This window comes from Pholis gunnellus, assembly GCF_910591455.1.
Source record: "Pholis gunnellus genome assembly, chromosome: 8".
Lineage (NCBI taxonomy): Eukaryota > Metazoa > Chordata > Actinopteri > Perciformes > Pholidae > Pholis > Pholis gunnellus.
The window spans coordinates 23,453,382-23,525,231 of NC_136534.1; the positions used below are offsets into that span (position 1 = coordinate 23,453,382).

At 45.2% G+C, this 71,850-nt stretch overlaps 1 protein-coding gene across 1 annotated transcript; it reads right to left on the bottom strand.

Moving 5' to 3' along the window:
• Positions 1–7,070: 7,070 nt before the first annotated feature.
• satb1b (SATB homeobox 1b) lies at positions 7,071–53,060 on the bottom strand (the record flags this gene model as incomplete). Its single annotated transcript, XM_079164005.1, has 11 exons — positions 52,944–53,060; positions 51,469–51,707; positions 48,529–48,705; positions 47,514–47,640; positions 43,332–43,455; positions 36,321–36,432; positions 31,806–32,317; positions 29,323–29,535; positions 25,006–25,161; positions 9,434–9,643; positions 7,071–7,730 (listed from the first exon to the last, which is right to left on the bottom strand). The coding sequence occupies exons 2-11, from the start codon at positions 51,680–51,682 to the stop codon at positions 7,071–7,073; spliced, it is 2,505 nt and encodes an 834-aa protein (XP_079020131.1). The 5' UTR covers positions 51,683–51,707; positions 52,944–53,060.
• Between the last annotated feature and the right edge of the window lie 18,790 nt (positions 53,061–71,850).

Here is a 71,850-nt window from a genome sequence, read left to right on the forward strand (position 1 = left end):
ATACAAGACCTGGAATGTGAAACCGGTTAAATGGCCGGGATTTTTTTTCTTCTCTGAGGTGATGATCTCCTTTCTTCTGTCTGGCGAGATGAGGCCTGTATCTGCGCTGGAGTTACAGGACTCAATCCGACTAGAAACGCTGGGCGTCGTACTGAAAATTACAAGGTGTTAATAATCAGCATAAGACAAGGGCAGGAGACACTTTTTTTCCCCAGGAATCAGCATCCGTAATCACGCGAGCGTGATGTTACGGAATGAATGTGATCAGAAGGACGGATTGAATCCCCCCTGATTTGGTTTGTGTTTAATCTTCTCCTCAAAACCAGAAGGAGCATGAGAGCAGGCAAAGCAACTCGGTGATTAATGTTATTAATTTCCACACCTCTAACCTTCTGTTTCCGCTTCTCCACATTCAGAGGTGGAGTAACCCATGTTTTTTTTTTTTTCTTGAAGACTGTTTGGCTTTCACCAGGCAGCTCAGCAGAGGAGAAGTTTCCGATTTGCATTGAGGTGATTCCGTGGAGATTGCTATCATTAGAATAACTTTATTAGGCTTTCTGCTGCATTTCCTGTTTGATTTACTGAGCAGTCCCAGGGGCTCATGGGTAGGCACTTAGGACTCCGCTTGCACAAGCCAGACCTGCCGATGTTGTTCCGCAACAACCTGAGTGTAACGTCCCTATTAATCTGGAGCTAAACGTAGCAGAAACATCACCAAGGTGCTGCCCAATAAATCTCTTTCAGGGACTTTAAATGCAGCATGTGCACTCGTTGGTTGTGTCAGTGTTGGTGTTGACACAGAGATAACAACCATTTGTGGTCCTGCATAGGATTATGGGTATGTTCAGGGTATTACTCTCTCTCTCTCTCTCTTTGAGCCTTACAATGACGTGTTGTCTAATGGCTGAAGTGTGAGTCCAAAACAAGTGCATCGAGAATAAAACTTTGTTGTACTTTGTTTTATCTCGTCTTGTTATCGGCGTCACATGGGACACAAAACAATCCACACCTGGCTTAAGACTAAACTTCCACTGCTTCACTTTGTCCCTTTTTTACAGGCGGCAACCGCCAAGTGAACCCGATGTGGAAGTGTCTTAAACTTGCATTCTCTCTAGTGTCCATCAGGGGGCGACTCCTCTGGTTAAAGAAGTCTATGAGAAAATGACTCTCCTTCTCTCTTGATTTATTACCTCAGTAAACATTGTAAACATGAGTTTATGGTCTCAATCTCGAGTTTCAAGTCTTCTTCAATACAGCATGATGTTCATTTAGTGCATTTTATGTCCAATTTATGGTCCATTTAGAGTCAAACAGACCATAAAGCAGGGGATGCTTTAGGGCGGGCTTACTATGATTGACAGGTCGCTACCAGAGCCGTATACGGCGTATCTACGTCACTCTTCCGCATTCAAAATATGGTGACTTCCGTTTATCGGTTGCAAAAAAACAACATGACGACGGCCGTAATCCAAGATTGAGACGGCAAAATTGCCAAACTCAAGGCTTCAAAACAGCAGTCCACAAACCAATGGGTGACGTCATGATGACTTCTTAAACACAGTCTATGGTTTTTTTTTATCAGATTTGCAGGCGAACGCTTGTGGCACAGAACAGACTAGAAACCAAAAGCATGACACAAACACAGTCAGAGTGATACAAATTCAAATTTGATCGAGAAACTAAACAAGGAGTTGAATCAGTAAAGGCAAACTTAACCAGGCAGGGGGCGGGCGAAGAATCGTCCGGGAATCAAACAGAGGTTTAGGGGTCAAGGCTGGAAACACAATCTAGTGGAGTACCAGTGGAAATGAACCGGTCTATAAACTGGGCTGATTAGTGGGGAATTGGAACAAGGTGCGTAAGTGGGTGGGGGAAGGTCAGGTGGTTAAAAATGGTGGCAAAGTTGTTACTGCAGAGCAGGAGGGATTAACTGCATGTGGAAGCACATGAGAGTCGGTAACAGAGCAACAGAATGAACGTAACAGCAAAGTAAAACTCATCAAAATGTCTTTCTACTGTTCCAAAAGTGGAAAAGTGTTCCTTTCAGCTCAATCGATCTTGATCCCCGGGTCTGAACTGTGGCACTCTTGATTCTCCAACATAAAAGCTCACAGAGTTCATTTCAAATTTCGTGCACTTTCAGATTGCAGTACTGACAATTCGTAGGGTGGCCATTAATATTGAGCATTCGTTGATTTAAGGCCTAACGCTTTTTTTTTCTTCACTAAAAAAGCTGTAGTGATTCCTGTTGCAAGAGGGCACTGATCTCCACCATAAACAAGATTCCCTTCTAACCTGAAAGCTCACAAAAGGACTATTCAAGTTACAAAAAAAAACAAAGTGAAGCGCAAACGTGTGTTAGCTGAGATGTGGTTTATGGCGTGTTAAATTATGTCACAGATTTCCTGTTGACTTCCATCTTAATAATAGAAACAGTTATTAATTTCCTCGTCCTCGTGATCCTGTGACATTCTTTAACTCATTGTTGAACGTTGTATATTAGGCTGATGAGTGCTAACTCTGGTTTAAGAACCACATGAGACAGATTATAAACCGTGAGGGACGGAGCCAAGTTGTGAGGCGTTCCAGTCCTGGTTTACTCAACAGCGAGACACTTGACAGCCTGGCAGAGTTACGAGTTTCAGTCCACTTTTTTTTCTGAGTAGTTAAGTGATGTACAACACAGGCTGGGAATAATAAAAAAACACACACACACACACACACACACACACACACACACACACACACACACACACACACACACACAATATGATGCTCACTTGAAATCTGGTTTCATGAAGCCCAAACTCCCGTTCCTCCAGTATTCCCTCCAGTCATCTGTGAAGTGTTAATGTGCACTGTTGATTGACATCTTCATCACTACTCTGGGGGTTTGCGTTCAGCGGAGCGGGAAGTATACGTTCTTTAAGTGTGTCCATCCTGCAGATGTGCATCCAGGAAACAAAACAATGCAAATTATCGGAATAATTCGTGCCGATTATAAGTGATACAAGTTTTGAATCACGTATTTCATGAGCTGTTTTGTTTTAAATCGTCGCGTTAGTTCTGTGTCGGTTGAGCATTTTACCAGTGCTGGAAAAAGTACATTAACAGAGGTACTGTGCTTTTCAGGTACTTTACTTGAGTATTTTCATTGTATACTATTATATACTTTTGCTCTACTACTATTCAAATTTTAGAAATATGGTTCTCTTTACTTTCCTGCATTTATTTGACAACTCTAGATACTAGTTACTTTACAGATCAATATTTTACAATCACAACATATGTTGAGTTTATTAATTCAGATTTATTATGGATTAATTAAACTACCCAAAAGTATTTACAATATTTAAAGTTAGCGCCTCAGTGATCAGCTACAATATTAAAATGCTTCAATGCAATAATATCTTAAATAATAGTGTAACGCTAATTTTTCAGCAGTATGAGTACTTTTACTTTTGTTACTTTGAGTACTAAAACTTCAAACTCTGCTATTTAAATACTTAAAACTCACATATTCAGATCTGCTTTCAACCTGTGAAGCTAGTTATGTACGTTTTTGTGTTGTTCCTTATTGATATGTCTCTTGTTCATGTTAAAATCTGTTTTTATTGTTTCTGTTTTTATCATGTAAAGTGCCTTTGACTACCTTTTTAAAGCGTTATACAAATAAAATGTATTATTATTATTACTATTTTGTTAATATAATGTACATTCAACTTGAGAGAATGCAGAATTTTTTTATAAATAATGATTTTATATTATTATTATATTTTAGTATTGCTGAATGACGCAGCCTCTAACGCTGATTTTCACTAAAATGAGCCAATTGTATTTTTCATTATTTATTTTTTCACTTCTCAACAGATGATATTAAATGGATTTTTGTTGCTGCTGACATTGGCGTTTGTTTTCCACAATGTGCGAATGTCATGGGGTTGAAGTGAAGCTTCATGAGTCAGTTCGTCACCCTCAGCTTGCCTTTGCATCACCTGGATCTTTTATGTGGGAAACTGTTTATTTGCTACGACATTAACAATTTCTACAAATATCACAAGAAGATATTGTATCTATTTTATTTTATTTTTCCAAAAGTGGTGTACCGCGGCGCGATGCGGCATCATCTATGAATGCTTTCTGGGAAACTTGTCTTGTGCAGCCTGCTAATTTAAAAAAATAAGCAACAGCATGAGGAGCCCGCGGTAACAAGAGTCAGTGATTCATCAGTCACCATTCTTGTCGTAATTATGATTTCTATTTTGACATCTGGGGAAAGTCTTTGAAGTGTGTTTGATGCCGTGGAGAGCCATCGAACAGCCTAATGGAGACGGAGTTTAGAAACTGTTGCCAGTCTTCTCTGAGCAATCACCCGCGATACCCACCCGCGGTGAGACTCCAGCGTTCAGCACAAAGCTGGAGCTCGTCATCCGCTAACATGGAGCCACATGTGCTGAAAACTCTTTTTACAACTGTATGTGGACGCCGCTTTTTTTTTTTTTGCATTCTTTTTTTTTTAGGATATTTCACTTACTTATTGAGGTCAAAACTTTTTGAATTCGATTTTTTTTTTCCCCTCAAGAAATCATCCAAAAACCGAGTAGCGTTGTTATAGGAGAGTATTAGCCATCTGTGTGGAAAAGCCTTTTCTAAGTGTGAGGTAAATACCGCTGATCCTTCTGAAAACAGTGATAATGAGGAGGAGTATTACGCCGGAGTTCCTGGTGTTTGTCGGTGCCTTCGCCTCCGTTTGTCGCTTTGTAACGTCAAAAATCCGGAAGCGACGAGGCACATTTGTTAGCTCTCTACTTTGTCAGGTGTGCGCTTTTTTGTGTCGACACACCAGTCTTTCACACTTTCACGCACGTTGTATAATTTGATTCTCTTTTCCCCCTGAACACACACAATGTTACACTCTGGCTTTTTTTTTTATTCATGAAAAAACAAAAAAAAAGAGCAGAACATCAAGGGAACGCCGGCCCAGACTGGCTGGCACATATCGCCGGGTGTTAACAGGTGAGGGTAATCTCCTAAAAGGTGCAGACACCTGGCCTCACCCGGGGTTCACAGCGAGGTCACGACACCTGTGCTGTTTTCCTCTTATCTTAACTCCCTGCAGAGGGCTTTGCGATCACAGGTGTTCACACCTCACATTTCTTTATTTCAGATGTTCACAGGTGCTTCAGATACACTCAGCAGTGGAGGAGCCCAGGTACAGTCGGTCTGACAGGAAGAGGCACGACAGAGCGTTGATTTGTACGGCGAGCTCTTGCACAGACTTCAAATATATTTACAATAATAAACAATCAATGATTCATAAGATGTGATATTTACAGTTATTACAAATATCGTGTTCAGTGACTGCGGCTGAGGGAGTCGGTCAGCGACTGGAGTTGATATCTCTTAGCAGTGGATTTAAAAACAATTCACATTGTTTCATCTTTTGTCCGCAGAGGAGAAGAAAAAAAAAAAGGGAAAATAATTCCCCACTCTGGTGCCAAAAGAGTCTGGTCAAGTTAATGCCAAGAAATCTGTGGTACAATACAAACAGTTTAATTGTGTAATTAACAATCAATAACCACTTCTAGTTAGAACATTTCTGCAGAAAGGAACCGAGAAACACTTATAAAACAGTCAGTCGTAACAAAATAACCGGTGTTCTCATTGAAATAAACTGATAAAAAAGAAACACTTTTATACAGAATATTTATACAGGAATAGCTTTTTGAATTGGATTGTTAACCAAAGGAAGACACATCGCAGACATCGATTTTCACACAGATTGCATATGTTTTTCTCTCTAAGGTGTTCTATAGGTTAGTCATTTTACCTAAGCTTATTTGCATGATAGTAAAAATTGCATACAACATTAAATTGTGAAGCTTGTAGCATGAGTTGCTCAACATACAGCACTTTTTATAGGCAACCTTTAAAGCACATTTCTCCATTTAAAACGTTTAAGACACTTTTTGTTTTTACTGCCCATCGAAATCACATTTATAAATAGAAAAGAAAAAGTCTGTGGAGTTAACAAAAAAAAAAAAAAAGAAGAATTAAGCTCTACGTAACATAAACTTTAAAAAAATTACATCAGAAACACTGCATGAACTGCAAATAAATAATGCTGGACAACATAAACATGGTGTGTAATTCACATTTCTAACTGTGTGGCAATTCAGAGAGTTACAGTGACAAAGGTTTTGCAAAATAATCTAACATCGGCAGTGCCGTATAGTACAAGGCATTTGTTGGCATAGTTTCTTTAAGACTGTATCTTTTTTTTTTTTTTTTTTTTTACAGTTACAATATAATGTCTATATATATATATTTATATTTCCTCCCTAACCAAATAATATGTAAAGACTGAGCTATTCTCGGAGAGTCACCTGGGCCGGGTGATCGCGTTCCAGAGTTTGGAGTGATCCATTTTTAAAAGAATAACTAATGTGCCAGCAGGCTCCAGACGTGGTTCCTCATAGTGAAGGCCTCGTCAACCACTTGGTCCTTGATTTCATTTGCTGTCATTATTCATATTATTTTTTAAATCCAGTTAAACATCACATACGTAAACACCTATCAAAGTCCTAGCAAACTCCAGGGGGGGGACTTTTTTTTCTTTTTCTTTTTTTTAAATATAATCAGTAGCTCAAAAAAGATAAAGTAAGTCAGTGTAAAACAACAGACAGAGAGTGCAGTCAGCAAATATCCACGGCAACATACTTAGAATAATTTTTTGTGCAGATTATTTAAACGATGCATCAGTCTTTACAGTGAATAATACAAGTTTTACAAAATCCAAAAAGTAGTACTTGAGTCTGAAATGGGCTTTCCAGTGTGTGGAACACGTCACATAGTCTGCAACGGATTTATATATAGAAACGCTCCTCATATAGTCCAGACGCCGGACTGATTAAAAACACTACTTTTCTTTATTTGCAGTGCGGTGGTTCTGTGTCGGCCGGAGCGTTTTGCATTTAGCACAGCCGTCAAGTCAGTCTGTGTGTGTGTGTGTGTGTGTGCACGAGAGGAGCTCTCAGTACATGTGCAGTGGGTGGAGGGGGGGGGGCGTCCTACTCCTTGGCCTCGTGCTCTGACTCCGACTGGGCCTCCGCGCCCCGGGACAGCTGCTCCTCGATCTTGATGGAGAAGATGGTGCTGTTGGTCTGCGTGCTGTCTTCCAGCTCCTTCAGCAGGTCGCCGCTCTCCCTGAAGTCCGTCAGCTCCTCCTCGAAGGCCGGGCTGCTGCTGCTGCTGCTGCTGGTGTTGGTGGTGGTGCTGTTGTTGTTGTTGTTGTTGTTGTTGCTGGGCTCCTTGGGCGCCTTGGCCGGGTGATTGATGTAGAAGCGCTGGTTCTGGAAGAACTTGATGATGGTGAGCTTGGGCAGGTCCAGCTGGGCCGACAGGGTGTGGATGGCCTCCTCGTCCGGGTACAGGCCCACGTCCTGGATGAAGCTCTGCAGGATGCCCAGAGCCTCCAGGGAGATCTTCCCCCCGCAGGTGCGGGACTTGTTGATGCTCCCGCCGCGGCCGCCCTCCTCCTCCATCTCCGCCGGGGAGGCGGTGGAGGGCTGGCGGGGCGGCAGACGGGGGCCGGTGCAGGGCTGCAGTAGCTGCAAGGGCTGCTGGGACAAAAAGGGTTGGGAGGGGTGCTGGAGGGACAGGGAGGGCTGATGCTGATGCTGATGCTGATGCTGCTGCTGATGCTGCTGCAGCGACTGGGGCGGCTGAGCCTGCGGCAGGAAGAGAAAGGAGACGGGGATGTTATCAGTGAACACTTATCGGCGCCTTAATAAGGCCTTTCAATAAAATCAATTGAGTTGTGAGGAGAAACGGGCCCCGCTGTGTATAGAACACGCACTTGGTTGAAGGAATTCTCCATGTAATATCTCATTGAATGCAATCAGTTCTGCAGATATGAATTTTTTTTCCCCTTTTTTTTTTGGTGGTGGGAGATTGTGCTTCTCATTGTTGGGGTAGAGGCAACACACACACACACACATGAACTCAAGAGACATGCTCAGTGGGAAAATGGCCTCTCTATTATAGCCTCTGCTGCTTATCAGGCTCTATTGCCAGGCAGTGATAAACAAGATCCCTGTGCACAATTCACGTCGCGATGGTCCGGCCAATTGTCCGCGGTGTGAGAATGCTATCGATGGCTTTCACTCCGCCGTCAGACTCCCGTCAGTGTAAACACATGACACACTGCTCGTAAAAATGCCTCATTGTGTGGTTGGAGAGGGAGCGAGTGGGCAACTCGTGGTCCCCGTTGACCCTGCGAAATGGGTGCTCTTTTATTTTCATTTCTGAGTCAGACGCTGTAGAATAGGTGTTTCGTAATGAAGTTTGCAAAACAGCACTTTGCAGGGACTCTGTTTGCCAGCTGCTTAAATGCACCCAAAGATGTGATTTTACTGTACCAATAAACCGAGCTATGATAGTTCTTGTTGAGCAAATGGGAGCTAATTTGGCTAATGCGTCGCGTTAGTGAAGGAGAGGACCGAAATATTTAAACACGAGTCTCTCGTGGACGGTGTAAAACTACACCATTAAATCAGAAATAATGCTATTTTATCAATCTTCTGTTTGCATGCAAAGTGTGCAAAAACACTTCCCTCATTCCATTTCTGCTGATGAAACTGATTTGTGAAAGAAATCCCATTACCTTATTTATATTCAGTAAATGGCCGCCTTTGTGAAACACTGGCCACGTCTCCAAGTAACCAAATAACACTGTGGCACAGACTTTTAATGCAAGTTTTATTGAGCTTTATTATTATTTAATTTTGACCGTTAACCGAGCTTGTGTCCTATTTTCTACTCATCTAGAAGATGTCTTCCTATAAAGCAGCTGCTGAATCAGTTCAGGCTGATCTTTGTAAATGGCTTTGGCTGAAACGTAGGACATTGTTTCTAATTAACAAGTTCATAGAAAGTGTGATTTCATTCAAAATATTGAAAGATTTGTAAAAATGAAATGATAAAATGTAGGTAAAATACATTATATATTTTGGATATGGTTCAAAACCAACAAAATATATTCACTTTACAATCACACGGGAAAAAGAAAAGCAACAAATCCTCACATTTCAGAAGCTGCAACAAGCGAAAGTTTGCACATATTCTCTAGTAAAACCTTGCGTGTGCTGGTGTGTTTCTGTGTTTCTGTGTTTGTATTCATGCATACATGCTTCCCGCATTTTATTCATTCGTTCGTTTGAGTTGCGAGTTGGGAAATAAAAATCAATCAAACTACTAATTTGGCCTTCAGATGAGAGGGAACTTCAACACTTCCAAAAAAACTCTGGCGTGTGCCATTGGGTTAAGCTACTTAAGGTTGCCTAGGTTTAAACCCACGTTCCAGAAAGCTGTCGTGCCTGAGCTAGTCGTGGCCCAGTTGCCTTGCCCAAAGGCACACAGCGGTCACGCTCACCTGTGGCAGCTCGGCGGAGATGTGCATCAGGTGCGTCGGCCGCTCGTTGTGGTGCTGCTGCTGCCCGGCGCTGCTCTCCTGCTCGTAGATGGCGTCCCGTTCGACCTGGCAGAGGCTCAGGAAGCGGCGGATCATGGAGAGGTTCTCCCAGAGCGTGCGGTTCTCCGGAGAGGGGTCCTCCTTCCAACGCAGCAGCTCACAGAGCCAGCCCTGAGGGAGGGATCAGAGGGAGACACGGGGAGGGAGAGAGAGAGAGAGAGAGAGAGAGAGCAGGTCAGTAACGCTCGGTCTTCTTTTAGGATCAAATGTGAGCACAGGTTCAAAGAATGTATTGTGAATTTCTTGTTGTTGAAACCAATTCTAGGAGTATGGAAGGTGGTTCACGTGGTCACCCAGTTTGACAGTGTTTTACCAAAGAGGAGAACCAGGTTATTCAATACTTCTTCTAGTGTTCAAGTAAATGTGAGTTTACATCCAAATGTTCTTTACAAAGTATCAAAAAGACAAAGATTTCCAATGTAAATCACACACACTAAGCAGCCCTGCACCTGCAGTTAGAATGTGTGTTTTCTACCAAAGCTGAAGACGAAGATGTGAATCAGCCAAGGTCAAGCTCCACAGCAGGGAGGAACGAGTTAACTGGAGGAGGAACACACACACACACACACACACACACACACACACACACTCGCATACTGGGAGGAGGGAAGTGACTCCCATGTTTGAAACGCTCCAGCAGAGGGCCATGAAAGACAGAGCTGAGGAGCGGCGAGGGACGATTAGAAGCAGAGAGGCTTCATTTGATCAATGCAACGGCGGCACAGCTGAGTCTGACCCCGACGAGGGGAAGATTCACACGTTACTGTTGTTAGCAGGACTAAAGGAGGCCGGGACTCAATTGTACTTTTCTGTACTGCTTTTGTAGAGCGAGATCAATGCACAGAATAACTCGTGTGCAAACAAGTAAACAAGTTTCCTTTCAGTAGAATTTCATCATGATGAAGTGGTCACACACAACTTTAAATGAACAATCCAAAGACCCAACAAATAACAACAAATAACAACAAAAATAGTTTGTTTCCCAAATGGTAATTAAAACGTGTCTCTAATATAATACATTTCACTTGATGTCAATTTGAACACTACTTTAAAATATTGATGTATTCACTATAAATCAATATGAGGACATCATTGTAATAATATTACGCTGATTCGAACGGAGCAGAAACGATCACTCAACAGATCATTTTGATCATCGATCCGATTATTTCAGTATATTTTTCGAGCAAAAAAACTCTAAATATTGTCTGGTTCCAGCTGCTCATATGACTGTAAACTAAAAAGTTCTGGTTTTGGACTGTTCCAAACTATTGGACTAACTACTGTTTTATATTTTATAAACAATCAATCAATGTATTGAGATGATAAAAGACACAAATAATGATGTATATACTGTATGTTCTATGTGTCTACAGACGTACATTTCACTGTGCGGTGTGTTATAAAATGACAAATAAATGAACCTTGGCGCTATATTAGATTTATTCTTTCATTTCCGTACTTGCGAGTTGCTTCGGTGTTGCATTTAAAAGTCTTACTCGAGTCAGGACTTGGTGGTTTTAGCTTTGATGGAGGTCTCACCGCGCTTTAACTCAAACGTGTGTTTGTGTTTGTTCACGGAGCCGAGTGACCATCTGAGGACTCACGACTGTACAGACAGAAGGGCTCAGCGGGAGTTGGGTGACGTGGTCTCACAGCCTCAGACGTGATGACCTAAACCTCAGTGTGTGTGTGTGTGTGTGTGTGAGTGAGTGAGTAAGAGCGAAGGGAAATAACACACTGTAGTGCTGTGTGGGAGAGCGAAGAGGAGGTAGAGGATAGGAGGGGGGGGGTGAAGCTACAAGAGAGCTGTAAAGGGACAGAAGTGGATGAAGAAGGACGGACGGCCGGGGAGTGAAACCAGCGAGGAGGAAACACAGCGTCAAAGAGAAGCATTGAGGTGTGTGTGAGTGTGTGTGTGAGCGTTACGGAGGGCTACTCGCTCAGCCGGGTAGTCTGTCCTGGCGCCGTGACAGAGCGGCGCTGTAATCTCCCGGCCAGTGAGCGGCAGCACCTTTCATTTCCACAGGATTACACCGCGCTGCTGGTCCGCACACACACACACACACATGCACGCACACACACACACACACACACACGCACACACACAGAGGGCAGAGCCACGCCGCCACACTGCATGCAAGAGATAACTCAGCAGTTTGGTTGTCCCCTGTTCCAACTCCTCCCATAAGCCACATCAAACCCAGGAGGGGTGTTTTGGAGGAAGCCGAGATGGGGGAGAAAGAGAGAGAGAGGGAGAGAGAAAGAGAGACATAAAGAGAGAGAGAGAGAGAGGAGAGAGCGGGGTAGAGGGGGCCATAAAGCCTGCGTGCCCACCTTGTTCCTTTGCCACGTTTATTGTTGCGTTTTTAATTTGCATGCAGAGGGATTTGGACGGCGCTCCAGTTGGGCTGTCTGTGGTTTCAGCTGATTCGGTAGTGCGGGCGAACACACACACACACACACACACATACACACACACACGGCCCGCAAAGAAAAAGCACACAAACCACCACACACCATCTTGTCAAAGCCAGAGAAACTGTACCCCGGCCCAACGATGGAGTAATCCAACTCAAACACTCCCAAAACCAGCAGGATTAAACCCAAAGTAGCAGAGCCAATCAAACAAAGGCACGACGTGAACTCCATTTCACTGCCAGGAAGTCCATTTGATGAAATAAAGTACGGAGAGTTTATTAGAGTGAATGCTTCGTGTTTGTGCTCTACAGTTTTTCTTTTTGGAGCTGACATGCAGCTTTTTTTTTTGTAGAAGGAAGAAAACGAACACACGAACATTCGCTTAACGGGTTTTTCTTCTTTTTTTTTTTTCATGTGATGCACGTCAAACAGCAGTTAGCGCTGCTCCCGGCCAGCACTGTGGACAGTGGACAGTCAGCATTTTCCATGGCAGTTTCAAGAGCTTTGTTTGTGTTTGTCTAATTGCATTGCTTCCACAGGCCAGGCAGAGGCAGCGGGGATAAAGAGAGGAGAGAGAGATAGAAGGAGAGAGAGTGAGGGAGTGAGAGAAGTTAGCAATCTGACTCCCTTGTTGTCAGTAAAGTTTAAAGGAAAAGAACTGGCGTATTGTGAACGGCATAAAACTTCATTCTTCCACAATTTGAAGCAGCGTGAATAATATCTGATGAAAAGCTCACCTACACATCAAAACTCTCCCTAAAGAGCGAGTAAACCAACAAGGCTTTACGTCCAACATGGCCACGCTGTTGCAAATCTGTTCCCCCCCCCCCCCCCCCCCCCCCCCCCCCGTTTATTATTTCATGTAATTTGTCGAGCCTCTCCACCGCGGCCGACAAGCACTAACCGCTCTTGATTGGATCGTGGAACTTGCTGCCCCTGCCCGCTAAAGTGTTCCAACACGGTCCAGAAAACAAAAAAATCTAGGGCTCTTCAATGCGGCGCACTCTGCGTTTTGTTGAAGATCATTAAGGGCACTCTATAAATAAATAGAACAGGTAGCTCAGAAGAGGCCCAGTTGTTGGCCAACAGAGAGAACACACTCGCTGTGTTTTTCGACTGCTGCTCAGTGAACTTATCGTGTCGCAGCTTAAACCGTCGAGGCAGCGACGGGAAACAGACTGGTGTAAGCTTGTAAGAAAGTCTGCGACTGACGCATAATTATCGCTCAATATTAACAGATTCTTTTTTATTGTGACACAGATAGGAGTTAAGGTTAACCCTGTCACACAGCCAGAGAGTAAATGAGTGTCTAGTTAAGGAGTGAAGGGCCAGGATCAGGATGCTGTTGTTTACTTAGCCGTGACAACTTCATCATTTTGTGGATTACTTTAATTTATAGATCTTTTTTTCCTCTAAAATGTTATCTTGGTGGGATAGCAGACTCTCGAACACAGTTTAGACTAAATTGTCAATCCTAAAGAATTTAGATTCTTTAATAAGAGAATAAAAACCGACTGGCTCACGCTACTGTGTGAGGAGTTACCGAACGTCACACTGTTGGTCAGAGAAAAGTGTGAAAACATCACAATTTTACACTAAATAACAATCAACCAATCAGTCAAGAAACATATTAGCAGATTACTTGATAATGAATGTAACTGCAGCCCCTATTGAGACCATTCATGGTAGAAATCTCATGTGCGACACATTTAAACACAAGAAACTACTTCAGTTTGGCCAAGTGAAGTAAACCAGTGCAACACACCTAGATGGCCTTCGTAAATCACAGTAAGTAGTGAACGGGGAAGCCTAGTTTGTTTTGATGCTAAATACATCTCTCAGCCGAACCCACAGATGCTGCAAACAGGTTCGTCGGAGCAATAAGCACTGACAGGCGAAGGATTATCTTGCTATGTTGGCACACACCTGCGACAATATTGCACAATAATCCGCTGCCTCTAGGTCATCGTTGCTTAATTATTAATTAGTTGCAAACAACGGGACTGGCAATGGAGAACCACTGGCCTTTTTCCTTGTTTTACAGCGGACACGGATCTGACCGGAGGCTAATGGGGCTCCGGGGTCATGAGGTGCCAAATTAAAAAGGGTAATAAACTCTTCAGCGGGCTATTGTGTGGTCCTGGTATAAATAGCAACCGGGTGTGCTGATAAAAAAAATAAAAATATTTCCCTCCCAAACACAATAGTTGAATTCATGCGCGGGATTCACCCGGCTATGCAGTGCGGTACACGGTGTATGTGAGTGCTGCAGTCACAAGCTGCCAATAAGCGCATAGGCCTGCTCTGTCAGAGAACAGCATGGTATTCACCGCCCAACCCGTCCAACCAGCGAACGACCGCTGCAAACACAGCCAGCATGGGAGCTCAGGGATGAGCGACTGGCAAGCAGACAGACAGACAGACAGACAGACAGACAGACAGACAGAGTGGTCTGTCACACGGCCTGGCCAACACCTTCCCTCTAATCTCATTTGCTTGTTATCAGTCCCATCAGGCTGACCTCGGCCACTGCAAAAATAAATAAATAAAATAAGCCAACAGATGTCCATCAATTTGCCATTTGAGTTTATTTTTCCCCTCCTTCCTCGGATTACTGCGTGACCAGAAATCATGCTTCAGTTTGCTGCCACGGTTTTCAAACCCCAGAAGCAGACTATACGCGAGTGTATCGAGTGCCGTTTTGGATTTGGATCATTTGGATAAAAAAAAAATGAAATAAATGAAAATCAGATCAGATGACGCCTCAAAAAAAAAAATCAAGAAAAAAAAAAAAGAAATCCCAGAAGAAGAAATGATTGGTGCCATTGTTGGCGGGTTGGAGGACTGGACTGTTTCGGAGGCAGCAGACAAACCTCTTCTGTGTCTGAACAAGGGAGGGAGCTAAAAGTAGGGGGAAGACAATGCGTTATTGTTTCTCCTCCTCCTTGAACCTGGCAGAGGCCCAGCACTGGCAGACAACACGATGCAGATAAATGCAGCCGATAACACGTTTCTCCTCCCTGAGCAAAGCCAAACTGGCGGCTGCACGTGGCGCCTTCACCCCGCAAGGTAACGTGTGCTGTGTTGTAAAAAAAACATTAAGCCACGGTGGACGCCCATCTGCTGACGACGAGTGTTGAAACCTTCCTGATGCTCGGACATATGCGGATCTCCCGCAACAATAAGCAATAATTGACAGTGAATTCAGGGCCAGACCTTTTTTTTGGGGGGGGGGTGGAATAAGTCTTTATCTGCAAATAGCTAAAGCTCTGAGTGACTTCACAAATAATCTTTGACATACAGTGAGGGAGACGGGGCAACGTTAACGGGGTCACTGTCCTAACAATATAGTGAAAACACATTGCATCAACCCATTCACCGCCCAACATCCTATTTATTAGACTGTTGGCGTCTTTATTCAATTTCTTTCTTGAACGTCCACACAGCCATTGGCATCTACAGTTACTTTATTACACTGAATGTAACAGGGACAACAGGAGCATTGGAGTAAACTAACAATAACCTACGGAGATGATTTATGTGTCTCATTAGATAACGGGTCAGATGAAGAAAGGCCCAAAGACAAAGTCTATTTAGTCCTTTTAATGGGGGGGGGGGGTTGATCTGGTGGTCCAACCATCGATGCTTCAAGCGTAAGGAACTCGTTTGTAGTTCAGCCCGTTGGTTATCGTAGCACCACTGCACCACTAGATGAATAACGACGGTTGTGTCGGTCATTCATTGAACAAACAAAGAAATCGTGTTTGTATTCTTTGACTGCGATAGGGAGATGTTCGCGGTGTGGGCTAGGTCTGCACTAAAAATTGAATGCTAGCAAGATTCTTAACATACAAATCTGTCTCGCTAAAGGAAAGATGACTGAGCCGCGCGTTCATTACAAACCCAAAGTAATCGCGTTTGCATTCATTCGTTCCCTTGCAGAGAGGAGAAGGTTTGCTTAGATCACAAAATACTAATTCATCCAGCGTCACTGAACCATCTTTTCAACAGGCTCCGTGTTCATAAAGCCGTCTCCACGTGGAGAAGTATTGTACTGTTTTTGAGGAGGAGCATGTCTAACGGAGAATCAATGCATCACTTCTGGGAATTCATAATAGAGACCCACCGCTCACCATTAGGGAGAGAACTCCAGTACTCTATATGGATGTATTCCCATTTACTCAACATATCGAGGAATCAGTTTTCTTTTTGCTTCTAAAAATGAATACATAGATGTATCCATATAAATGTATATACATAAAGCAGAAGGAAACAGCAGACATAGATAGCTCATTAGCTAGCAGCGCTGAAATGAGACGTTTAGCCAGCTCATCAAGAAAAGGTTGAGTGGACATTCGTTCCTACTAAGGCGTCCGCGAGCTGATGCCGTTTGTTGAGCCGGAGTACAAGCTGAAGCTACCATGGCGGTGAACTACAACCACGAGAGTGAAGAAGACGTAACTTTGTGAGTGAACCGCGGTAAAAACCGATCCGCAAAGAGCCGAACCAACGTAGCTATTACTCGTGGACCGCTCTTACCACAGAGTCACTTACTGTCACTTGCCGTTTCATTCAGAACTGGGAGTGGAAGACTGCTGTCCTTACGGACACGCAGCTCTGATGACCGGCACACTGCACCTTCTATAATAATGTAATCCGAGTACTCGGGTTATGGAAATTGCCGTCACCTAGTTATGAGATCACCTCTCTAACCATTTCCATAGTCAAATACACAAGTGAACCGCAACTACGGGAAAGAAACCACAGCACGACAGGTGTGAAGATGTTAAATAATGAAAACGTGATGATCAAAGAGTTGAATTTTTTGTTTCATTCACCGATGCATCGTTTTTCATAACTTCTCCACCTGATTCCGATTCACACGCTGGTCTTGAGTATTCATGAGGAGTCGTCCGACCAAAGAGATGGCTAAAGCGGGCTGATCTTTTTGAAATGACAGATATGCCCTACGGACGGTTGGATTTGTGACCGCGGTAACGGATGATGACATTTCCTATTTCTCATACGTACAAATCACAGAGCTGCTTTTTCCTTTTCATCCGAAAGAAAGCTTTTGAAGATTAAAAAAAACCGAGTCATCTTAAATCATTTGAAACTTGAAAAAAAAAAGAAGAAATACTCTTTTATTATTAAATCATGTTGATATGACTCTGATGTCTTGTCAGAGTGGATGCTTTCCAGATTCTGGTTGCCAGATTGTGTCACCCTCCTCTTTTGTGAGGATGTCAGTGGCTGAGCTTTAGGAGAGAAATTGTCTGATTCATACATGCCAAACAATTAATCTCTATTCGAGCTGCGACACGGAGAAGTCTTCGCCAAAACTGTGAACGTTTTCTGAAGAGGGGTCGCGACCTCACCAGATACAATAAGCGAGTCGACAACAATAACAGACTGACAGCTAACACGACACACATTGTGGAGGCAAGGCATGACTGTGCAGGAAATGGCCCTCTCTGTGTCAGCACTTGCTCCCAGAAACAATACCGACCAGTTCTTGTGTGGCAGTTTACGTCACGGCTGCCGAACCAATAAAGTGTGCGGGGAATTTTCGAGCAACCAAATAGAGGCAGATGGAGCATAAAGAATAACCAAAGGCAAATGACCAGTCCATCTAAAATGGAGCACATTAAACATCTGTGTGGTTGCAGCGTTTTCCTTTTTTTTTTTTCCTCCTTTCTTCTTTCTAGCTGTACGTTTTGTTCTTTTTCAGGCGAAGTTCTTCACACACAAATGCACAGAACATAGAGACAATAGTGGGAGTTCCCCGGTGCTGCTGTAATCTACTTTGTGTCGGATTCTCGGCAGGATAAGTGCCTTGCTCAAGAACACCAGTAAAAAGACCAGAGAACATATTTATTTTGAATCTATATCTGATCTAGAAACTAGATGCCAGGAACGTTTTAATGCTCCGTATTTAACTATCTACAACATTTGCAGGAAACAAATCAAAATCCTAAAAGAAATCACTTTAGATATCAGTGGGTATCACGTATTAGTGAAATTGTGTTCTCTTTGCCCACTAAAGATTTTTTATGAGTACAAAATGGCGGAAAATGGAGCCGCTGATGATGCTGCAGTCCATGTGCCTCTTCGTAGCAAATATTAGTATTGTTGGAATTGCACCGTAATCTAGTTTAGTCTGGTGGTGGGCTGATATTTGGGTGGCAGCACTGTCTGCACAGCGACACTGAATGTTCAAACACTGTTCTCCAACCACACATTTTCTTTTATATATTTTATAATCGTCTCCGTTCAATACAGCTGAGGCAGATGGAGGATGAATGCACAGAAGACAACAAACACACCGAAGATGAGCTCGAGATAAACAACGACGGCAGCGACATTACGAACACAGAAAGCACCTACATGCAGTCTGATTCCACCAATTATAAGGGCTTGATTGAGATTTAATTCAAAGCTTGGGTTTAATTGCTAATATCAAAGCATAATTAAGCTGATAAATCATGACTGATCTTATTGAATTAGGGATTGAAATAGCAGAGAACCTGCAAATTGTCTATGTCAGCTAAATAAGTGTTCTTAATTGGCCTACAAGTTTGCTTCAGATACTAATGAAAGCGAACAAATTTCCACCCTGCCCTAAAAAAAAAGTGTTCTGAAATAGAAGTCTTCATGTGCAGTTGTTTATTCAGCGTCTCGCTCAACTTGGAAATTCATTTTCAACTTAAAATAGAGTATTTGTACAAGTGGCAACAAAGTAAACACCAAATCTGAAATGTCTCTCTGTACATGGCTGAAGAGGCAATTTATACACATCTTCCTTCATGCTCGATTTACGCAACACGTTTTAAAAATAGTGACCAAAGAACATGATGAGGAGAGAGTGATGAGGATGGTTAAGGTCTCCGCTCAGAGAGAGAGAGAGAGAGAGAGAGAGAGAGAGAGAGAGAGAGAGAGAGAGAGAGGAGATTGTGAAAGACTAATGGTAGCAAAACCAAGTGCACACAAGCACCAGCATGAGCACTTGGATAGGTCCTAATATCTCCCCATGCAATTCCCCAAGACTCGATCTCACACACACACACACACTCCTGTATGCACACACACTCACACAGACACACTCTTTCTCTCTCTCTCTCTGTCTCTCTCTCTCACTCAGGCTGCATCTGCCGGAGCCAGTGGCTGTAGTTAAATTGAAATATTTCCCGGCGTGTGTCAGAAGCATGCAGAATGATAATTATGACAGATCTGATTAGGCGGGCCGAGGCGGGCGGCTCCGGGCTGCAGGTGCGACCTTGTGCATTCCTGAGTGTGTAAATAAAATTAATTACAAGCGTAGGGGGCGCGCGGCGCGTGACACCGGCGCGCACAGGGGGGACTCCCACGGGGGGCACCCTAATGGAATATTTTCCCCGAGTCTAATAATACAGTTGGTATTGACTTGAGGTAATTAGGGGGATCATTAAAGCGCTTTTCCCGGCGTATTTGCCTGCCTGATCAGATTAGCGAGAATGGGCCTCAAAACAAGCCCTGTGTGGTCTGTCAGGAGGAGTGGAGACAGTGGGAGAGGGTTAGCTAGAGAGAACATTTGCAGGAGAGGAAGAGCTAGCACAATGCTGCGCCTGTCACTGGGACTAGGGGAGCACTTGCTAACAAGCAGGCCAAAGGGTAAGGTGCTAGTAAGGTTAGGCATGAGGCCAATAGGTTGAGCCCTGGTTAGGCCTTGAGAGCTACTCATAAAAGGGCTGGTGAACTATTAGCAAAGTGCTAACTCAGTTAACTGGCTAACACCTGCGCCCCGGTAGAAAACATTTGTCTTATAATAAATCCATTAGAGGTGACGAAGAGACAATTTGAAGTGCTGACAGTCGGGGGCAGATTCCTAGTTTGGACCCCGAAGAGGAGGAGGAGGAGGAGGAGGAGGGAGTGGGTTGCGCAATTGGAGACAGATGGGGTGAGAGGTGGCATGTAAGGCATAAGTGAGAGAGATGGCAGGAGAGACACAAAGTGCTCTGGGCATGCTCAGTGAGACCCCGGGGCTCCCCGCTAAGAGGAGGAGGGTTCGATGAAACAGGCAGCGGAGAGAAAACAGGCTGGTGGGAATTCCACTGTCCATTAAACAATAAGGGAAAGGCTCATTTCAGAGGGAGGGGGGGGGGGGGAAGACTTACCGTTTGCAAGATAATTCATTCGCTAAATTAATTATTCAGACAGCTGGGTCTCCAGTTCAAGAAATTGTGTCTTTAATAATAGAGAGGATCTGGCCTAGCCTGTTTCCCATGGCAACCTAATAACCAAGCAGGCACAGGAGATAAATAAATAAATCAATTAATAAACAGGCACGGCCCTTTTGGATCCCTCGGGGTTGCGATATGCTCGCTCTGATCTGCCTAATTTGAGGGAGAGAGAGAGGTGTGGAGAGCTGTTAATCTACAAAGAAAGAAAGAAATAGACAAAAAAAGACACCTTGATGCCATCGCACAGAAAGTACAACTTGTGAAAAGTGGAGCAAAACTGCACCGGGCCGTTCCAATACAGAGCAGCTCCAAAAAGGTGTCTGACAACGTCTTCACTGTATACATTATTTGCAATACTATGATGTCATTTAATGCCATTTGTAAACGACTCTCCGTGCAAAAACACGACTTCTAACACGTCGACCCCAAGTGGCTTCTCAGTAACAGACAAACCTCTGAGCGATCACAATCCAGAAACAGACACCCGAAAGGTCAGCCATCTGCCCCTCTTGTTCAGCAGCCATTGGATGGAGCAGAACGATAGAAGTGGTGTGTGTGTGTGTGTGTGTGTGTGTGTGTGTGAGTGTGTCGTTGGTCTGGTCTGGTTGGGCGGGTCATGCGCTAAATATCTGAGATTAAAAGCTAAGAAAAGCGTTCAAGCCCCCATAAAACATGTACGACCAGTAATGGGATTCAACCCCAAACAGGAAATTAGTCATTTTCCAAACATGAAGGAAGCAGCTCCCGTTATTCTGTCACCCTCCCTTCCTCCTCATATCAGTGTCCCCACCCACCCCCCCACCTCTCCAGACCAACAAGGCACTCACCCCCCCCCCCCCCCCCCCCCCCCCCCCCCATCCTCCACTCCGGGGACTGCCGTGCCAGGCGGGTGCAGGGTGACAGATGGCATACACCAACCTCCCCCCACTACTGCGCCAGCCCCCCCGCCCGGCCCCCCCGGTGGCGCAGCGGCGGACCAGATCAGTGCCATTCTGTCTCATTAGAGCCTGGCTAATTAGCGTAGCCTCTTCCAGGGGAGAATGGGCGATGTGAGAGAGAGAGAAAGAGAGAGAGAGAGAGAGAGAGAGGGAGAGAGAGAGAGGGCGGTGTTGGTGGCGGTGCGCTCTGCACTCTTCTGGTCATTGAGGAGTCGGAGGGCTTTGAGCCCCGTGGCGTGCGGGGGGCTCCCGGGGTGCTTGTTTTGCGACAGCAGGGACTCTGATTTTTTCGCCCGTCGCGCAATTCCTCCCAGGAAGTGTCGGGGATGTTTGGACATAAAAGTCGTGTCAAAGCGACGCCCCCCCCCCCTCCCCGACCCCCGCTCAGCTCACCTCCAATCGCTCATCTGAGCATGAGCCGCCCTCTCTCTGCCAGCCTAGCCGACACAGCGAGCCCTCCCCTGAAAACAAAGCACAGTAGCCTGCTAGATAGCCGCTCACTGGCCCTACTGCGGCAGTTAATAACGTCGACATTCAACTCCATCCAGATCATAGCTCTCACCTCCGCGGGGCTAAAAGGAAACGGGCCTGTTTGGCGAATAGAGCTCCTCCTGGCAGTGCCCTCGCTGGATTCGAACCAGCAACACACACAGTTGTTTTCTCCAAGTCTGACATCTCCTGAAGCTAAATGGAAACGGAGCATTCTTGGAGCGTTCGATCAGTTTTGAGGCCTTGAGGAATGGATCATGAATAATGATTCAGATTTTTTTTTTTTTCATCAAAGACTGGGTGTAATATCTGTCCTAATAAATCAGAATTGCTGCATGGATTACTTAAAAAATATGTATGCCCAGACTTGAAGTGAAATGGCGACCATCAATCTGATGAAGTAATATGGAATGGGTTAGATTCACTGCTCTATAGTTACTACTTTGAATATGTGGCAGTAAAAGAGTGATTGAAATGCAACATTGAATACGTGAGGGGGGGCAGAGGCCTGCAGTGGTTACGAGCCCTGAGAGAGGACGGCATGGCTGCGTTCCAGGAACACCCCCAAACACACACACATTCAAATGTGCCTTCACATAAACCCGTATCTATACGCAATATACAGAAATACACACTAGTAAGAATACACTCAGTGGAGCACGCACCAATCAGTGAACTTCTTTTTACAGCTTTTCTACCCAGAGGACCACTGCTGCCTTTGACCTCCTTCAACTCCACATCTCTTATTCCTCTGCTCTCAAGATCTCCGTTTGCTCTTCTTCTTCTTCTTCCCTTCTCCGCTGCATCATCCGTCTTTCTGTGAACGAGGTCAATATGCTGCACACGTACACCCCTCATACTGTACATACGGGGGGGAGGGGGGAGGGGGGAGGGGGGGGAGAGACTGGTACCAACGGATCCTGGTCACCTGATCCTGTGCTTGCGTAAGCATGCTGGGAAATCCTGAGCTGAAGAGGTTGAACTGACGGGACGGTGCCAGTGCCTCAGTGGTGAGGCCTCTTCCCTCCCCCCCCCGTGATTATTTCCCTGGACCCCATGTGGGCATCCTGCCAGTCCGGCCCATCCTCCACACTCGTCACCAGCTACATCCACACTGCACTCCAAACCTCAGTATAACCAGCAGTCTCTGCTGGCATGGCACTCAACCCAAAGCTCGGATAGTGTTGTTTTCTTCCTGGACTTAAGCTGTCGTTTACAACGTGTCATTTTAAAAAACACATTTTGCCATTGTTCCTGGCCGACTGAGTCACACCACAGGAAGCTCACGAGCAATTAACAGCCAGTATCGTAGCTCTGGTCACATGAAGTAATCATCTCTTTAGTTCCAGCAGTGTCTGTTTTTAACAAGTGAAATCTAATGTTAGACCTTAAACACCTTAAAACAAGACCATTCTATGAACAGTAGTCATAGCTGCAACTAACTCTTATTTTTATTTTCGAGTTAATCCACCCATTATTTTCTCGAATAATTGTCTGGCTGATAAAAATGCCCAAACCCAAACATATCTAACTTTCAATGATATAAAACAGCACCTAAGAAACAATGATAAAAGCTACAAATACCAACATTTAAGAAGCTGGAACCAGCAAACGAACCAGAACCTTTGCTTGAAAAGTGACTCACATGACGATCGGCGAAATAGTTTCTGGTACATTTTCCGTCGATCAACCGGTCGATTAATTCACTAGTAATTGTTGCAGCTCCACTGCCATCAACATATTATAACAATGGCTTGTACGTGGGGAAGGGACAAAAGATGCAACGTCGAAGGAGAAGACATTTGCGCCCATATAGGTGGACTGACGCGAATTCTGGAATTATCTGCCCACGGCTAAACATAAACATAAAACTACAATCTTGAAACATTTAGGATTTTTTTGAAGATTTTTCGAGGAGGCTGCGAGTGAAAACTGGTGCTGGTCACTGATTTTTCAGGGTTTAGGGGTCCTGATGGGTAGGAAGCAGGCCCGGCCTGGCCTGGCGCTGCCGGTAGCTGTGGCGATGCCGGCTGGGTAGTAAGGGGGGAGACCAGCTGCCCGGGGAGCGCCCATTACGAGATGGAGCCAGAGATAAGTGCTCTCCCAGGCCCCCTTTCACAGGCATAATTAGCACACTTCTTATCTGCTGCTCAATTCACATTCACACCCGCCTGCCATGAATGGAACGTGAAAGAGAGGCAGAAATCGGGAGGAGGGGGAGGCGACGAGAGAGGTAGAGGGGGCAAGACAGAAAAGATGGGAGTGAGGTGGAGAAGGCACGGTGGAAACCTGTTCCCAGACAAACCTTCATTTGAGAAGAGGGAGACGTGTGCGAGTCAATGCCTCCTCCCTCTCCCTCTCCCCCCTTTTTTCTCTTTCTCCAATCCTTCCAAAGGAGTCTTTGAACTCCTTAACAAAAACAGTGGTTTGTGCATCAAACTGCAATTTGGTAAAACAAAGCTATCTGAGGGTATAATCATCCTAATCAGCAAGAAAAAAATAAAGCCTTTGCAGATATTTCTAGATTATTCCGCCCTTGGTGATCTATCCCCCCCCCCCCCACCCCCCCCCCCCCCCCCACCCTCGTCGTCTTCATCAAGCACAATTGTGGAAATCTTCCCAACTCCTCCTCTGTCAGACACGTGAAAACCTTTAATAATAACTCCTTAGTGCTACATTTTAAAATTGCTTTTAATACACGGTTAAATTGGTGGTGTGTGTGTGTGTGTTTTTTTTCTCCCTCCCTGTTTCCAGCACACACAGGCTTGTATTGTGTGAGCGCTTTGCTCTCTGGGAGAAGATAACAGGGGCCCCATCGTCTTACCGAACGGAGCTCATATAAACAGGTTTGTTTGGTGTTGAAACACTGTCGACTGCTAAACTCCAAACCCACAATAAAGAGGACATGTGTCATTATGCCGATGAATCACAGCAGCGATGCACTGGGGCAAGTTTCTCTCCGGGTTGGATGGATTTCTACTTCTTTGCCTTGAACTGTACGAATATTATGACGTTATATGCATCTAGTATCAATTTCAATGCTGAAGGTTCTTTATTCTTTCAAATTTTTGTAAGACATCCATCCCTTTGTGTGTGGGTGTGTGTGTGTGTGTGTGTTTTTTGGCTTTATGACACATCAATACTGCTGTAAGAGCCACTTTACAAAGTCAGATAAAAGAAGTTATGATGAACAGCATTCACACATTATTCCTCAAAAAGGCAGGTATGTGGGTGAGTGGGCTAGATTTTGGATTTTGAACAAAGACCATGTTTCAGTAATGAAAGAAGAAATACAGCTCTCGGTATTTTGTGAGTGTAGCTTGAGCAAGTTTTCTGGAGGAAGACAATGACGGAGAACACCAAAGCAAACGTCTTCCCTCACTCGGGGGTGCGTAGTTTCCCGTACCTGGCTCTTGGAGGCGGCCACCTTGGCGAACAGCGCCTGGGAGACTTTGGCCCTCTTCATCTCCTGCTGGATCTCGTCGTAGATGGTGGAGTTGATGTTGAGGATGCAGCTCTCGGTTTTGCCGTTCCACTCGCTGGGCAGAGGCGACGGTCTCACCTGGTGGAAAAGAGTGGAGAGAGAGAGAAAAATTACAAAAGAAATCCGACATGTTTCATTGCTCAGACTTTGACAGATATTGGATTCTTCTTTGTATTTGACAGATTTTGGTTGTGTGTATGGAATGGATCACTGTACTCTTTCTTTTATTATTATCAGTCATGTGTGATAGTTAGTATGCTAAATACGGTCTGTAACTGAGATTTCTCTTTATTTAAAAAAAAATAAAAATGAAATCTGTTTTTGACCTAATTATCAACATTAAATGTAATTAAAATCATAGTAATAGTGTAAAATAGGGTGGTATTAGACATTCTTTACAAACAAAAACTGATAAATATGCAAATATTAGCCTTTCAAGATAATAGCAATTAATTGCATGTTGGGAGATAATAAGTCTCAAGTGTGTGTATCGTCTATGTCATGTGCATTCAGATTGGTGGAGGTGGAGGTGGAGGTGGAGGTGGAGGTGGAGAGGTGAGGTGGGTGGCGTTATCTGCTCACAGGGGAAAGGCCCACGGGGATTCTGGGATTCCAGTCCTCGGGCCTCACGCTGTTACAGTCCTCCCTCCGGGGCTGCTGTGTCGGGAACACAACACAACCGATATTTGTTCAGGCTCACACGGGGAAAAAAAGAAAGGTAATCTGGCTAAATGCAAGCAGACACACACGCTCATGCATGCACCCATCTCACAAACACACACACACACACACACACACACACACACACACAGGAGTGTAGATTACACCCACGCTCGGCTCCAGCGTTACTTTGCTCAAAAACACTTAGATGTGTTGTGAGGAATGTTATTATTCTCATGTCAAGCTGGTGATTAAAAAATAAATGCAAGTCAAGTGAAATCAAATCATCTTCATTCAGCGGCTTGTTGCATCTTGACAAAAATCCTTTGACAAGTTAACAAGTATCCTAATAAAAGCATTACCCACCAACCATTAGCATATGAATCATTCCATACGAGCCCTTTTCAAAGGAGACGTCGGCAGGGCCGGGTATGAGTACGAGCGCATAGCATTCAGATAAATCATAATAACACCAACAGCTACTAACTCACGACACACAGTCTGTGATCAAAAAAACATATATATTCAAGTATTTGTCTAGACGCCTAATACGAGCTCCTTTAAGTGTCAAAGACAATCACATAATCCTAAAATTTGTGGTGGAACTGGAATGCCGGAGCGTTTTCTGGGGCCTTTCATCTCGTCTTTTTTTTTTACGACGTGGCTCGACGCGGGCTCGTCAGTCTGAGCGCGCGGGTTACCATGTCAAGCTAATTGCTAAGGCCGGGACATGCGCTAACTGGCTTTAGGGGGAGTTGTGCCGACCCATCAGCACACGTGAGAGAAACATACCTCTGCATCTGTTTTTACGAGGCCAATAAAAACCCTCCTCTGTCTCTGGCTCAATTGCCACCCTGTGCTGATTTATGTGCTTAAATTCACACCGCATTGCTCCATAGGAGAGGCTGGCAGATGGCCAGGTGTACGAGTTGTTGTGCGAGCGCGTTGCGTTTGTGAGAATTGCCTTGTGTAGGAACGGGTCTGCATGATAAATGTTGATGGGTTTAAGTCATACAGGTGAAGTATATTAGGGCCCTCAAGATATTCTATTGATGTGCCAACAGGAGTATAAAAAACCCCCACAAACTTGAGTTTTGGGTCTTGTTTGAAATAGTTTGTACGCCGTGTAGTAGTCTCTGTGTTTGTTGTTCAGCCTGCAGATCTCTTTCTGTGTTGCTATGGATCTCTACAGCTCTGTAAGCTGGTCCCAAGATATGCTACAAGGTTCCTTTTCTGTGGTAATTCACCTGATGTGATTAATGAAAATCTAAAAGCTCATAGGTTCCAAACGCCCATTTCTGAATCTGAGATGTTCTTAAAAGACATTAAAGCTACAGTCGGAAACTTAAATCAAAATCATTTTTGGTCATATTTGCTGGAACTATAACCTGACAGCAGTTCATGAGACAGATAATCTGGTTCCTCTGATTAATGGCATTTGTAACATTCTGCTGCGCCCGAAGGAAGACAACCAATCGGAGCCGAGGAGTCTGTAACGCAGCTGTCAATCACACGCTCACACCTATTTCTCACCTCAAATCTTTCCAGGAACATATTTGAGTTACTGTTACAGGAACTAGTAACTGGCAGCTGCTTTAGAGACTCCTGCCATTAGGAGCTCTAAAATGAGTCAACTGTCAGGATATAATGTCAGTTCGACAAGAAGTTATTCTTAATAAAGTTACTGTCTGCAGCTCTGACGGCGGGTTATTACGCCAAACAAAACATTCTTGTCTAAAGGCCCACTCTCTGACTGAATGTCTGTCCTGCACTGACACAGCCTCTGATTGTAAAGACGAGCCGTGAACTGCGAAGGAGCCCCGTTTAGGTTCGGCCCCGCTGCTTCAGAATGCCACTCTTTCTTTTCAGTTTTGCAAAAGACAGCAACTGGCATCACGCTGAGCAGTTTCACGGGGGAGGTTTCCATTTCGGAGATGTGTGGGCCTGCGCTCCTGTCTTTCTTCCCTCCTCGGCAGGAAATAAAAAGCCGAATCGTCACCGGGTACAGGACAGAGACGGCCTTTGTCGGCCCCTGTCACTTTCAGACGCAGCTGAGCGCACTTCAAATAGGCTTAAGTGGTAGAAAGTTGCCACATACCTTTCAAATGAGGGACATGGATTTACGGCGAGGGTGGAGAGCCGTGCTCCGGTACGCGGTGATTTGGGAAACGGCGGACTGACTAAACGACGTTTGATCTTTCGCTACTGAGCGAGCTCTGTTTTTATAAAGGGGGGGGCTGTTAACGCCGCCTAATGCTCGGTAAAAGGTCAGAATTAGCACAAAAAATGATCCATCATTTGTGCACCGGTCTCACCTGTGTGGTGAGGGGGCGGGGATGATGTGGGACTCATTTACATGCGGGGAGAATGTAAAGTATGTTCTCCGGAGCGCACGCTGACGGAACAAACGGGCTGATATTTACGACACGTCTGTTCCAGACAGGTTAGCAGCCCGATACAATGGAGGGGAATGTGAGGTGTGGCAGAAAACAATGTGCCGGAGTGGTGCTTGTGTCCATGCTCGCTTGTTGTCACATGTAAAACAGAGCGTGCTGACGAATGTGTCCGAGAAAAATAGTACACATACACGTTTGACACGTTTGACCTATTGGAGCGACTATGAAACCTGGCAGGTTTGTTACGTGTGTCCAGGACACCAAGACAGTAAATATCCAGCTCCTTAAAAACACACACCTGCATACTGGTCCTCAAGCCAACCCGCATGTAAACACACACACACTGCTAACAATATCACGAAACGGTTCACAGGACTAGATCTACTCACACATACGTTTTTATTTTTTTTTATATATATATTGAACAAACGCAGTCTTTGCTCCATCTCCAACGTAGAGATTTTCTTTTTCAGCCTCCTGACTTGGCGCAGAAAGTCTTGGTAGTCGTACAAATATCTCTTCGAGTCAGAGAGCCAACAACAACATTTTTTGCATTCTGCAAGTTAGCGAGCTGGCAAACTTGAATGGTATGCGATGGGCCAGTTTGGTAACAAGGTTGTACTTTCCAGTATTCTTTGTTCCCCAGACTTGGATTTGGCTTCCCGCCACAGCTGATGTACTTCCTTCAGATATACAGTATAATGACACACCTGGGCTACACGGAGACGGTGTCAACTGTGATCGGTCGTCTTTGTGATTTCCACGCTTCCACCACTGGTTGCGTTTGTTGATATTAAGAGAACAAATGCTAAAGCTTTTCAGTCACGTCACACAAATTTGTAATAAAAAAAGAAAAAGTCCAGTTCTTCTCTCCATGATTGTTTTCTTTTTAGAAAGTTAATAAAATAATGCATGATTACTTCAGGTGCATAATAGATGCATAACACTCAAATCAGTCAATCAAATCCTATAAGATCCATAAATGAAGTATAAATCTGCCTTTACCCCGTGACCTCAAATTCAAATACTACTGTGAACAAACGTTAAAGGTTTCATCCGATTCCTATTCAGCTCTGCCTCAAAGAAATGAAACTCCAGTCTCCTAAATATGTCCTTCTGAGTGATAATAAACGCGGGGGCACCACAGAGAAACATGCAGGGGGAAGAACTAAATCTCTGTTACCTGTACGGGTCGGATGGGCGGCGTGCTGATGAGCGGGGGGGCGCCCATCGCCGAGGCCGCCGTCAGGCTGCGCTCCCTCTCGTCCTGGTAGATGCGGTCGCGCTCGGCCTCCGGCAGCTGCAGGAAGTTCTGCATGGCGCGCAGGTTGACCAGCAGCGACTGGGAAGCTGTTTTGGGGTCCTCCTCCTTGCGGAGAATCTCGGACAGCAAGCCCTGCGAGGTGGGGAGGGAGGGAGGGAGGGAGGAGGAGAGAGGAGGGAGGAGGGGAGCCAAAGAGAGAGAGTGACAGGAAAAGAGAGGAAAAGAAAGATAGCAGCTCCCAGAGAGGGAAACAGTAGGGTGGAGGGGGTGAAGCAAGGAGAATAATCACATTAGAGGATTCTTAAACCGTGAGCGTAGATGGAGACTTGAATGGAGATGACACTCTGATCCCCACTTTAACTGTAAACCAAGACGAAGACTTCTCAGTCTCCTGATTTCTGCGCTTCCCTCGTACCTTCTCTACGGTTTCTCTCTACCTTCCGTTATTGTTGGAGCAAACTTCCCACATATCCTCGTGACTCTCTACAGAGCTTTTGTCTAGAAGTAGAAAAAATATATAATTCTGTTCTGTTGGTTCGTAGCACTTCATCGATCGCTCATTCTTGGACGACAGAACTGCCATTAAAACTTTTTGTTTTGCGGCCTTTAGCACTTTGCTGCGTGTGATTCTGCAGATCTTGGACACGTTCTCGGAGCCGCGTGCTGCTTCAGATAAGAGCCGCAGCTACTCGCCTGAAATGTGAAAGTCTTGTGCGGCGGGCAATCAGCGGATCCTCTGTTTACTTTTCAATAGCGCTCAATTCCATCATTATGAGACGCCGATGACTCCATTATCAGAGACGTGTGATTGGGCCTTTTCATCGGCTCTTGGCCACACACTGAGCAAACCATCGCTCCGCTTCTCTCGCCATCAATAGGTGTGATTTGGTAATAAAACAAGGTGATGGGGAAAACATGCTCACGCTTTTATTTCTATTTTTTTTTTTTTAAGTGCTTTGCGAATCCTTTTGGGGAACGAGCAGAGCTGCGAACATGTGCTCGGTGTCGTTATTCTGACTATTCAAATGCATGTGTCACGTTTAGGTCTGCGGGATCCAGAGACAGGTATGAACAGATACTCACACGGAATCTGACTAAGAGTGACGTTTTTATGGCGATGGCGAAGTTACGTTGGAGCCGTGTGTGTGTGTGTGTGTCTGCATTCTTCAGTGCGTGCACGCTTCTTATTCTTCGCCATCGACCCTTTTCTGTCTCTCTTTTTGGTCAATTAGTTTCCTTAGTTGGTTAAAATATAAACTCAGTTCCTCCACTTCGTCTCCTCTGATGCACCTCCTGCATCGACAGCAGCCTCCTTCATGTCACCACTCAACCCCCCCCCCCCCCCCCCCCCCTCCTTTTATTAACGCAGACTCGTGGAAAAAAAACACAAGCCTAATAAACAATCCTCCAAAGGCAAAGTCTCCAACGGCACATTGGGCTAATTCCTCATATCAGCCACAGATAAGACTCTGTTTGTGTGGGAGCTCGCATGAAAACTGTCTGACACACACACACACACACACACACAGACACACACACACACACACACACACACACACACACAGATATTTGTTTTTGGGGTTGCTGTACGTTCTAATTCTGATAGATCCTTATCAGTTTATGTTCCTTTCTTTTTCATACACAGCGACTTCAAAGCAAATAGAGTTGTGATGAGGTTTGTTCACCTCCCTCCACCCCCAATCTAGTGCAGACGGTACGTCTTAAGACATAATCGCTGCCTTCTGTGTGTGTGTGTGTGTGTGTGTGTGTGTGTGTGTGTGTGTGTGTGTGTGTGTGTGTATGTGTGTGTAAGGCCTCTGACTATGAAGTGAAACCACATATTTTGGCAGGGAGAGAACGCACGCCATGACCGAGCCTGGGTCTTTCGCATCGTGGCAGGCTGCCAGCTGTCTTGAAGTACAGTAAAGGTGCTGGATTACTGGGCTGAGAATTGTGAATGAGATTATAACTGTGGATATGAAAAGATTCAAACACCAGGCCTAATAATAGATAAAGTTGACATCCTGTCATTTCAGTGTTTTTAAAGGTACTGACGTACTCCAAACTGACAGACTGGGGCATGAAATTAAATAAAAATCAATTAAAAAGAAGATTATAGAAGAAACAAATCTTCAGTCAACCTTAAATGTGCATTTATCAACGTTGATCATGCTTCACATGGCACCTTTAGCCCATTTTATATCCATTTGATTGATATTAAAGTCCATGACAAACATCCGTTTCACTGACCAAATTATTACAATTATCACGATTATTATTATAACAGCAGAAAAAGAAACTAGCAACTTTTACTACTGCCAACAACTTCCAGTGCTGACAATGATTGGACGTTGTTGTTTAAAAGTTAAAGAGGTCACTGTGAACTGCATCGCGCTCCTCACCTGGGTTCTGTTGAAGGCCACACGGGCGAAGACGGCCTGTGAGATGCCGGCCCGCTTCAGCTCGTCCCTCACCCACTGGTAAATCTCCACGGACACCTCGGTGTTTGAGGACACCTGTGGCTCCATGGGCTTGTTGTGGGAGTTGCGGTTGACCGGCGGGTGGTTGAGGTACTGCTGCGACAGCGACTGCTGCGCCAGTAGCCGGTTCACCGCGTACTGCTGGTTGAGGATCTGCGCCATCACCAGCTGCTGGTTGACCAGCTGGGGGCTGATGGGCGTGGACACCAGGCCCGGGTGGTGCATGCCGGGCATCTGGGGCTGTCGGCCGCCGGTCTGACCGCCGCCGTGTTGCGGCGGGGCGTGAGGCAGCGGGGGCACCGGTGAGGAGGGAGTCTGCTCGGCCGTGCTGCCGGGGATGGGCTGCTGCTGCTGGGAGAAGCCCAGGTGGTTGTGGTTGTGGTTGTGGCTGTGATTAGAGCCGGGTGGAGAGAGGTCGGACAGGCCGTCCATCTCTGCAGGAGGAGGAGAACGAGCGAAGAGAGGGCGACAGCGGAGGGCAGAAGAGACAGAGACAGAGGATAGGGGGAAAGGAAAGGATCAGTTTCAAAGTCTTCCTCAAACACCATAAAAGACAAAACTGGAGAAAGTGCCGGTCGCTACAAAAAGGTTAAACCTTAATCTCAGAAATCATCGGCTTAATGTCACCAAAGCCATGATCTCCAATCAGAGAACCAGATCTGCTCTGCATCAGATCAAACTGTGACCTCAAGTCGGCTAACGTTTACTTTCATAACATACGGAGAGGAAACCATTTTCGCAGTCAGCACATATTCATGAATAGAAACATAAACATCCAGAGGTTTAGTGTGTTATTCCTAACCAGAGCGCTTCCTCCCCGACTGGTTGTGACACAGCTGATCAAAAGATCGCAGATAAAAAGAGCCTCATTGTGTTTCGACCTGCGTCTTCCACAAGACGTGCCTTCGAAATTAAGCTCTGATCATCTGTGGCCTCGTCATGTGGAAAAAAAAAAAAAGAGAATCTTGGAGAGACAGTGGAGTGTGTGTAAGTGTAGGTACAGGATGCGGTGAGTGAGGAAGCACATGGGAGGATACAGCATACAGTAGAGTGTGTCTGAGCGAACTGGAAAAGACTTGAACTGTCTGTAAGACAAAAAGAGGAAAAACAATCTCTGTGCCGTCATTTAACGGCGTTTTGGAGATTTCTGTGGCATCTCTTGCTTTGGGTATCTTTAAGTCCATAATGGCTGCCAGGGAATATTTTAAGACAGGTTTAAATGATGTGCTTAGAGGATGAAAACAATGATTTAACATTCAAAGTACTACCCACAGCGAAGTGAACGGCCTGAAATGTTTTCAGGTTTCCGCCTCTCTTTAAGGAATTTCGCATATGCTGAGGCTTTCTGCGTGCGCGCTGAGTGAGTGAGTGAGGGGGCAGCGTTTAAGAATTCATACGGATGGCAACATTAACACCTTAGAAGTGTGCTGCGGCCTTCACATCCCACAGAAAAGCGTCGTATGAGATTGTGAAAAGCGTAAATTGCTGTTGTGGGGAAGAGGAGGCGGGGGGGGGGGGCTTCAACAAGCTGAATTTTTCAGCAGATGAAAGATTAAGTGCATGGATGTTTTCCAAAAATACCCACAATAATCGTGCGTTTTGAGCTGCCTGTTTCTTAACTGTCAGCAGGCACAAAACACCCGGCCAAGACGGGTCTATTGAGCGTTTGTCGAAAACAAATGATGTTGGGTGGGGGGGGAAAAAACAAACAAACAAAAAAAAAAAAAATCTTGGTAATAATCACATCTCTTCCCATAATCCCTGGCATTCCCTGGCTCTGATGGTATGGCGTTTTCTATTCACTCGTATGTGAATGTGTGTGTGTGAGTCTGTGCGCATATGCTTGCTCGCACGGACTGCTGGGGGGCATGCTCACAAACACACAGGCACACGGAGAGGCATTTCCATGCAAATTGAAAAGAGAAGGGGGTGACAGAAGAGCATGGCAGGCCCTGGGAGAAAAAGGCTGCCACAGAAGCGGGAGTCCTCGTGTGGAATCCTGCCACAAAAGAGCCCCGGATTAAACACACAATGGGAATGGGATGTGGGCTGAAGGGAGGGGGGTGGGGGGGTGAGAGAGAGAGAGAGAGAGAGAGAGAAAGAGAGAGAGGGAGACATACAGAGTGACCCAACTCTCTCTCTCTCTCTCTCTCTCTCTCTTGCGTTGGCTTCCCTGCACCGGCGTTGCCACCTCAAAAGAAGCGACACCGCATTCGCCGGCGGCCCGGCTAACACCACTTCAGCTGGCAGAGCAGCAGGGTGGCGTGCCAGTACCTGCGACCAGGTACTTATTCCCCTCGACTTCGGGGCGCAAAAAAACGCTCGCTAACAAAACGCAGCACGGTGAAGTAAATGCAGAGTCACATTTGACGCCACTTGCCAAGGCACAAAGGGATGACCGTGCCACTCTCTCTCTCTCTCTCTCTCTCTCTCTGTCTCTCTCAGCCCCTCAAACTTGGCATTTCACCAGCTCTTTCTCTTCCTGCCATTCGTGGCCGTGCACAGCAGACAGCAGCCCGTCATGAATATTGAGGTCGGTGGTGGGGGGGGGGGGGGCACCTGAGGCTCGTGTGCCAAGGTTTTTCTGTGAGTTTGTGTGAATACATCTTGAGATGTTAGCGCTGCTTCCGTGTTTCGTATACGTCGGTGGATTTTGTTCTCGTCAGGACTCGATGTCCCCCGAGGGAGCGACACGACAAAAAAAAACAGTTTATGCTTCTTTTAAAGCCAAAAGGAATGAGCACTTAAAAGTATTCTAGATGAAAAGAGACATTATGAGACGGGTGTGACCATGATGTCGGTTGAAAAAGTGAAGGTAGGATTGTTTCCAAAATTTCCAAACAGAGTGTGAGCAAACAATGCAAATAAATGATTTTTCATTTCGATGTGACTTTTAAGTGCTATTTGGTTTCTCGGCTTTAGATTTTAATTGAGATTGAGTTTAGGCAAGAAGGCAAGTAAATCAGTAAGATTAGGTATTAAGGAAGGAATGTAGCTCCTCACAAGTTTGTTAAATTACTGTGTGTGTGTGTGTGTGTGTGTGTGTGTGTGTGTGTGGGGGGGGGGGGGTTTACGTACTTTCGTCTTAAATGCGTTCACACTATGGCGAGAGGAACCACTACCGTGTGTCGGGTGAGGTTATGGTAAGTCTCCTAAGAATAAATTCATGTCAGTGTAAGGTCCTCCAAAGTGAAATAACCAAGAGTCTGTGCGTGTGTGTGTGTGTGTGGGTGTGTGTGAGTGTTTGTGTGTTTGTGTGTCCATGTTGCAACATACCTAGTGCATTGGCACGCGGGCTCTCACGGAGGACACACGTCCCCAGGTAGCCCTCCAGCTGGGACGGTTGGCGCATGCCTGCACAGCCGGATGGTAGGGCACACGCAGACACACACACACACGCACACACACACAAACACACAAACAGAGTTGTGAGGATAGAAACACAGGGTAAAAGCTTCCTACTGTACTTCTCTCCCACTCCAGCTTAGCAGAAATATGACATTTAAAACACCAGCGTCACCGAGGCCGAACCAGCAGCTGAGACGGCCCCATTTTTTTTTTTGAGGAGACTAAAACCACAGAGAGAACAATTGTGACAGGAACGTGTAGGAGTTTGCGAGAAAATACACAGAAAGTACAGCAGGTCTGGAGTAAATAATGTTTCTCGGCATATGCTGCCACTTTAACAGAAGCAAAAAAAAAAAAAAACATCAGATAAGATATGATCACAACACGCTATTTGCATGGAGGCTGTGAAAACATTTTGATACAATATCTCATCTGTCATCCCGGCGAGCAGCGTTGCACTGGCAAAGCGAAAAAAAAAAAGAAAAGAAGAAGATTGTTCAACAGATTAAAGCTAATATCACAACATTACGCTTCCTTGTGAGCCTCGTAAAGCGAGTGGTGTTCTGCTTAATCAAAAGACATAAAAAATAAAGCGGAATTCGATCTGTAGCTGGGGTGCTACTAGTATCACATAACCTCATTTCCTGGCGGGTCAAAGGGGATTTTTTTGTGTGATAATGTAAAGCATGCGTTGTTGGAGGGTTGATAAGAGAATCTAATTGAATTTCAGACTAGGCGGTGGCCGGCTGAAGTCATTGCTGCCTTTTGTCAAAGGAATAGTGAGGCAAACAAAAAATTAAACAGTCAGAGGCCTCAATTTGGCTCTCGCATTGCTGTTAGTTAAAGCAATAAATGGATAAATCAGAGATAACGCTGCGTTCGGCTGCAAAACTGTGGCGTAATCTTGAGTTATTAGATAACAAGATAAAAATGTATTTCTGCTTCATGCAACAGCAGGAAGACAAAGAGACGGTTGGTTAGGGAACATATTGTAATGACGACTGGTGTGATTGTGTGTGTGTGTGTGTGTGTGTGTGCAGAGAGACAAAAGTGTGAGCGCCATACTTTGCGCCCCTCCGTTTTGCTTACCCATCATATCTTTTGTCTTCTTGAAATGTTTATACCAGCGCCCAAATTCCTGACACTTCGCCGCCGACACATTTGCATAGTAAGTGCTGTTCACAATGGAGGAAATCATACTCTGAAAGAGAGAGATTGATTGAGAGGGAGAGAGAACGAGAGAGAGAGACTTTAGATTCTCATTGTGGAAAATGCAGACATAATATTAAAGCTTGTGAAACATGCAGTAACACTGTAGCTTGTCAAAACAAATAAAAGATAGGGACACGGTGAAAAACCCAGCACTAAAAAAAAATAAAAATAAATAAGCAACTGAAAAGTAGCAGACATGCAGTCATTTTTGGATCTCGTCATCTAAAAGGTGAAACAAATTAAATCAAGCAAGGTTTTATCTGTTCTTCTTTATCAAATGCCGCTGAGTTTGTTTCTTTTTTTTTTATTTCAGAGCCGGTAAATTATGAGGTCAACTGAGTTCCGAGTCTTGTTGACATCAAGGAGCAGACGGCAGGAAATATATTTACCTTCAAAAAGGAAAGAAGAGAGCGGCTTATTGAATATCAGCATCTGGGGAGTCGGGCGATGTAAACAGACAAACCTCTTTCATTTTTTCAGCTCTTTATTTACACAATCTGTTAAAGACAACGACTTCAAGCGGATCGAGGGCCGCACCGCGCGCTCACGGTCGATGCTCTGCCCTCTCCACGTTTCCTTCTACCGCCCTCCTTCGCCTCGGAAATAAAACAACAAAGAGGAGATATTTTCCTTTCCCTTCCACTTTCATTAAAATGAATGTTTTAACACCTTGCCGGCCTCCGGGCGAATAGCGAGGTTGGTGCGGGAGAAAATGTTTTTTCGATTGTTATAAATATTCAAAAGAACCAAACCATCTGTTTTCAAATTACAGGTATGCCATCTTTATCATTTTCTATAATATATGCGCTTGGAGGATGGCGGAGGGGAACCTTCTGGCGGAGCAGCGTGGAGGTACGAGCACAATGAACCGGGATGATTCTGACTTCCTGCACAAAAGGAGGCTGAAGGACGGCAGCTGTGCCTTGAGAGAGGTCGACCGAACTCTGAACTCCCGACCTCTGTTAAAGCCGCGTTACGCGAGGCAACTACAGATAAATCCACTGCAATTCTTTTCTTGGCCGATTTGGGTTTTGGGATTTTTTAAAAGTCAAATCGGATTTTTGCCGTTTTCCGATTTTCTTCCTAAGAACTATAATTAACGTCTCCACACCAACGTTTTTCACCACCATCCCAGAAAATAATCACAACCATTCCGAAGTCAAAAATTCTAAAAGTTATCTTTTTACTTTGTCATCTACAGTGGTTAAATGCATAACAAAACAATCAAATGATTAGGAAATAAAAGATTGTAATTTTATTAAAAATATAACATATATCATATAATATAACATAATATATAATACGCTGCTTAGAGCCAACGTGAGGAAGTTAAAAAAGGCCATCATTTCCTCTCTAAATCTATATCGCTGTGAAAACCTCTCCTTCAATTCACCGCATATATATTCAAGGTTTTCGCCAAAAACACAATTTCATGAGATCTTCTTACATCTCGATAGCGCTATAATTTAAATTGAGCTCAACACTCATTTTTACTGAATAGAGCTGTAACTCATCATAATGCAATCCAATGCAACCTCCGTTAGCTGTTAGCTCCGTGCTAACGGGCAGAAGAGCCGGTCACTGTGATCACTCTGAGCCTCACGCACGGCAATGAATTACAATAAAATAAGTTGTCTGATTACGTTTTTGAGGTTGTTCGTGTCTTCTACACTCGCGCTGAAGAACTTCCACGGCGACAAAATGTGGCGTGCGTTTGTCTGTGACGTTACTGCCTGTGCCGCTGTGTGCCGGCACGTGTGTGTAAACGCTATTGGCAAAAAGAAAAATCCTAAATATGAGACTGATCGGCCGCTCAGCCGAAAACCGAGATGAAAGCTCTCCTTGAGTTAACGTACGTCCAACCAGAACCACACCACACAACTTAAAAATGTGTCACAAGATGCTTTCAGAAGGACCATGATGGACATGCTTCCTTTGTCAAACTGTAGCAGGAAGAGGAATCTGCTTGAGGTCGAGCTAAAGCGAAAGCTAATCAGCTTTAAGCGCCGTTTTTAACCAGCTTCATGTGATACCTCGCCCTACACACAGTTACAGGAACGGACGCTAGTGGCCAATGACACGACACAGGAGTTTACACAAGCGAGAGTTCTCAAAGACATTGACTGTGCTATAGGTGCCAAGTCTTGGCTGCAATTGCAGTAAAAATGCAACAAAGAGGAAATAAAAGCAGTTGAGGAAGAGTTATATGTGTTGCTGTTCTTTTACAGCAGAAGTCACAAAAGACTCCACTAACCGTCACGGACGTGACTCCCACCGTGCTCGCTGTATAGTCGGGTAGAGAGCACCGGTGGTTGCACTTCGTTACGCCTATTTAAGCAGTTGAGTGGGAATTTAGGCAAACCACGCTGTGGTGCATTATGCCGTCATGATGACAAGAAAAAACAGGAGGGTGAAGAGGTCTGCATTTGGACTTGCATGGTGTAACAAAGCAGCCTTTAATAGATCTACTGAAAAGACTTCATTCAACGAGAAGCGCTGATGGAGTTCAGGTTAGGGTGAGGAAGTCAGAATTGCCCTTTTTTTAATGGGTCATACATTTATGCATGAAGCGGCTCCTTTCTTTTTGGATTCATTATTGGCGTCAGAAAATAACAACTGCAACCTTACATGGTCTTAAAAATGATAATTCCTGTTCATTCATTATGATCGGCATAAGTCAGTGTAAATAAGAATGAACGGTTTTGTTCACGATTTACTGGGCTTGGGAAAGGAAAAATAAAATTGGTGAAGCAAGCAAACCACATTTCCCAGTTTAACCGGGTTCTGTTAGCAAAAAACTCCCAAGAAGCCAAAGATCCCTCGAAAAAAAAACATGTATTGAAAGAAGAAGTTCTCCTTTAAGTCGTGGGATAATGAACTCCTCTCCTCCAGCCTGCCATGTTTTATTTACAGTATATCTGGGCTAAGGCGGCTCCAGGCAACAAAACGAGAGACCTGCAGAACACGGTGTGCCTCTCTCTCTCTCTCTCTCTCTCTCTCTTCCCATCTTTCTCTCTATCCCTCTCGCTCCCTATTTCTCCGCCATCTTTGACACAGATGTTCTAATAAACGCTCCTCATTAATCAGCCCTCTCCCTCAATACATCACTCTACCTCTCACAGGGGGCCCGGCGTGTGTGTGTGTGTGAACGAAACAACACACACACACACACACACACACACACACACACACACACACACACACACACACACACACACACCTATTCTCTGTCTCTCTCCCCACTGCTCTGTCACACACACATGCATGCGCACTAAGTGAAATCAAGCAGATAACCAGAGCCTCTGCTGCTACTGCGGTGCCAGCAGGAGGGCTGTGCTGGGGCTTGTCAACAGGTAGCATGGCTGTGTGTGTGTGTGTGTGTGTGTGTGTGTGTGTGTGTGTGTGCATGAGAGTGACGGTGAGGGTGTGTGTGTGTGTGTGTGTGTGTCCATGAGCATGTGTGTGGACCCTTTAAGTGATAGCCATCTGCAGCACAGAGAGCTTATCAGCAAGACCAGGAAGTGGCACAGGGCTACTATCGGTCCCCAACATCTACTCCACTCCCCATCATGGGAGACAGGAAGAGGGAGAGTGTGTGTGTGTGTGTGTGTGTGTGTGTACGTGTGTGTGTGCGGAAGAGAACAGCGGTGCAGCAGGCAGGTACTGTAGGCACCCAGCTGCCAGCGTTAGAGTGTGGTGCACACACTGGCAACGGCAAACACACAAAGTACAACCCCTGCAGACAAACACACACGGTGCGGCTACACAAAGGCACAAATGCAGAGTAACACACGTGCACGTACACAATTAAATACACACACACACACACACACACACACACACACACACACACATTCCAACTTAGCCTGATGTCTTGAGTCAGCTGGGGAAAACGCGCATCCCATTTGCAACACTGCGCCTCGTCTCTCGCCAACATCTCACACAGCTCAATTATGGCACATATTCACCTCAACTGGGATGACCCCCCCCCCTCTCCCTGCAATCTAACACGCACACACACACATATATCCACACACACACATGCACACACATACACTGGCAACCAGGTTGCCTCTATGGCTGCCGAGGTGGTAAAGGCCCGCTAAGATGGCATTTTGATGACTATTTGCTGCTACGCAACGCAGCAGCTGGTGCATCAGGGGCCGCCCAGTGAGAGCGAGCAGGGGGTGGGCAAGAAGAGGTGGTGGCAATGGGAAAGAGTGGGGTGAGGTGGTGGTAAGAGGGGAGGGGGGGGGGGGGGGGGGGTGGATCTCGTTTGTTGCCATAGTTTCTGCGAACACGGGCAAGGGGGGGTTGCTAAGCTTGGTAGCTTGGTAGCAACCTCTGAGAAAAAGAATAAGTCTGATGGGAGGCGGAATCGGGAGAAGTTTAAATCGGGCGATGCATCTCTTGAAGCTCGCTCGGAGCCACTTTCCTCTGAGGGAACGACAACGAGCATGAGTGAGTACATTTTTTCTCAAAGAGTTTCCTTCGTGCCAGTCGGAGCCCAAACACACAAAAGCGTGACTCGCCCCGGCTACAAAAGAAGTCAAACTAAATGTGTTCGACAAGACCCCCGTACAAAAGCAGCATTTCACAAAATAACCCCCCCCCCCCCCCGCTGCCCTCCCCCTCCCCGCTCTGCCCCCCCCCCCCTCTCTTCAGAGGTGGGCTAATTCTCTTTCACTCGTTCCCTCATCTGTTGACCTTCCTTTTCTGTCTGGGATTACGCAGAAGAATATCAAGGAAACACTAATCCTTAAAAGGTGCCAATCTTCTGCTCCCGCCTGCAAACGCCCCCTTTCTCCTCCCACTCATTTCACAGTTTTTTTCCTCTTTTTTTTTTTTGGTCAAGTCAGAAGCCTCAGAGGGCGGGCCAAATGCGTCCTGGCTTGTCGCCCCCCTCATCAGACGACATGGTGACATCACTGGTCCCAGAGCAGGGGGTCCGTGTGTCGAGGCGGCGTCGGGGCGTCCCTCAATCGTGACAACCGGTCCACTAAACCAGTTGGGTTTACGAGGAGCAAGCCACCGCTCTACGGGGTGCAGCGGGCCACATGAAACCCCCACAGAGTAACAGATGTCAAACGCCATCATGGCAGCCATGTTTGAACAAGGCAGCTACTTGTACATCATCAGGGCGTGGAGTGACCGCACAGCCAAGCTGCCAGTTTCTCTCTCTTGAAATAATTTAAAATCCGGATTAGTATTTTGGTTAAATTAGCTGCTTTAAAAACAGACACGGCAATAAAATAAAGCGCTAAAATAATGTCCAGGCAAAATGAAAAATCAAGGCTTAGATTTGGCTCATGAAGACGTATGATTGATACCTGGACTCTACAGTAAGTACTGAGTGTTCATACTGCGCCTTCAACGTTTCAACTGTTTACTAGCAGGGATGCACAACAACGAGAGCACGAGAGAAGGGGGCGAAACTACATCACGCTGCAAATGGAGACGAAATGACGTGCTTGCAGTGACTGAAGCTACCGAGCATCTCTGCGTGACAGTAAATGTAGGAACATTTAATGCCATTCAGATCTGAATTTAGGACCAAATTGGCTGTTAAAACACATACGAGACCGAAAGAAACAGATTCCGTTCAAAACATTTCCAGGACCTTCTTCCATCCTCGCCGGAAAGCTAAAACAACCTTTCGGTTTAATTTGAGACGTGTGCGTGAGGAAATAAGTGTGAGGACGAGCGTGCGTGCCCGTGTGTTAGATCCTCTGAGCGAGCGCTCGCTCTCCTCTGAGCCGTCTTCACATATGGACCGTAAACAGGGTGATTACCAGACCGGGCTGGGCTCCGCCTGAACGCCACCCAGGGACTCTTTACATCATCAGCGCACTGCTCATGCCCGGCTAAACACACAAACACACACGCTGAGAGCAGCCGCTCACACACACACACACACACACAGACACTTATGTACACACACACATACACACACACACACAGCGCAAATGAGGGTCTCCAGGTGACCATACGGTGGCCTGGGAGGAGAGCTGGCTTCGTACTGAAGGCACCTACGCACACGCTCCGATCTAAACACACACACGGGCGGGCAAAACACAAATAACGCTTTAGCATACGCGTCCCGTGCGTTCATACGCCGTCTCACAAACATACTCCAGCGAATACACACACACGGAAGCAAGCGTGTCTCCTCGCACTGCGAGACACACACACACACTCAGACACACACACACATTGTGGCCCTTGTGAGAGATATACTGCCGTTTCATTCCATTCACTCCAGAGCTGCCTCCATGATATACTGGCTGCGCTGCCTGTTAATACAATATATGCGCTAGTGCTTTCTATACAAAGTCCCAGCCCACCAAAAAAATAAAAAAAAACCCACAGAATACAACACCTGACATGTGGACGTGTGTCCAGCCTGAAATGTTGAGAATTAACTAAATGGAGGGGAAAAAAAATAACAAAAAAACAATCCAGATCCTTCTGGGTTTGGGCCAATGTTTATCCAACAATAACCAATAAGTTCAACAACACCTCTGCTTTTTGGCTGCCGATGCATCCCAGTGTGTGTGTGTGTGTGTGTGTGTGTGTGTGTGTGTGTGTGTGTGTGTGTGTGTGTGTGTGTGTGTGTGTGTGTGTGTGTGTGTCGGGGGCGGTAAAAAAACCAACAACAACAAATCATGCGGCAAACAAATGACAATAAGCCATTGATTGTGATGTTCTATGCCGATTCTCTTTAACCAATTGATCAAACTCAGGGCATTTGATAAGTACAGGATAAAAGAAAGTGGTGATGGAGATAGGGGGTGTTTGTTTGTGTATGGTAGCAGGGGGGGGGGGTTGGGGTTGGGCGTTAATCTTTTTTTTTTTTTTTTTTTAAATAAGCAGACTGGGCTTCAGCACCTGTGATAAGGGACATTCTTTAGCCAGAGAGCTCTGATTCATGTCTTTGAGTAACTCCTTGAGGGCGTTTCTTACTGTAGAGTGGCTCCATTGCTCGGGCGGCAGGTCCTCCAGCTTAGGACAACTGTGGAGAGAGAGAGAGAGAGAGAAAGGGGAGACATGCGGGGGTGGAGGGGGGAACAGGGAAAGATAAGATAAGGGGGAGGAAAAAGGGGGGAGAGAGAGAGAGAGAGAGAGAGAGGGATGTAGAGGGAGAGGGGTGAGGAGAGAGCATGAGAAACAATTCAGATGGAGAAGAGACAAAGATGGAAAGCAGAGCCAGCAGCCCCGATGGTATCTTTAAGCGAAATGATAAAATACACAGGCCACAAATTCAGCAACCCAATATCAAAACGATTTTATCTCCATTGTGAGGGCTGGACGCTCCCCTGATATATGGGGCAAACGGGTAATAACACCAATCTTTGAATCTGGGAATGCGTTTGACCCAAACGGCTACTGATTCATGCGGCAACTTAAGGGGAAGTTCTCCTGCAGCATCCTCAACACCACACACTGCAACACCTCCTCGTCCAACATCACCGGCTTTTGACTCATTCCTTAAATTACATAATTAAACAAGTGTGTAGATACATCAAGTGTGGATTATTTTCATTATCGATTAACGATGATCGATGTGTCTCGAATCAGAGAACAGAGAATAAAGATCATCGCGTGTTGCCAGAGGCCAAAAAAGACGTCTTAGATTTGTTTTGGACCAACAGTTAAAACATCAAAGATATTCAATGTATAAAGATGAAAATCAAGGAAAAGCAGCTAAATCCTTAATTTAAGAGTTATCGGTTTATCAAAATTGTTGATTGATACATGTTCAACTAATGCCAGCGCCACTCAAGTGTCCTGCTTAACAACTGGCAAATTGGGATGAAATAACTTTGCCCAAAAACCAGAGGTTTCAACCAGTGTAAGCCTGTGTAAAATACATATTGATGAACCTGGAACGATCAGACGGGCCGATCGGTAGAGACAGAGAGAGGAGACCGGAGAGACAGCGAGCTGAACACACGGGCTCACGCTCCTTCTTTTTTCTTCCTGCTGCAAGCGCCCCTCCAAGACAGACAGATTTCATTTGGCGCATCAAGCAGATGCATCTGGAGATTGCTCTGTCTCTCTCTCTCTCTCTCTGACTGCCTCACTCTCTCTCTCTCCCTCCCTCTTTCATATTCTCTCTCTCGCTCTCTCTTTCTCTCTCTCCTGATTGTTCTGATTAGTTAATTACTTTATACAACACATCTGCTGGATTGATGCATGAATTATACATCAGCTGCATGTGGCGACTATTATTTCGTGTTACTTCTACCTTCCTGGCTCGTTGTGCTCGGCGAAACAATTTAAGGTGTTACTGGCTAGATTTCTGCGGCAGTCGGGGCGGGGGGGGGAGGGGTTGTTTGAAAGGGATGGCGGGGTGGGGGACAGAAAATGGGGGGGGGACAAATACAAAACAATAACAATACTGACAACAATATGCAGCAGAATCAAAATAGATTTATAGATCACATGGAGATTGGCTTTGACGTCGGCTGGTGTGCGGTGGAGTCGTGTGCCGCAGGGATTCAGCTCTACCTGAGAAATATATTGACATGGTGGGCGTGTGGAGGAACTGTGCCGAGCGTCCAAGTTCACATGCGGGACGTGCGGGACGTATATATATATATATATATATATATATATATATATACGTTCAACGCGTTGCCGAATTACTTTTTCGTAGCAACCTGCCTCCACACTTGACTTGACAAGGCGAGGGAGACGTTGAGCGAAGGGGTGATGGGGCGCACGAGCACGTGAGACGCCGCTTGCGTGTGTCCATAAATCTGTCACAGTGGGTGTGTTGGAAACGAGCAAGGGGGCGACGGGAGAGTGGGATAGTAAAAAAAAAAAAAAAAAAAGGATGCGTGCAGCGGTCGGGGCTAACATCTGCTTGTAAGAAAACACACAGCCTCACACACACTCGCTCGCGCACAAACAATGGATTTTCCAGAACACCTTAAACTGCTCCAGCAGCTAGAACGCCTCTGGGGAGAAGGAAGTGAACGAGAGGCGGGAAGCAGGGAGAGACGGAGAGGAGGTAGTGGAGAAAGACAGCTATCCGTGCATTCAAGGCTAGCATGCCGGGAATAAACACAACCTTCTGTATTCTGGCTGGTGGACGTGTTCACATCAGGCAGTGTGTGTGTGCGTGCGTGTGTGTGTGTGTGTGTGTGTGTGTGTGTGTGTGTGTGTGTGCGCTTCATTGGTGAAGGTGGGTGGTGGCGATGGCGGTGGGGGGGCAGACACAGAAGGAGAGGGGAGAGAAAAGGAAGAGATAGAGAAAGCGCGAGATAGAAAGAGTCGGAACAGCAGCTGGCGCAAGCCTCCACACCAGCGCCACTTTGTGTGTGTGTGTGTGTGTGTGTGTGTGTGTGTGTGTGCCTGTGAGCACATATGAGCCTGTTTGCGTCCGTGTCTATAAATGCTCGTGTGCTCTCGCTGTGTGTGTATAAATACGGCGAAGCCTCACTCCTACAGAGTAGCATTTAGCATACAATATGGTGAGTGATGGCACAAGACAGCTAGCAGTGCTCAGTGTGAGGAGCTTGTTAGTCTTCATCATTACCCGCGATGTAGATTCAGAAGAAAATACTGTATATTTGGCTTAATATAGCCGGTGCAGCCGGGTTTATTTATGGCAACGATTTTCAGGTGAACAACCGTGTATTCATCTGCTGCAGAGTCATTTTTAGCCCCTGCACAGTCTCCAGTTGCCCGTTCCATTCATTTGATTCATTTTTATGAAAAGAGCTTTAAGTAGTGCTTCAGAATCTGTTACTATCATCTGTCATTCTGCAAAATGACAGATGATAGTTAACATCACTAACCATTTCAATGTAGAGCAGCTAGATCGCTCATCAGAGTACAAGCTACATTCTTAGCATGGTATCTGTGTACGGATAGCAATTTTTTGTGTGTGCTAACTGGCCGCGAGCGATGAAAAAGCTGAACTTTTGTTGGATGCCCTGTTTGTATTTATTCCTGTCACTGGGCTTGAAGGCGATTAGTGAAGTTCAGTTATCTATAAGATGCCTCCTCGTTTCACTACGGACGCATAAAGGAGGAGGTGGCAGCTGGCTGGGGGGAGATCGCCGGAAAGTTTCCAACTTGCTTTTGACTATACTGTGTGTCATTTCCAGTATATAAAACATTATAAAACGTGTGTTTTCTGTTCGAAATGTCGGAATACAGCAAGAAGAACTCCCTTCTCTAGCGAACAGCTGATCGCTACGTGGTTTGTCTGACATGACGGGAGGAAACGCTTGCTGTTGGTACACGGTGTCACTCTCTCTGCAGTGTCCTCTGACATCATCACGGTTGAATTATTCAGCTTGACCTAAAGTTACGTTTCCATTTCACTGAGCGAAAGTGACTTTGCGTGACTCCCGTAATTCGGTGCATTCCGGTGCGCGTGAGGCAGACTGCTGTGGTAGTTCTGCTTTTTTTTCTCCACAATTTAATATCAATTTTCATATTCAAATATTTGTTTTTATATCTTACTATTCAAATACATATTTGAATGTAGAATATTTGTTTACGGCCCTTGTTCCCATCACTTCACGGTTAAATTGACAAACAGATCTCTGTGTATCTTTAGCCCCATTAGACGAAGAATTTTTCAGTATTCAAATGGATTTTTCCTGGGAAAAGGTCAGTCTGTTACGTGTGTGTGTGTGTGTGTGTGTGTGTGTGTGTGCATGTGTGTGTGTGAGTAACAGAGCTATTCTCAGTATCAAACATACAGAGGGTATCATCAGATTGGCACCAGCCTCTGGGCTTACAATACATGCTCCGTGTGTGAGTGTTGGAAGCAAAGACTAATAGGTAAAACTGTGCTTCAGTGTGTATTCAAGCAATCCAATACCTGTACATGTGCGTGTGTGTGTGTGTGTGTGTTTTAGGTTATGACACTGCACTTTAGTGGGCGGTAGGCAGGTAACAAAAAATAAAAAACCTTGTATGAACACCTACACATATTTTGGATCGGTACACATCTGTGCGTTCGTGTGTATTTGCTTCTAGTGTATACTGTAAAGGGAAACGCACCTGTGTGTGTGTGTGTGTGTGTGTGTGTGTGTGTGGGTTTCTTACCTGTGCAGCTGGATCTTAAGCGTGACCACGTGGTAGACGTCCTGCAGCATGTCAGCCACTGTAGCGTCCGGTGCGTCTGTCACGTATGACAGGGGGACGGGGTTCCACTTCCCCACCTGAATCATACCTGGACGACGGGACGTGGACGGACACACACACGCATCGTGAACGTGGACACGAGACGTGGACGGACAATGGACACAAAAGAACACAAGAGAGCACATTAGCACAAAGTTCATTTTTAGCATATTGGCTGCTTAACTACAAATAATAACTTTATCATAAACCAGTGCCATAAACACTCTACATATACTTTACAATTTGTCCCTGAAATCACAACATCCGTGCCACAATTTCTCCTGAGACTACCTTGAATTCAAGTGGCAGCCCACACCTTGAGGAAGTAAACTTATGGTGTACTAAGATGTGTGTGTGTGTGTGTGTGTGTGTGTGTGCGCGGCAGTGTGATGGACAGGCTATAATAAAAGAGCACGCTAAGAGGCACCTTGAAACAGCCAGCCACCCTCGGCCAGCGTGTGCTCAAGTGCAATTAGTGGACCCTTTCCTCCACCTGCCCCTCCCACCCACTGAGTCACTGAGTGTATATAAATATATATTGTACGAGTGTGTGTGTGTGTGTGTGTGTGTGTGTCCTACTCACTTATATGCACAATACGCAAATGTAAACATTTTAGTGTGTACGCCTGTGCATTTAGACTTTATACATCCGTGTGGGAATGTGTGTGTGACCCCCCCCCCCCCGAGAGACTTGAGCATCTCCTGTCTGGGATCAGTGTCAGGATGTGCTTCTGTGGCTTCAGATCTGCTGGCGGGAGGCTATTATGGTCACACAGTGTGTGTGTGTGTGTGTGTGTGTGTGTGTTTGAGTGTGTAACAGAAGTATGTCGGTAAAACGTTGTGGAAAAGCCAAAAGGAGGGGGAAAAAGATGAAAAGTGGTGAGGGGGGAAATGAAGAGACGGCGACGGACAGTCGATGAGTGACGTCATCGGTTACCTTTGGCCTGGGCCGCTGAGCTGTGGGAGTAGCCCAGCGACAGCAGGGCCATCTCGATGAGCTGGTTGAAGAGCATGTCCTTGCGCACCAGGACGAACTCGGCGTGCTCCTCCTTGCTGTCAAAATCCATGGGATTCTCGTAGTGCTCGACCACACAGAACACGGGCAGCATGTTGCCTGAGGGGGACACACGGGAGGCACAAGTTAAGACAGCCGAAGGGTTCGCATTTCTTCACGTGCAAACTTTGACCTTCAGCATTCAGGGGACGAGATTAATATTTAGCGCCGACGATTGAGTTACACTTGAGGTTGAGCGTCGAGGGGTTATGAGCGGTGTGATTAGATTGCTGCTGAGTGGAAGTACTGGACAGAAATGAACTAAAGGATGGGGTTTGGACCACAAAGGCATTTTTCATCTTTAATGGGGCGATTTCTATCTAAGCCCTCACCTTTCTGTCTCAATGCCAAACACATTCGCATCAACGTGGGGAATCAAACACTTCCAAGCACTCCTTGGGTGCACAGTAACCTGCGCGGTTTCCGAGGCTGCATTTGTTTTACCTCTTATTTTATTTTATTTAGAAATGCTCTCTTTTGTCATGTAATTTCCAAGTGCTTTTCCCATCTGTAATCCAATTTCAAGACGTGATCTTATCAACTGCCGGAGGATTCCTTCCTGCAGTCGTCTTTTCTTGCTCTAGGTTTTAAGACGATGCCATAATATTACAGAGACGTTGCACGTATGGGAGGTGTGAGTTTAATAAGTCATACATTATATCACCTTTAGCTCAGTGTGAACAGCAGCCACAGACATCTTTCCACTCGTATGTCTCCTTTCGGCACAATTAAACTGTTTTGTTCGCCATCGAGGTTCTCTGATCACAGACTGTCCTTCTGCCTGCCAACCAAAAAAAATCATCTTCCCATGATGCAGTGCTTCAAATCCCGTTCCACCTCCGCGCCCCATGGTTTACTAGTCTGTGTCAACAGTGGCTCTGCTGTTGGGTGGAATGAGCAATCCTTGTCCAAAGACTGCTCGAACGTTCTGCAAATATCACCGATATGCCATTTTCTATCTTTAAAATAACATCCCGGAGATGTAAGAAAGTTTACGGGCGAGGGGACAACTTGGCCTTTAGAAGTCTCGGTTTGAATGGAACAATGGCGGAAAAATCGAAATGCTGTCAAAGTACCTATAGCTTCCTGTACCGACGTGAATCCTTCACTGTTCACGAGGTGTGGCCCTGAACCTCCTCGGTCTGTCTCCACTCTACTCTCCACCTGAACACGTACGTTCATCGTCTATGCCGATTAAAACCATTCCGCTCTCATATTTTCCGATCCCAGGCATTCCAGAAGATGCACACAGCTCTGGTAAAACAATCAATAAGCCGACAGATGCCAGGGAATGTGCTGAAAGAGCTGCTTTTCTCCTCCCCTGATTTTAATAGATAAAGATCTAACAATAAAGACTGCTGTGTAGGTTCATTTGGGGGGGGATCAATACCGGCTTTGTTTCCAGGGAGCCCAGAGAGGGCTGCGGTAAATATTGTTTCGGGCTGGGACACAATGCCCACTGTGAGCCTCTCGGCCGCTTCGCCCCTTTGCCCGGGGAAGAAACTCGGGAAGCGTGAGAGGAGGGCAGAGCGAACGAGGAGGCTTTTTGGGAGGGAATCGGGGCGTCGTAGGAGGCCTAGAGGAGCCGAGATGATGGAGGCGAAAAATTAAGCTCTCTCAGCTGGAGTGCGACGCATAGATTAAAGGAGCGAATGAGAGAAACGGCCCATCGGAGGACACTCACACAGCCACATTCCAAGAGTTCCTGAGTCCCTCCTCGCCAAAGAACAGCAAACCAGCCAAACAAACAAACAGAAGAGCTGCCAAGTGCTACTACAACACCGAACCTGCAGGTTTCAAACTCATTTCCAACCCACTAAGAAGAAAACAACATAATCATAAAAAGCTTCATTTTTTTCGTTTTTGGATCGCTTTGCCCGCCGCGTTTTTCACGAGACGACACCAGTTTTATTAAAAAGCTATGTCATAATCCCAAAGTAAAGGCTCCCTTTAAACAAGAATGGCTCTTAAAGGACTGAAACTTTCCCTTAATAAACAAATGTCGGAGCGGGAGGGCTGCGGTTGGAGAGAGAGCAGCGGTGACACAGCGCTATATAGCACGACGCAGGAATAACTCTCACAGTGCTTCTCTATTAGCTATTGTCTGGGCAAATAAGTGGGAGTGTGTGCAGTGTGTGTGTGTGTGTGTGTGTGTTGAGAGGACCAAAGAAACATTGTAAAAAGGTTTAAGAGTTTTGGAGAGCATGCAGGGGGTGGTGGTGGGCGGAAGGTGGTGTGGGACGGGGGGGGGCGGGGTATTTAAGGTGCATTTAAATAGCTTTCCTCTATTTACATGGTTTATTATTCTCATACTCATACACACACACAAAGTTAGTTCAGCTATATCTGTTTCATAATTAGTTTGTACGGACTAAAAAATGTATTTATTGTCATTATTTTTGGTAACTATTGTTTTTTTTTATCAGCTGATTCTTTTCTCAATGAATCGATTGAGTCTATAAAATGTCAGAACATTTTTGGAAAAAAAAGCTCATCACAGATCGCCATATTCATATTGCTCGATATTGCCCCCAGAACATTCCGTTTTCTGTCACATAAGACAAAGAAAAGCAGCAAATCTTCACATTTGAGAAGCAAATGAAAAGTGAGCGGATCTACTAATCAATTCACGGACTCGTCGCTTCAGCTCTATCGGAAGTAGAATCCAGGACGAAGTCTTCAAACTGACTGTTCTGTCCAATAAACCGGGCGAAACCCCAAAAACGTGCAGCCATAAGAAACGGGAGACAATCGGCAGATCTTCACATTTGACACAATTGTTAAATAGCACCATACTGGTTCTTTTCCTCCCCCCTCTCTCACCTCTCTTGTGGCAGGTCTTCAGCAGGTGGCCGGCGGGCTTGTACGGGACCCCGGCGAGTTTGGCCCCGGTGCTGCCCAGCCTGGCCCGGCCCAGTGGGCTGCCGTTCTGCTCCAGCCGGGGCAGCTTGGCCGGCGGGGCCTTCGCCTCGGCCATGCTGTTGACCAGGTCGGAGTTCTCCTTGCCCAAACACGCCTCGCTGAGATGGTCCATCATTCTCAGCGCCTCTGCTCACTATCACCTGGGGGAGGAGACGCACGGGAGAGACACTCAGCTATGAAGCGATGAACACAAAGTCCTTTGTGTGGGTGTCACCGACGTGATGGGACGTTTTTATAGAGCACCCTCCAAAAAAAAAAAAATGCTTTAAGTAATTGAAACCTCTGAGAACGGACCCATTACGGCAATAACTGTCAATTCGCTTCAGTTATGGCGACTCGGGCCACGGTGACGTTTTCGTGCCGCTTGTAATGTTCCCATTTTTCTACGCATGTATTATGTATGGGCGTCCCACTAGAGATTCCCATGCGAGAGGGGGGCAAAAAAACAAGCCCTGTTTTTTTTTTGTGCAAACACATTCATTTGCTGGGAGATTCCACTTGAATGAATACAGTGCAGTTCAAGGAACAAGGTTCTGCTGCTGCGGCGCACGCAGAGATAAGGGGGAGAAGGAAAATAAAAAAAAAACGTAATTCGGTTTCTGAGTCACTTCGCGTGGCTTCACATTTCGTGACGCAGCTCGGAGAGGAAGGGAGGCGACAGGCCGCAACGTCACTGTGTGACATACACAATCAGTTACATGATGACTTTACAGGTGTGAACTTTATTTTTTGATGTTGCAAGTGCAGAGTGATATTCATGGGAAGGCTATAAGTTTACAACTTTGGGATGGGGGGGGGGGGGCAGCTTCTGGAAACTTCAAAACACACAGTTGCTGACTCATGAAGACAATAACCCAACAAAAAAAAGTTAAAGAAAAAGGACAAAAGGAGATATAAAGAGGAAAGAAAGATGGAGCCCACAGGTGCTTTAAATGCACGGACACAACGCTGAAGCTATTGATTTGAGGGCTGAAGCTGACAATTCCCACATTATTTGAACTCCCTGGAGTAAACTTTTTAAGATTTGTATAAAACAGGTTCTGCATGCAGGTTAACACACCATGCTGAAAAAAGGGCAAACCCCCCCCCCCCCCCCCCCCCCAGCAAAAGATCACGAACTGCCGCCCCCCATCCCCATTCAAAACATGCAATGAGGCAAATGATTCCCCACAAATAAGAGGGGCCATAAGGAATCCAGACCCACATACAGTCCGGATCCAGGTCCGGATTTTAGAATGACCTTAAAACACACACACACACACACACACACACACAAACAGGAGCAATAGTTTAAATGGACACATCACCCCCCCTGAAGAGATGGTTAAAGGAGGGGAGAGGAGGGCAAGTTGAGTGAAAAAATCTTCCAAACCAACCTGAAACGCAGCACTTCAGCACCGAGGAGCATAAAACACCGGTCTTCTCCAAGTTTGCCCAGGGTAGTAAAAAAAGAAAAAAGAGAAAAGAAAAAAGAGACAACCCAAAACAACTCCTGCTTCCCGGTCTCGTTATCTCGCTCGCTCGCTCTCTACGCGTGCATGACAGCGAACGGTTATTTAGAAGAAGAAGAAAAAAGAAAATTAAAAAAGACGCTTTCTCCGGCTCTTCTCCGACTGGGAGGCGGTGCGAACAAACAACAACCCGGGTCTGTGCGAGAGACGACGAGGTCGAGATGGACCGCGATAGGCGAACATTGGTAAGCGGTTATGTTCTGTGTGTCTCTGTGCGTGTGTGTGTCTACGTGCGCGCGGTGTCCGTCAGCCGATTCCGTCCGACTGGGAGGAGAAAAACGGCCACGGGAACCGTTACAACCGGCGACATTTAGCTACAAAGTGAGTCCATCGGTTACAAGTGAAGGCGACTTCTTCTGCTTTAGTTCGCACCACAACATCCAGATCGCTTCATCGGCAGCAGCCGCCTGAGCAGCGCAGTTAGCAGCCGCACGGTGGAAAGCAAAAAAAAGCACCTCGGACACAGTTGTAGCGATAAAAAAAATAAACCAACAACCCGCCGTGCGAGACCCAAAGAAGAGACGGACTAACGTACCCAAAAACGTCGGCTTGGCTTCGATTTGACTACCGGCTGACTGAGACAGAGAGACACATAATAATAATAATAATAATAATAATAATAATAATAACCCGACAGTGGGATCTCGCTCTCGCGCTGGAGGCGATGTGTGGAGACGATATCTGCGGACAGTCGAAAAACAGGTTCGCTACAAATAAAACAAGGAGAGGGGGGTCAAAAAGTGCGGGTTTACTTTCCGTGCGTCGTGCGTCAATAAGGCTGCTCGTGGATGCACCGGAGAGCTGCCCCGCGGTAGTAATAGTAGGAGGTGTCCTGTTGGTCGGGGATTGGCGTCCGGACGGAGCTCCTCTTTCTTTCTCTCTTCTATCTCCCTCTCTGTCTCTCTCCCCCTCTCTCTCACTCCGTCTCTCCCTCTCTGTCCCCATTAAATTATTAGTTGTATTGACTCATCACTCCCCCCTCTCCTCTCCTCGCTGCTGGTGCTGCCTGTGCTTCGCTTTCCCTTTTCTCCTCCTCATTTCAAATGGCGTGGTAGCAAGAGAGAGAGAGGGGGGGGGGGGGGTAAAAAAAATGTTTAGGAAAAAAGAAGAAGATAGGAGGGGGATGTGTGTGTGTGTGTGCGTGAGAGAGTGTGTGAGGAATAAATAATCCCCTAATAATAATAATAATAATATTTTAAAAACGGTGGATTCCTCCGCATCTCAGGCCAAAAAAGTCCTAGCGGAGACAAATAAAAGTGGAGAAAGTGGACAGAGAGAGAAACCACACACACACGCACGCACGCACACACACACACACACACACACACACACACACACACACACACACACACACACACACACACACATAAACACATGCATGCACACACACTGAGAGGAGGAACGCTGGTGCGATTTCCGGCTGTGCGCGCAGGAATTTTTAATCAGCTTGATTAGAGTGAGGCGGTCCTGCATTTATTACCGGGTAACACACAGATGCTCGCGCGAACACGCGCACGCACGCACGCACGCACACACACACACACATATTAAATATGGGTTTTTTTTACTACATATTTTACATTCAGTGATTTGGTCTAAAATAGCTAAAGTTAAGGTGAACTATTTGACCTCCAGTCATTTCTGAGATAAATATAAATTAATAAATAAATTATAAACTAAAGGGAACCCAAAAATACATGTTGCATTTACAGAAAGCTTTCATGTGTCCCCCAAACACCAAATCCAATAACTTTTGGAACATATGAACAGTTTGTTTGAAATGTTTTTGCAGATACAGACTGCATGTTTCACGTCTTCTTCTTCTTTCAACTACTGAGAGTTTGTTAGGCTTACTTCCTATTATATATATATATATGCTATGAACCACAGATCAGAAAGCCCGAAAGGGAGGTAATAGCTTTATACACGACTATAATACAAAAAGTGGAATATTAATACATTTAAATAGGTATTCATTTATATCTTGAACTATTAAAAGACCACATCATGGCAATAATTTACACATTTAAATATTTATGAGCCTTAAAAGTGGGAAGGCTCTTCTGCACACTGAAGGTGGAGAGCTACATCTCTGCTGCACCCAATGTCAAGTTGTCTAATATTTAGTTATTTCATTGTTAATATAATAATAAAATTCATATATTCTGACACAACATAACCATTATGCAAAAGGTTGGTTATTTCCCTTTATTTGCATATAATACAGGTCAGTGTTGCATGGGCCTAGTGTTGATGTTTGCTTTAAAAAGAGCTAGTTTAACCTTTTTATACTACAGTATAATATAACGTGAATTTTGGTGAGATGTCCCAACACTTCATCCATTAAGACTATGTTCTTGTCAGTAAACAATAAGACTCAAAGATGGCAGACATTTCCCATCTCGCAAACTTCACACACTGGATCATACCAAAATATTAGACGAGCTAACCTCTGTTGTGTCAACAGAACCCCGAGCTGTCAAAGTGGAGGACGACCTGAAACCAGGTAAGAAAGAAAAAGAAAAGGAGGGACGTTTAGAAGCATCTCTGCAAACAAGCGCGGAGCTGGAAGCTTTTTCTCAAATTGCCGCGTGATCTATTGTCATGATTCTGTCATTACTTTGGTGAACCCTTCACTGCTGGCGGCCTTTGTTGCCCTCGAGCAAACTGCAAAAATATCACACCAGGTAATCTCTGTTGATATTGTCAATAAAGGACCTGACATGCTGTCTGTGCTTAACCTTAAGGTGGCCTAATAATAACTGCTTCTCTCTGACTTTACGAGCAAAGCCCGGACTGATATCAGGTGGACACACACACTCACACTCACACACACACACACAAGTGACTATAAATGCACCGATGCTGAGGTGTACATGTATTTCCATCTTTCGGTTGTGTGACGAGCAAGAGACGTAATGGTGTGTGAGGCAAAGTTCATTGCCGAGACCACGGAGGAAATGCTTCTTTTTTTTTTTTTACACACGCTTGAAATGCACCGATATATAAATAGTATGCATGATGAAAGCAATGACACGCGGTACCAAATAAGCCTTCGTTATTCACATTGCCACCGCGCCACACAGCCTTTTGTCTTCTGAGGTATCTTAACGCGCAAGGCAGGGGGGCTGACGTGACCCCCCCGACCCATCTGTCCGACGTCCACATCAAACAGACATCGACAGGCACGTCTGTCCAGGTTGTGTAAGAACAAAAACAGGAAACCAACAGAAAACAGGAAGTGAGTGTGTGAGTGTGTGTGTGTGTGTGTGTGTGTGTGTGTGTGTGTGTGCCCGTCACGACAACAAAGCCAGAGGTTTGTCGAGCCCAGAAGGTCAGGCGCGTGTGAAATGCTTCATAACGCTGCTTATTAACAAATATTTTCCGTGCGATGGTTCATCGTCTCACACACAAAGCTGCTGTTCTCACAAACAATGCAACACCACTTGTCAGCTAAAACCACCGTCAGCTGACGCCGGCAGTTGCAGAAACGCCACGGAAACAACTGTGGAGAGAAAAAAAATCTTTCAGATTTACGGAAGACGCTCACGGCTCAGTTTGAGAGGAAAACACGCTGGAGTCCCTTTTTAAAAAAAATAAATAAAAAAACACGGCTGAAACTGGAAGAGATCAAAGAGCCAATCGCGGTAAGAAGTGATGGCGTGCTTCATCACTACGTAGTAGAAACGGTTACACACTCATTCAAAACTGCAGTCGTGACACCGAATCATTGTTCCGCCCACCACCCGTGTGAGGTCAAAAGTTTGCTCATTTCAAAACGTCCAGAAAGAGGTGCATCATATAGTCACCGCAGAAGCTTTTAACGGAAAAAAATACAACGTGAGACTCACCTCTCGGACCTGAGATGGAACAACGTCTTGTGATATTGACTCCTAGTTAGCGTGAGGTGTGAGTTGTTTGAGGGGGCGGCTGCATTTTGAAAAAAAGGGTCTCAGGTCTGTGTTTTTTTTTAAATTTTGTATATATAACAGGAAATGGAAGAGTTGTTGAAACTAAGACCCCGACACGTTTGTATTCACGAGCAGAGGCTGCTGCACAGATTCAGTGATCGGTTCTTATCTTAACCATTCTCGGGGTTTCAGTGAGCTGCCAACACTGTGTACTAAACACAGCTGCGGTATGCCGCGTGGTTAAATGGCTCTGCTATGTGTGTGAATAAAAGGACCCCGACTGTGGAGTAATTACTGCATTTCCAGAGATTCATTCCGACACCAGATATCATTCAGCTTCAGAAAAAAAATTTGACAATAATTCCCACAAAGTCACCGAAGACATGAAAGCAAAAGTCACGAATGAATCACGTTGAAGTTACAGTCTAACTGGAGCTCTTTTGCTACACGATAGGTGCATCCAAGAGGATGAAATCCTCCTGTTTTCTTATTTCAGAAAGAATTTTCTTTATTTAGAAATATTGAGTATTTTGTCTCTGAAAAGGATGTGCAGCGTCTTAGACTGTGCTGTTCAGGTTCACTGTGATACGTAGCAGCATGAATCACACAGACAGGCTGCAGTCCCCCCCCCCCCCACACACACACACACACACACACACACACAACCCACCCACACCCAAACCTCCTCAGCAGATCACTTTGCATCACCTGCACGGCGTCGCTGCACAGCATTCTGCATGTTGACATGTTTTCCACGTTGACATGTTTTACATGATGTTCACCGCAGCAGCTCCCGTTTCTCTCTGTTTTTTTTTTTTTTGCGTGTGTGTGTGTGTTTTTTTTTTTTCCTTGGCCGCAGTTAGCAGCGTTCGGCAAAAAAAAAAAAAACCCAACCAAACAGGAGCGACGGTGAAAGCAAGCCATTGTCGGCAAATGCTCTTTTCTATCTGGCATGACGCAAGCAGCCGCAGTCATTTCCACTGTGATTGTCGGGCACCATCAGAGAGCATCGATAACCCCTGCCAGGCCTTGGCACCGCCAACAGGTGCCGGCACTGCCAGATAGGTTGGCACCGACGTGGCTGCGAAAAACCCTCTGACATCCAGAAGGGCACAGATTTGCACTGAATGCACCACTGAATCAACACTGCTGATTATCAATTAACATATACCGTTTTGTATCGCACAGAAAAGAGGGGAAAAATGCTTTTTTTTTTTAACCACAGAAAGCCTGTTTAAAAAATACTAACCGTGTGCTGTCATAATCGCGCGCTGAATACAGATTTAGCTCTGTTCAAGGTGGGTTTTTACAAGCCCGTGCGGCTTTGTGTCGGGGAGATATACAGTGCATAATTGTTGAGGCAAGATTTTGTGCCTGTTGGCTACATTTGTGCAGGAAATATGACAAAAAAAAAAAAACCACACCAGGAACATGACAGACTGGATGTTAAAATCGCAACAAAAGACGCCTCATATTTAAATGTCAGGAGTCATGGCATCACACCGCAGATAGATTTCACCTGCACTGTGCGCATTACCACAGGTACCGTGTGTTTACACCATAACACACTTATCAGAGCTATCACATCTGGCCTGCTGCTTTTTTTTTAAACCACATATTTATGTCTCAGGAGGAATTAAAACATTACGTCTCTTTCTTTAAAACGGACACCAATAATCAGCACACAAAGAAAGAAAACGCATCATTGTTGGCTCGACGCGGAGAATTCTTCATGTGGCGTGTCAGGCGAAGCCGGCGCCATCACTTGACTGCACGTAGGTGTTGTGATGTCTTCATGCTCGCCACTTGTGATGCTTCTAATGGGCATTAACAGGATTATTTGGATTACTAATACAAATTAGTCTGAGCGCTGTCACCGGTTCGACTTTGAGCTCTTTTCTGCGAGTGTCTCCCCACAATGAAAACACACACGCAACGCAAACATAATAGTATTATTAGAGGCTGCAAAGGATTTAATAATGTGTCTGGGAACGCGTCAAAACACGGCAGGCATCAGTGTGGGTGAGCGGATGAACCTCGGCGAGACATGAGGGTGACATGAGCGGGAGGAAGTGTACAGTAGACGCCGTGCAAAAAAAACAACAAGCGGCTAAATGAGTAGCGAAAGAGACGGAATCAGTCTGTTGTCTAAACAAAAGCACAGAGTTGACGTTGTATGTTATGTATTGACGGTTGTCTTTTTGTAAATTTTTCCACTATGACTGAATTGACACAAATGGGAGGCTTTTGCCTTTAGTGCCGTTGGCATTTTGTAGGTCACTATGTGGTGAAATGAGTTTCAATATGTGTTACAGACTCCAGATTAAAGTGGCACACAGTCCACCAAGACACAAATACTTTTGTTTTCTACACAAAAAAACAACAATCACATCTGATGATTTCTTCAAGCACAATGCGTCATCTTTTTCGTCCCCCGGAGTCTCTCACTCCGCTCGTTGTCTTCTCAGAAACACGATCGCTGGCTTTCTTTTAAAACGACTGATCTTTCTGCACAACTGTTGCACAAAAGCTTCACTTCCACAAAGAGTTCGGGGTCGAGGCGGTTTATTAACGCTCCCTCGCAAGAGACATCTGAGGACCATGAGAAATTGCTTAATCAGTCGCTACGAGGTAAGCACACAGATAAGACTAAATATTCCACGATGAACACATCCTCCGGATCAAATTAGTTCCCTGTTTTCCATTAGCCTCTCATACAGCTAGTGTGGCTTTCAATTACTTGCGGAATAAGGTGATTTCTGCATTTCTCATATGTCCGCGCCTCCCGTGTGGGAGGACGGGGGAAAGGAGAGAAAGAAAGAACAAGGTGGGTTGTGGGGGGGGGATGTAATGAACTGAGTGTCGACTCCTAAGTGTTTAATTGTTTTATAATCACATGAAGTCGACAGAAATAGAAGCGGAGTGGTCTGCTGACAGGAAGGCCTTCACACCAGTCGGGCCTTCATAGGGTCTCCGCGTCGCCGTGGAGGACGTTTTTTTTTTTTACTATTTTATTTTTCCTCCTCGGTCTGAAAGACGACCAACACTCCGCTCTCACATCGTAACTCTCCGCTCTCGACACCCACCCCTTAGGATGTGTGGTGTGCACTGTACACAATGCGACTCCCACGCAGACACACGCGCATCCGCTCAGGGGCGGCGTGAGCGTGCTTCGGCGTTGGAACGAGGCCTCTGCGAAGCCTGAGGCTGCAGTCGGCCTCGGGCGTCATCAGGTCGACACCGGCTGTGATTAACACAGAGCCGGGTCGGTTCTGGGTTTTTTGTCGGCCTTCTTCAGAGGAGCAAAGCTTCAAAACTTGCATCCCTCGCTGTATTTATCACCCCGCCCTGCTCTCGCTGTCTTTATCAAATCATAAAACCAATCAGTCAGAGAACAATCAACGGGCAACAGAAGCAGGATTTTAAAATAAATCACTTTTCCGTCACTGCTCGCTGGACTCATCACATGACAAATAATTAACCTCTGCCTCGTGGATTGCGACAAATAAACAGCTAACGGAGTTGGAAATACAGAAGTGTTGTGTGTGTGTGTGTGTGTGTGTGTGTGTGTGTGTGTGTGAGGGAGAGAAAGAGATACTGAAGGTGGATCTGTGGCGCCGAGAGGAGGAGGAGGAGGAGGAGGAGGAGGAGGAGGAGGTGAGAAAGGTCGCCTCGGTGAAGGGCACGGTGCCCCGGCCTTGTTGGGAGTGTTAAAAAGAGACGAAGGCAGGAGACGGGGACGGTGTTACTCGCCCCAGTGTGCGAGAAGTGGAGCTACAGTGCTGAGATGAAAGGAGTGATGGGATGTGAGCGTGCGGGGGGGAAACGGGCTCTTAATATGGAGGCTTAGGCAGAAGTACTGAATGAGAGGTGCAGACTTAAGGATGTGGCTCTTTATCTACATATTTTTCTTTGCATATTTAATCCCTTGTCAAAGGATGCATCATCCGTCCTCTGACGAACAAAACAGTTGATAAGGCAAGGGTGTGTGTGTGTGTGTGTGTGTGTGTGTGTGAGAGAGCGACACAGACAGAGAATACAGTATCTGTTGAAATTGTTTCATTGGAGTATGTGGGTGGGTATTAACAACCTGATCTTAGCGGGATGCGCTTTCCTCTAAATCGCTCTCTTTTTTTTTTTTCTCGCCGAACAAAGGATTGAGAAAAACCTACACAGATTGGATGAAGACAAGCATCGGAATAAAAGACAATGAGGGTTTTTTTTGTTGTTGTTGTTGTTGGTTTTTCTCCAAACATAAGATGAGACCTGTAATAATGTGATTTGAATCGTTAAAAAAAAAAACTTAGATGTATGTGCTTGCTTGAATTATATTTGCCATGGTGGCATGAATAATAAGAGCAAATAAAGAGAAGAACAAATTCAAACAGAGGAGGGATGTCATTTTGTAAAAAAAGCGTGACAAAACTGACATGACGGACTTCGGTTTCTTTTTTTTTATCTCCCGGGGAGGACACGCCAACCCTTTCAACGACGAACGGGGCTGATTGTCAGGACCCAAAAACAATGTGACGCTTTCATCACTAAGCCAAGGAATCTGGATCAACAGTATGCAAAGCATATGCCAAAATAAATGCAGTCAAACATGTTGGGACAACATTACACACCCCCTCTCCAATTTTTCATTTTTATAATAACTTTCCAGATAATGACAAAATGAGCTGTAACTCCCAAATCACACACACACACACACACACACACACACACAGCACTCACCCAGGGTGGTATGTCTGTAACTGTCTTACAACATTCTCTGTCCCTGGAATGCAGCATTCCTTATTAACACACCGACCATTTATTTTTCCAAACCAGTTGCAACATGTCACCCAAAAGAAAAAGAAAAAAAGAAACGCTGGGAATCATTGTCATCTCGCTCCTCTATTAGCAATCATAACAGAGCTATTTCATAGGGAGGAGAGGTGGGCGGCTGGCGGAGGGGCGGAATCCCCGAAGAGCCACACATTAAAAAACGAGACAGGCCTCTTATTTACTGGCGACAGTCTAATAAATACATTTGCTGGCAGCTAAACAGGTATTTACTCTGCTCCCTACCACAGGTATAATTTCACTGTTTGCTGAGCTGTTATTTTGCTACAGAGATAATTATCGAGGTGGTGAAGAAAGACGATTAATGGTTTTAGCCGAGCTATCAGTCTCAGCAAAGTGAGGCGCAGCCCAGCTCTAAACTCCCAGCAAACACCCGACAAGCAAAAGGGGGTTTTAACAATCTGCATCTTTGGCTGCAGGGAATTCAAAAGCGGTGTGTTACAAAACTGTATACAGATTTATTTATTTTTAACACTTTCCCTGTACGCAAAAAAAAAAAAAGAAGTGATGATTCTGGTCGTAATTCAATTTCAAATGGAGGTGAAGAAGCTTTCTTAATGTCACGTCAGAGTGGCCCCGTGCAGCGAAAACAACAGAAGACATCACAGCTCTCCGATGAGCAGACTAATTGGTCTCTCGGGGGTCACGGGGGGGGAAACTTTGTCTTCTATACCCTCGCTCTCATCCGACAAACCTGCTCTTCGGCGTCTCACCTGAGAGCGAGGTGAGAGGTTTCGCTGGCGACACACACACACACACACACACACAGAACTCGCCGCCCCCCCCCCCCCTCCTGTAATACAGTTTACACGCCCGCCGACCTGACAACCTGAAGGGACAATTACAAGAGGTTGCGATGCTAAAGTGTCGCCGGGATCTCACAAGGAAACTTACTGTTTGTGACCCTTGATTTCCTGCTAGTGCACTACTACAGTACAGTAAATGCAACGTGCACTAGTTTCGATTAGTTGTAATGAAAACAAAACTAAGCTCTGAAGGGGGGGGGGGGGACAAAAAAAAAAAATCAGAGTGCAACAAGGTTAACGCTGTAAGTCAGAAGAAGAAAGGTAGAGAGGTGGAAACGCTTCAGTGTTTTCCGAGATGTCTTCCTGATGGTTATTGTAAGAAGCGTGAACGCGACATTCAAAGGAATTAATTACACACTAATAAGCTGCGACAGATGTTGAGGCTTTTTCTGCTGGATGTGTGCGTGTGTATGTGTGTGTGTGTGTGTGGGTGTATGTGTGACCTGGCACTATACCGCCATCCTCACATGCTGATTCTTATCGCTGCTGCCAAACAAGTTTATGTGGAGACATTTATGACAAAGAGCCTTTTTTCTTTTTTGTGCCACTTTCTAACAACCACAAACTGCTAATGGTTCTAATGAAGAGTCAGAGCCGGAGAGTAAAACCGAGAAGTTTTCTTTCAACGCTTTCAAGCTTGCCGTTGAGGCTTTCGTCTTTGTCTGAGGACTTTTACAAGAAGTGATACACGGCAGCCCGAGACAGGAAACGGGCTGTGTGTCATTGCTGTCGAGGGCATTGACCAGATAAGCCACAGCACCTTGAACTGCCACAGATCTGCAAAGATTAAAGGGAGAAAACGCGCCGGTTGTTGTGCCATAACCTGTTTCAATTGTATTTCCCCCGCCCCCCCGATGCAGAGAGGTGCCGTGCTTGACCTCGAGATCGCACGCGAGCCACACAACCCGATGACACTGACTGAAGGCTGAGGATTATTTAGGGACGATTGCCCTTTAATCATTTGATCAAGTTTCTGATTTAATGTTAACTTCTACACCAGATTTTATTGGGATTTTTCTGTGCACTTTGAGATCATTTTCACTGAGCATCATGGCTAAATTACAAAATATAATCTTCCAGACATATTAAATCTACAATACAAACTCTGGTCTATGTTAGATAAGTGTATATATATATATTTATATATATATAAATAATTATCAGAATGACTGGCCATGCTGGTGAGCGAAATGTCAGCAGAAAGTGAAGCCTTTAAAAACCTGTAAACCACAGCATCAGTGCCCACGCAGTTTTAAGATGGCAATAGATATTCTCATAACTGCTCTCTCTCTCACACACACACACACACACACACACACACACACACACACACACACACACACACACACACACAGGTCTGGTTGTACCTGAAATTACTTTATCAGCAGTGACAAAAGCCACAAGGCAGACCAGACAGCATTACTGCACCTACTCTGTATCATCACATCTATCTGACTGCCTCACACCAAGTCATGCAGAGAGAAAAGCAATACATTCTTTAACTCTTTGCTTCCCTGTGAGTCACACCTTTTTTTATTATTATTCTTTGTACCCTACTGCTGGGGCTCAGTGTGTTTTTGAGGAGTTACACAAAGTGCTTCATGCTACAGCAGTAAAAGTGTTGAAGCAGACTGACACGTAATTAAATAGTAAGTATATGGAGGGAATAAATGAAGTGGCTCTAATGGCCTAATAAAAAGTAGTAAAAGAAGATGGGCAGTTGGGCTGCAATAGCTTCAGCATTCCAACTGTCAACACACACTTCATTCTAATGAGTTAAAATATATAAATATATAGGTTTAAAAAAAAAAGAAAAGAAAAGTCCCGACGAACAAGATGCAAAAATAATCGGAGGGATAAATAATAACTTTATTCACCACAGAACACCCTGAAACCATCGGGTCAGGAGCAGCGATGGCAGCATCACTTATTGCTCCTCTGCTGCGCGCGGAATAAGTTGTTAAATGAATTAGAGGAGATGGATGTACTTAACCCCGCGAACATCACGAGTGCTTTGCTTATTCGTGCAGAAACGACACAGGCCTGTTTCTGCACGTTTAAAATTAGATGGCAAACAAAAAAAATAAGTTCTAAATGCGTGCGTTTGTATTTACCATTAAGCATGACATTCATAGTCGGTATTTTTTCTTCTTCCTCTTTATAAATATTAAATCCATAGCCGCAACTTTTGGTCTGCGTGGGTTTTAAGTGATTTCGGAAGATAGGTCTGTAAATTGCTTTTAATTAATTTAGAAGCGACTCGTTTATCAAATTCCGAGGAGGTGCACCTTATTTCTTTACAGCCGTGCTATTAGATCAACGTGATTTAAAACACATGCGGACACACAAGTGAAGACGCACGTGAGAGAATGAGACGGATCGTACCTTTAAAGTCAGCAGTCGCCCGACCTCTTGTTTTCCATCAAAAGTTGAGCGACCTCTTGTCTCTGCTCCACGACGAGAGATCCAAAAAAATAAATAAAAAAAATAGGCAACTGCTCTGTGGGAGGAAATACTGTAAAAAAAAAAAAAAGAAGAAAAAAGTCAAAAGTCCCGTGGATGAGGAGTTTGGGTGAGGAGGGGGGAGTCGGGGAGAGAGAGAGAGAGAGGCAGAAAGAGAGAGAGTCGTCTTGTAGAAACCGCACGGGCTGAGGTTGAAGTTTGGGGGCGGGGGGGGGAGGGGGGGAGAAGCGCACACGGCGGATGGAGCGCAGAAATGTGAGCAACCGTGCGCTGCGGGCGGCGGAGGTGAAGTAGCGGAGAGGAGACGAGAGCAGCGGCATGTGAGGAGGGCTGAGAGGAGAGGGCGGCAGGTAAACGAACCGCCCCTCCCCGTTTCTGATGCTCGAATCGATGATTTGCCAGCTGTGGCGCAGCTTGTCTCATTGCCCCACTTTGGTTTTTACAGCCGCTCCTCTCCGACGCGCTGCTCTCCGGGGACACCGAGGGAGAGAGAGAGAGAGAAAGAGAGAGAGCGAGAGGGGGAGAGAGAGAAGTCAGTGCCAGGAGAGCTCTCACACTCATTCATTTTCATATTTACACGCCACATGTTTGCATGTCAAGAAGAAGAAGAAGAAGAAGGGGGGGAAGTCTGGTAAAGAGTCGATTGCGCGCGGCGCCGCGCGTTTTGTTCCGTATAGAGTCAAAGTCTGTTGTTTTAACAGCGGAGGGCAACGTGCCAGATCTGCTCCCCGCACACCTGAGCGGAATATGAAACCGTGCTATAGTCGGCTATACATCACATGCTCCTGCAGACGGGAACAGATGAGTTCTTTGAAAGCCCTATAGTGTGCGAGAAATAGGATTTAAAAAAAAGTTTTCAAGAATAATTAAGTTTTGAACAATGAGAGCGAGAGAGAGACTAATACTGCAGTCTGTTCCCTTGCTGTGTTTGCCGAAAGCATTCATTTCTCCAATTTAAACAAAGCTTTTAGTGCGAAATAATAATAATAATTATGACTTTTCGGCAGTGAACATTTTTAATGCATCATTATTGAACCAGACTCACTTTTATTTCATCAATGCAAGCTGTTGCTTTTTTTTCTTTTTCTGTTGCTTCGTTAACTCCGGCCATCACACACACACACACACACACTCACACACACTCACACACAACCTCTCCATCACATTTTAAAATCCTACCGCGGGCCTACCCCCAAAAAAATAGAAAATAAAAAATCCACGCTTTAGGAATGCAAATTTGTATTAAAATAAATACACGTAGAGCAGAATAATTAGATTTGTTTTGTTCTTTTCTTGGACATCTTTAAGAACACAGCCTGAAGCAGAATCAGCCGAGGCAGAGAGGACAGTGACAGATAACGAAAGGAGAAGAAAAAAAGCTTTTATTTTCGCCCTCACAGTGTCTAAATGCATTTCAGCTCTTTCCATTGATTTCCAGCTGTAACTATACTGACTGCTGTATATGCAAAGTGCAGAAGTCACCTATTTTTTTCCTTGCCAAAGTCTGATATTAGACGAGGAAAATAAATCAAATTCCAGAGAGAGGTATACATTAAATTAATATTCTTAATGTAGAACATATTCCAGTGAATGAGGGACGTCTCTCTACAGTTATTTAACCTCTGTGTGTTGTACATTAACAATCAAATCATACAAAATAGAAACAGCTCCATGCATGAATTAGTATTTCTCTTTCACGCGGTCTGTTAGATTTGATCATGTCTGTGTGTCAGTGACATGTGTGAGCATCTCCTACACGTGTGGTGACATGCTGTATGTATATACAGTATATATATGAGCCTGTATAATGTTGAGAGTGTGCGATCACATGTGTGGTTTGAATGCACATTGTGATTTGTGTCATGTGTGAGTTTTTGCACGCCCTTGCACATTTCTATACTCATTTCTTGTACCTTTGTTTGTGCGTGTGTGTGTGTGAAAATGATTGACAGTTTGCATCTGCACACAGGCTAACTGCTCTGCTCTAGCAGGTGTGCAAGAGCCCACAGGTAATGCAGCTGTTTACTTACAATGTGAATGTGTTTCTCTTGCCGGGTTTAGCATAAATAACACACTGATCCATTTACATTTACACTTAATTTACACGTCCCATTGAAAATAGAATTAGTGTGTGTGTGTGTGTGTGTGTGTAAAGCCGACACAAAACAGCAGAGGGTGAGAGCGGATGAAAAATTCCTTCAGATTGTCGGAGAAGACACAGAAGGACAGGAGCCCTTATTGTAAGCTGATATACAAATACTTCTCAGAAAAGTTCATTTGTTGTGGTTTTGGGACTCCACAAAAGTTTCATTATGAAGCATCTGAGATCTGCATTTAAAAAAAAAAAAAGTGTGAAAAAAACACACTCTCACAAACACTCACACACAATCTCTGCATACGATTCACACCGGCTCTCTCCTGGGAGATTGAATGGGAATTGAAAAGTTCCAGTAAAGAGATTCAAATTTGCTTTCTGCATAATTATAAATTCATGCTAAGTTAGGGATGTTTTCATCATTACGGACAACAGCTGGTGATTTCAATGCAGCCTGTGTTTTATCCAACACTTCATGTTGCTGCCTCCGAAAAGCCCCCGAGTGTGCTGCAGTTGTCACCTCGACCACAAGGGGGACCGGTGAGTCTCATCTTAAAGAGGCACAGAGTGAGAGAAGAGGAGAGGAGGGCAGCTAATGATCCCCCCCCCTCTCTATACCAGACACTTGTAATACATTGGCTTCTAACAAGCTGTCATCCGGCTGCTCGTGCTGATATTCAGGATTCTCTAGAGTGAAAAAGCAGCGAACCCTGACCCCTGCATTCAAACCAAGAGAAGATTATTAGCGCGGCGGTGACGTGTGGGGGCTGTGGACGCGTTCCAAAACGTTAATGCAAATTGATAATGTGCATGTATGTCGCTGAGGCAGAGAGGGCACGTGTAAAGCACACACACACACACACACACACAAAAACAGATCTAAATGTGTGTGAAGTGTAAACAAATCAAAGCAGACCTTGAGCGGAGACATTTCAATCGTCTACACTTTTTCTTTTTCTCTGAAAACAATAAACAGCACTTGGAAAATTACAAGGGTTATACACCCCAGAATTAATCTTTCCAACCCATAACTAAATAGAGAGACACTGTTGCCTCTCCATCAAGTGGGTATATTTTAATTACAGGCTATTGCCTACTGAAAGTAATTTGTCTCAGAAAGATGCCCAAGAGCTAAAAGACAGACGTCTCGTCTCAATCTGGAATGCTCAGCCACTTTTTTTTTTTTTTTTCTCCTGCTCTGGTTTTGTGGTTAGCCTTTGCAACTTTCTTCAGTCGCTCTTTTATAATTGCTCACCTTTTAAAGATTAACAAGGATTCCCGAGGAGACTAACACTTGTCTCCTGGCTTTATCCGGGGTAAGCACTGGATTTTCTGATTATGTTTTTCCCCCCGTCTGATCACCTCAGCAAGAAATTGAAATTAAAGTGTGGATTCCTCTGCCTTTTCCTCCTCGTTTTTTCTACTCTTTTGAGTTTTGGAACAGAAGTGCTCCACCCCTCAAAATGAAACTCTATTAATCCTCATTCGCGCGCTGCCAAGGAGGACAGTGGGAGATGAGAGCCAATCCAGAACGATAAAAGCTGACCCACAGCGGCGCCTCCAGATGTTAATGGGGTGTCAGTCAGCTGGGTGAAAGAAAAACCCGCCCAGAAGTGTAATTACTGTCTGGTGTGAACTCTCCCGTCAGCTGTGGCAGCTTAGTGTCGCTTAGTATGTTACTGCATGTGGAGATGCCCAGATGTTAAGAGGAAAGTTGCTGGTTTCACTCTTCAGGTGTTTTCTGAAACACACTTCATCAGAGATCACCTGTCGATCGGATCGTACTTTGATGTCTCTTCCTTCAGTTTCCTGTTGATCAGACCACCTGTTAGACCTGGATTATCTTCAGATAGCAAACAAACTAATGCTACACTCAGGTGGAATGACAAAGATCATTTTGAAGCTTTTTACCGAGCCGAGTTTGGTTAAAAGTCGTGAGACGATTTTAATCTTGAGGTTACGTATCAACAGTCCCTCAAATTCAATTAGAATTGATTTTTCTTGACTGGTTATTTCTCGGGCGGCAATTCTTCCCTTAATGTAAGTATTTGTCTTAACCACAGTAATTTCTCTCTGAAATAAATCCTCCAAATGAAATGAAAAATCATCGCTACTTGGTTAGGATCCTGACCCCGCCAGTCTGATTACCCCCAAGTGAACACTGTTAGCTCTTTCAGCGCTGTTAGCTGCTAGCAGCCACGTTAGTTGTCTCCATGTTGAGAGCCACGTGGAGGCAATGGATATGATCATTTGTGTGTGTAGAGCACCTTTAAAGTCCGGTGTTTCTTTGACCCATCCATCCATCCCGTCCTCCTCTCTTAGCAGACTTTGTCGCTCTGTACCGACCTCCTTCGCTCTAGAGTGCTTCGTCACTTCAACGTTAACACACGTCAAACTCAAACTCTCATGTCAAATGACAAACTCTTGACCGGCATCTAATCCCAACCAATTTCGTACATTTCTGTAATTGGAGTCTTTTTAATCCATCCTTCATTTGTTTTACGGAACAGATGCACATCGGTTTAGTTAAATGTTACACTCTACACAGACATCGAGAGACAGAGTGAGTTAGAGTCTCTATTGAATTCCAATATTATCCAATACATTATTTCTCTTTGGCACTTGAAGTGAAGAGTAATCTCCAAAGATTCAAAACACCCAAATGTCCCATGATCTATATATTGTGAACTTATTAACTATATATCGATGTATCAGGGCCTCCAGTTTGACTGTGAGCTTTCTGGTCTCACTAAGGGTATAAAGAGCTTCGGTGAGCGGGGACAATAAAAGAAATGAAAAAAGATGTCCATAGAATTTCTGACGTTCTGAAGTCAGTTCGTCCACAGCTGTTCTGAAGATAATGAAGCTGTAACGGAGGTTAGTGTGGATCGAACACTCCACTGACGTCACGCGTCTGGTGCGAATTTCCAGTTAATTTCAAAACGAACTGCTTTTGATGAAACATAAAGTTTCAAGTATGAAGGGGAGCAACCAGACAACAGGTGTTAAGACCCACTAAGCTGAAGGGTTTCAAGAAGCGACAATATGTTGAGTCATAAAAGCAGACATTTTGTTTTATGCAAACAAAGATTATTTACTATAAGAACGATGCGTCCTGCATGCCAGAGACATTCGACTCTCAAATGTTTCCGTCGTGGCAGCGACAGGAGAGGGAAGCGCGTGTACGAGGCGCTGCAAAAATCAATTGCACATTACAACTGCTACAAAGGGAAATTCTTGAGAGACATTGACGCCCATCCATTCCACCATCTGTAACCTTCAGCATTTAACCTCCAGATTGTTTGTGTCAGGCTTACGAACACGGCTGGATGTCGGGCACGTCGTCAAAACCGCCACAGAGCCGTGGGAGCGATGCCGGGCCTCTGTGTTTGACATGCATCTCAGTGCAGCGCCGCTGTCACAGTAAGACACCCTATCTCCTGGAGAGTCTATTAGCTGTGCTTAATTAAACAAATGTGATTAGACTGATCCAAACTCACACAACTGAATCCCCGGTAAGGAGTCAGCCATGAGAGGCGGCGGCAGAGAGAAAGTCGAGTCACGCATGGCTCGGCTTTATTAATAGCGCCTATTACACACTAACGCACACCTCGGCGAGCTGCAGAGTTAATGTGCGCGGGCAGCGGCGTTTCAGGTCCACTCCTGAAGTTTGTCAATCACAGTTTAGTGCTGACGGTCGGAGCTCGGAGGATCAGGATGAAAGCGATAACAAATAACAGATTGATTACTGGTAATTTAGTGTGAGATGTGCGTGGGTGGGATTTAGCCACGGCTGTCAGTTGTAACCAGGTGGAAAGCAACAGGGAAATTTCCACTAACTTGTAAAAGATGAATCACTGACAGAGAGAGAGAGAGATGAGAGAGAAACTAAAGTAACTCCGTGTGCTAATATTTTAGGGGGATTTTTTTTTATACTCTGAGTCATTTCAATTCAGCATCAAGTTTAAACCCTTTCTGTCAAAAAAATATAACTTGCTGCTCAGAAGTACTTAGTTGAGGAGAGAAGTTGCAGAAATATGCAGAATCTCGGAAACTCAGTTAAAGTTTGAACTTCCTGTGCCCTCTGCGTCTTCTGAATTTGATTGTGCGCTCGTTACTCAATCACAGCCGAGCGGCGGACATCCAGGGCAGCGCCGTTCAAAACAATGGTCCGTCTGTGTCCGAGTGAACCGAGGGGTTGTGATGAGCCACCGCAGGTAATATGGCTCTGATATGTCGTTGGGTCGATGCCAATTCAAACTAATGAGGCCTTCGATGGTTTCTTTAAAAAGGTCACCGTGTTTGTTTCAGTTACAGTGAAGGATCCAGTCAAGCTTTTACTTCTTTTGAAAATAGCTGCTCAGTCCTGCTCTTGTGCGGTATATAAACAGGTTCATCCATGACGACACCAGTCGTTTAAAACTGCAGAGGAGCTTCGTATCGTTGCATTTCTGCATTTAATTCATTCATTCTTCCGGCAGGTCGGTAAAGCTTTTGATTTCTCCACAAGCAAAACAAAGGAGCAAAAGTGAAAGGCTTACAACATTAGCATGCCATGCTAACTAGCGTACTGCATACAATAGTAACCTAGTGTTACTTACTGTAAACCAGGGACACCTTGGAGTTCAAGGCACAGACTATGTACAGTATAA